The following is a 72,089-nucleotide window of genomic DNA, read 5'->3' as shown; positions in this document are numbered from 1 at the left end:
ACTCATTGTATTCATTTTGATTAACGCGAAAATTTAGCTCACGACACGCTACTGTTTGAAGTTAGTGCAAGCATGTGTTCCATTCATCTGAAATGTTCGTTAGGTAAATCAGAGTTATCCGAAGGAAAAAGAAAAAACGTAGAGATTAATTTTCCACTCCTCTCCAAACTTTTAAGGTGTATTTTTGCGAAAAGAGGGATATATACACTGGCGGCTCGTAGCTAAAATTAGTGATTTTTGCCTGTTTTAAAATTGTGTAAAAAGGAAACAAACATGTATAAAAAGTTAATAGAAGAATCGAAAATCTATATATGACATGAATGTCGCTCTCCACTTGTTAATCGAGGGACCCGGGTTCGACTCCCGGTAGAGGCAGAGATGAGTTTTTTCCTTCCTTAAAAAATTAACATCTCAAATAATAAATATCTTCACAACATCCAGTCTTCCGTATATCTTGTATGGAAAATCTATATGTATAAAATTGATTTTCCGTGTGTCTGTGTGTGTGTGTGTGTGTGTGTGTATGTTCTATATAAAAATCTACAATTTTAGATCGATCGTCACCAAATTTTGCATATATACCGAATGGGTCTCAACTTGAACGATAGGCTACTTTAAAAGTTCGTCAGAGCAGGACATATGCCCGAAATGGGCAAAAACTGTCGGGAAACAACGATTTTGGGGCCTCAACAATCACTTTCGGAACGTTTACTTTGGTTACCGTGGTTCCCTAGCAATACGTTTCAGACGTATATATATGCCTATACAATGGTTTGTCACTTCTTTAATGCTACCAGTATATGTACAATAGTTTACGCCTTTATAATGGTTTGCCACTTTTTGAATAGACGTCAGAATAATCATCAGCATCACTTTGAGGGACAGGCAAAGGATGATTCCCCATAAAAATCAGAGTTAAAATTGCCGATTTTACTGTAGTTATGTGGAAATTTAGTGGCATTTTCCGCCATATAAATAATTTTAAAAACTCTATCGAACTCTCGATTTTTGAAATATCAGTGCCCATTCGCGAGCCGCCACTGGCTATATACATGTATATATATATATTACTAGCTATAATACCCGGCGCTGCCCGGGTTTTCTTCAATGAGGCTTTTTTGGATCACGTGATAGCTCCCTCTCTTTTTCTTGAGGGACATACAAACCGTGTCCAAGTTAACCAATATGGCGACCTGCGCCATTCATGAAATAAACAAATATAGATTTACACAGAAACGTAGAAATGAATATATATTTTTCTTTTTTTAAGGGGCGCTAGGTAGCTAGGTATTTCGATCCCCCCCCCCCCTGAACTTCAAGTTATCCATCTGTCTGTTCCAGCTTCCAAAAATCCTTAGTTAAAGCTGTGGAATTTTTTCGATGCACTTTTCACGGGCTCATAACTAATTTTAAAATATCCTAACCCACATGAATTTATGCAAATAAATATCAAAAGAGACATTAATTTTCATACTTGAGAAGATATAAATGAAATCAATGATATTGCTCGAATATCCAACTCAAAAGTATAGGTTTGGCTAATTACTTCATATTTAATCTCCTGGGCTTCGTATATCTCTAAGCGAACTGAATATTTCAGAAATCGAGAATTCAATACAATTTTTAAAATTATTGATGGGGCGGAAAATCCCACTAATTTCCGCATTTCTACAGTAAAATCGACAATTTTGGCACTGATTTCTATGAGGATCACCCTTTTCCTGACTCTCAAAGCGATGCTGATGATGATTATGACGTCTATTCGAAAAGCCTCATTACTGAGAGTATTGAAAATGTGGCAAACCATTATAAAGGCATAAACACGTCTGAAACTCATCGCTAGGGAACCACGGTAACCAAAGTAAACGTTCGGAAAGTGATTGTTGAGGCACAAAAACCATTGTTGCCGGACAGTTTTTTTGCCCATTTGGGGCATTTGCCCTGCTCTGACGAAATTTTAAAGTAGCCTATCGTTCAAGTCGGGTCCCATTTGGTATATATGCAAAATTTGGCGACGATCGATCTAAAATTGTAGATTTGTATAGAGAACATACACACACACACACACACACACACACACACACACACACACAGACAGACAGAAAATCAATTTTATATATATAGAAGATGAACAATGAAGATAAAGATAACTATAAAAAACCCCTAAAATATTAGGAGTATTTTCACTTCTCAGCGGAATTGGGAGTAGTAAAAATGAATTTTGATGCCTTGATCAGGCATCTACATGGTGAATCCGTATTTGTTAGCGGAGACGGAAAACACCTCCGTTAGCCGAAAAATTCGTAAGTCGAGGGGTTCGTTAGCAGAGATATCACTGTACTACGCTTCACATTTCAACTGTTAATGCACACTAATCACTATGCACATGATTTTTTTTTAATTGAATGAAACATTTAGAATTTATGAAAAATATGCTACTAGTTCTTAAGATGAATACATTTGAGAGGTGCTGCCCACCCCAAGTATTCAAATTGTCTTCAATACGTGCATTTATTTATTTTATTTTTGTTCTCTGTTGAGCCAGAAGAGGGCACTTTCTTCCCTAACACAAAAGTATTGTGATCAAGATCACTGTAATTAAATAGAATTTTATTTTTTTGATGTCTGATTTAATTATGAAAAGCTTTAAATATCGATATTTTATCAGTCTTCAATGTACAAATTATATTATCGTTGTAAAATAGCAATATTGAATCGTTCCCCGCTTAATCGGTTATTGCGTGCTGGAATGGTTGCTATCCGACTAAGCGGGGCCTACTTTAAATCTTCGAATAATGACTTTCTCTTCCCTTGGATAATGGCTGGAATTACCAGTCGGCGATAGAGCCAGGACCGTCCTCGGTTATAGTGTTTAAAAAAGAAAAAAAGAGTACTGGAATTTGCTGAAACAGAATTAATTTGCACCGGCTCGTTTCTAGGCAGTTTATCGTGCATAATTTCCAAGAATCACCATCCAAATAAATCCGATTATCTCATTTATTCAAGCAGGGCCGTAATTAGAGCGGGGAATGGGGCAACTGCCCCGGGTGGCAAAATTTAGGGGGCTGACAGTTTTACGTGGGAACAAAGAACACCATTACAAAATATTCGAATTTCAAAGTCGGGGGGCAGCAAAAACCCTAGTTACGTCACTGTATTGGAGTATCAAATGGTTCCGCTAGATCTCGCAACAAACCACACAATCTGCTGCGAAATCTCCTGTCGACACGAACTATGCAGTTCAGACTTGAGCGTATCAGCATGCACTTATCCGTAGATGGAAGGTCAACGTTCAAAAAGCTCTTAAATATCACCATCATCACCGCCGTTTTACTAAACAACGTCTCGAATCACGGAACGCGAACTCGTTCTGAATATCCGAGTGGATCGTGAGCGATTCCGTGACACACACTCGAATCGATTCCCAACCTTGAAAATATTCCCGAGAGAGAAGAATTCGGGACCGAACAAAGAAAAAAGGACCACCTTCGATACGCAGTTCGTAGGTACGCAAGACAATTCTTGCTGTTGAGGGTCATGAATAATTATGACAATGTTAATTGATGTCAACGAAAGGAGGAAAAGAATCACAGGAAGAGTCTCAATTATTAATAGTACACAGAATATATTCTGCGCTCCTTTTTTACAGCCTGTGTCACATGAAGCATAATCGCGTGTTTCGCGCCGTAAATAATTAACGTTTCCTGTCAGTGTTGTTCGTGTGTGTGCACATGTAACAATTAACCTCCAGCTTTTTGTAGGTACATTTCCATTTTTAAAAGATATATAGTTTTTTTTCTAGTCATTATCATCAATACTAACTGTTCGGTTTTGACTGTGGGTTATCATTATATCAATAATACATCGGAATCTTTGAGCTAATTACTTTTGAACATGCATTTGACATTTTACAATTTTATCTCTACTTTCATAATATCTATTGAAACGATTAGGGCGTGGCGTGTAATGTTACTGTATTTAGAACCCCCCGTTATAACACGAACTTCAAGAGCACGAAAATTCGATTTACTTTATATTCGATCTAAGAGGATACCATCCTATGCGATGTGGCCAGAAAACTCCTGCTTATCAAAAAACGGGTTACATTTGAAAAGGGGGGTTCAACTATAATAATGAAACTGGGATAAAACATTTCGATAACAGCAATGAAATTACTATTTCAGGAGTAATAATAATAATAAAAAATAGGTGAATTAAAAAAAAAATGTCATGAAATCAAAAATAGGTGTCATGTAATGTCCACGTGAATTTCAAGATATTTCTCATGATACGAAATAAAAATAGCCGACATGTGCGATATCAAGAATAGGCGTCATGTCAAGTAGAAAATTGATCATTTTCATTGATCGTTTTTGTCGCACCACGGTCATTTTCTGCACACGAGGGCTAATTAGACCGGTACCTACAATTTATTGCCGGTTCTGAACGGCAGGCTTGTTTTTTATACTCATCGAGAGGTTGGTGCGTTAACCTCTCGATGGAGGACTCCCTGCGGTAGCAATTTTTTCTGCGGTCAGAATTACTGCTCAGGTCTTTTTCTGCGGTACAGGGGTAAATATTTTACCCCTGTGTCAGGAAAGTTTTCATACAAGGACGAAACGGGTATCGAACACGCGACACCTCCAAAAATCCTTTGGTACTTTAGGCGAGTATCTTATCGGCATCGGCTACCGCGCCCCGTGAAATATAAAAAATATATATATATGTCTTATATGTGAATCGGAAACTATTTCTGATGCCATGAAAAATAGGCCTAATATCATGAATTCAAAATAGGCCTGATGCAGCACCTCTTAGAGATAGAAGGCCTCTGCACTGTTGCTCATAAACATCATTCAGACTACCTAGCAAGTTTGCCACTTTTTGAAACACAGCATCCTATTTCGTTTCTTCTTATTTTGGCGTAGAATGTTCCTGATTGACTCATAAATACCGCATAGTGAGCATAAAAATCGCCATTTCTGAGCCCGATCATATCTTTTCCTCACAACGATAATACTGTCACGAGCAGAGAATTTTTTCCCTAAATATTCTGAGGGAAAATGAGCTACTTACTGACGTCACAAGCAGACTGCAGAGGCCTTCTATCTCTAGGAGGTGCTGCCTCATGTCGTGAATTGAAAAAAAAAATCTACATGACATGTAGATTTTTATTTTTGGAGTTCATGATCGAGTTTATGCTGATCTGAAAGATCACGCTGCGCCATAGATGTTCTTAAATACAAATAGCACACACTAGGTACATTAAAAAAAATTAAAATAGTGTATAATATAAATTCAATGGTATTAAATGTAGAAATTATTGTTTGTAACTTAAACCAATGGCTCTGATGAATTTAGAAATGTGAGATGCAAACCTGAATCTAAAAAATCCGTGTAGATCTGCTATCCAAAAACTGTTACTATAGTTTTAACCATGTCGGTGAATACCGTCCTTTGACGATAAGGATGATTCTGGTTGACTCTCTAAAATTGGTTTGATTCCAAAGGCTGAAACATACTACAAAGATCGGCTAGACTGAGGAAAAAAACGGCAGTTTCTTCTTGCTGAGGACTCCGGCTCTGACTACTTCACCAAACACCGAATCTGGCTATATCGCTATATTGCAATTTACTGCCATTAGTGAGATGGGTTGGAAGTGAAGGCGGCTGTGTATCGGTGGTCGCCTTGAGTTCGTATGGGAAAATATCTTATCTATATCCTCCCTTGGGTTCGAACCCGGGACCCTGACAACAACCTTCACTATGGTAGACGAGCATCTTATAACCATGCCACTCAGGCACTCCGGCTCTGACTGGCACAAGTTTTGCGAATTCATTACTGTCTAAGGATTCCTTAATGGTACCCCTCCCAAGTTAGGGGCTCAAGGCGACCCCCGATACTTAGCGCCTTCACTTCCAACCCATCTCACTAATGGCAGTAAATTGCAATATAGGGATATAGCCAGATTCGGTGTTTGGTTAAGTAGTCAGAGCCGGAGTCCTCAGCGAGAAGAAACTGTCGTTTTTTTCCTCAGTCTAGCCGATCTTTGTAGTATGTTTCAGCCTTTGGAATCAAACCAATTTTAGAGAGCCAACCAGAATTATCCTTATCGTCAAAGGACGGTATTCACCGACATGGTTAAAACTATAGTAACAGTTTTTGGATAAGAGATCTACAGGGATTTTTTAGATTCAGGTTTGCATCTCACATTTCTAAATTCATCAGAGCCATTGGTTTAAGTTACAAATTATAATTTCTACATTTAATACCATTGAATTTATATTATATACTATTTCAAATGGTACCCCTCCCAAAAAAAAATATTTTGTACTTTTTTATCACAGTCCGTGTCTAAAGTTCGGCTAATGCACTTTTCTCAAAATAGCAAAAACATACGGCGAGTACAATTATCACCTTGTAATGAATAATATATCTGAAGCATTCCTACATTTATAGAAAACAAAATTCTGCGGAACAACGTTTAGAATATTTATGGCATCGAAAATACAAGAAATGACTGTCTCAAAAGTTTAGATAAAATTGAGATTTTTACAAAAAATTACAGGCTTTTAATATCTAATAAACTTTTAATTTTTCTCTAGCAACCTCAAATACACTATCCTTCATGGATCTAATTAAATTCTATAAGGCTTCAGCATCCAAACTGTACAGTGCTGCTTCTTTGATAGAGCTCTTCAAGTCATCAACAGTCGGAAACACTGTATTTCATTTGCAAACGCATTTATCGTAAGAGTTTTCCCCATACATGATTAAAGTTAGGACTCATAGATGGTCAGTCTAAAACCGATTCATTTTATCTAATTAAAGCGCTTTTTTTGGTAGCAGATCTTTGAATAGATACGTTATGAGTAGAGCCCGGATTATATATGCACTTAAAAAGTGGCAAAATATGCTCTAAAAATGTGCAAATATGCACATTTTTAAAAAGGCTGAATATGCACTTTAAATGCCAAAACATGCACTTAAAACTGCCAGAATATGTATTTAAAAATTCTAAAATATATATTATCTTTACACACATCCATATATTTTATGGGCATCTTTTTTTCTGCCACCTCGTTAGGCAATTTGCCTGTGGCGTCCTTTGTGTTGTATTTGAAAAATCCTAAAAAAAGTTAAAAAATCAAAAATATGTACCAAAATGAGAAAATATGCGTTAAAAAATCACTATGCAAAAATTTATATGCATTAATGCTGGAAAAAGCAAAAACATGCAAATGCATATGCACGTATGCATTTGCATATAATCCGGGCTCTAGTTATGAACATGTGAGTTCCATTTTATTTTTGTTTTTTTTTACAACCCTACATATTATACCAAGCTATTTGTCCCCATAAAACATGATTTCGTGCCAATTTCAGTTCCCCCTTTTCCACTTCTCTTTGATGCTTCTTTTTGTGACAGACGATTTCTTAAATACTCTTTTATGAATCATATACAAGCTTCTCTGATCTGTCTATGAACTGCATCTGTTGGAATTTTCATTGAAAGATCATTCATAATTTAATACAAAGTCATTTCTCTGTGTTGAAGCCAATCTTCCAATGGTTTCATTTTTGCGAAAATGTACTACCTTGCCTTCCACAATCAGGTTTTGGGGCACACGTTGAGTCAATACACGTCAGACACTGCATTTCGACCTGCTCAAAACAATAGCAATGCCTTTCACAGGCTTTCCGTTTGTTTTCAAATGAAGTACTCTAATGATTTTTCATCGTACAAAGTATGCAACGCCCTCGGCAATTTTTTTTTAATTTTTTTTTTTAAACTGCCGAGGGATGCATACGAATCTTGGCCCACTTTAAAATATGGAAAGTGTAGCCAACAGTACTCAGTGCCTGTTGGTCGTCCTTTCACCGCAAGGAAGAATGAGCAGTACCTTGGTAAGCCCCAGGTATTTCTGAGTGTATGCGTGTGGTTAAATACAAATACAACGCCACAACAGGCAAATTGCCCAACGAGGTGGCTGACTTAAGAACATCATGGATCCCCGAGCCATCCTTTTGGAGGCCCTGCCTACTACTGCTACACCACACCCGCTGTCAACACGCTTTTAATCTTCCAGAATGAGCGGTGGAATAGAATCGCTAACGTTACAAACCAATGATGTATGCTTCTCTAACCAAATTCCAAAATCACGTAGAATACGTTTATTACACGAATGTAAGAACACAGCTGTTAAATGCCACCTATAGTGGACTCGCGTATAATTATTTGAAATTCAATCAATGGTGAGAAAATCATGCAAAGTGTCTATTTTCTCAGTTTGACATCATTTAAATCAGTAAAATACAGCCAAAAATTATAGAGTCAAGAGTTTTAATTAGCTTAACCTTATATTTGATAAATAAATTCTTATTTATATACATTGCTCTATGCTACTTTTAATCGGCGATTTATAAACACCCATTTTATGTTCTAGATCAGTGATTCCCAACTAGATCAGTGATTCCAACGGGGGGCGATGGAATGTTCCATGGGGGCGGTAGAAGCTACCGGTATAGCATGGGATTCTATGGGTGAGATTGCGTTGGGGGCAGCTGGGATAAAAAAATTCCTGAAGAAGGGGACGATTGGACAAAATAGGTTGGGAAACTATGTTCTAGATTGATGGGCGAAAACGGAATTTTGAAGAATCGCTAATGTTATAAACCAATGATATCTCTCTAACCAAATTCCAAAATCACGTCAGCAACAAGCATGCGGATTACGCTGTAAACTACTTCACATCACAATTGCAATGCACGACTAATACGACCCAAGCCCAGGTGTTTAGAAGCCCCATTTTGCAAACGCGTTTGCTTAATGGCCGGAGAATGCAAAAAGAAGTCACCAAAAAACTACATAACAACGATAAGTTATAAATATCAAATTCAGATGTAAAAGAAACTGGGAAATTTAATGAATATATCCGTGATCTAATATATATATTTCTTTCATGTCAAAACAATAATACCAAAAGATTTTGAATATATCAGTTACGGAATACGCGAATGTGCAGAATGTTATCAAGAGAATCAAAAGAATATGATATAAAAGCGTGATACGTTTATTTCAGCGTAGAATATACTTCACCGAAATGCAATATAACTTTCACTTTCCAATAACAACTGCTGAGGTTAGCACTGATACAGGAAGACCCAAAAAAATGCAAAACAAAAATATTTATTGCTTTCATATATACGCGATATCACAGACAGAGAAAAAAGGCATTTTATCCTTTTTTTCGCAGGAGAAAAAAGAATTATTATTTCTTGGAACCGTTGTAGAGATTTATGTTTGGAATCGGAAATAGGCGACGCAACACTTTTGGCTTTGTTTAAGATTTGTGCTTTATTGCGATAGCAAGAAAAAATTCTTGGCAACAGTCTTACGTGTGTCTCTCCTCGTGTGTGTTGCGTATCTTCTTCTTCTGTCCTTTGGGGAAAGTAGTAAAACCCATAAAAATTGGGAATCAGAAATATGCGAGAATCGGCGCTGACACAACAATGTCATTCCGTGAGGATAAAGCTTTTGTCACCGATATGAAAATGAGATTTTGATATTTGCATTTCTCTTGAAAATAAATGATGTTGTCGAAGTGACTAGATGTGTCTTGGATTCGTTCTTGTTTGATAATAACTTATCCGTATACAATATTCGAATTGCTTTTGATATTGTATTGCCCTCCTATATAGGTACTATAATTTCCTTGAGTATAGTTATAAGTCTCGAATTATTTCTATTATAGATTCTGAATTTTTATGAAAAAGTTCCCGAATTTTTTCTTTTTCCATAAAATTTTTATGAAAAAGTTCCCGAATTTTTTCTTTTTCCATAAAATTTTTATGAAAAAGTTCTCGAATTGGTTTTTTTTCATAAGTTCTGAATTTTCATGAATTCTTCAATTATCTTTTCCATAAATTCTGAATTTTCATGAATTCTTCAATTATCTTTTCCATAAATTCTGAATTTTCATGAATTCTTCAATTATCTTTTCCATAAATTCTGAATTTTCATGAATTCTTCAATTATCTTTTTCATAAATTCAGAATTTTCATGAATTCTTCAATTATCTTTTCCATAAATTCTGAATTTTCATGAATTCTTCAATTACCTTTTCCATAAATTCTGAATTTTCATGAATTCTTCAATTATCTTTTCCATAAATTTTGAATTTCCCCACCAATCTTGTGATTATTTCTATCACCAATTTAAAATTTTCTTCAGTTCGAAATTGTTTTGTTAGTTTATGTTCAATTGGGCTTATAAATACTTCTTTTGCATAGACATTTTCATCATTCCTGTATATTTTGTATATAATGTGGGTCGATTCTGCTCTCCTCCACAGAATCGGTATATAAAATCGGGCTAAGGACCCGAAATTATTAAAACACCTGACGCCTCTTGTCCCCACAATTAATTTCGCAGACCCCGCGTCTGGAAGGGTGGCTCCGACATACATGGTGTTTCATAGTAAGAGTCCACAAACATAAGAAAATCGATTGCTTATTGTAATCAAGTAGAATATCAAAAATTATCAAGAGGAGAAATGTTTTCCTGTGATGAGTAAACGTTCCCGAAACGGTTATTAGGAAATTTTCAAATCTTGTGTGCTCCCTTGGAAAATTCGATCCTGCGTACGCCTCTGAACGTTGTCCAGAACGGTGGTTTGTGTGCTACGTTTAACTTTTGGACACGAGTGTGTATCAGGTAGCCGTTACATCTAGGACTCATCCTTACAGTCGTTGAAATGGAATGGTGGATATAATATGGAGTCGTTATTATATATACAGTGTCGAATCCCGTTTTAACGAATACAGTTATAGCGAAAATCTCGTTTTAACGAACACTTTTCTAATCCCCCAGATAAGTTTACATAGGGACATTTTTAAATAACCAGGAATTCCTTTACAAAGAAATTTCGTTATAACGAAGTGATTTCTACGGTTTCTTGGAGAACGTTATAACGGGATTCGTTTGTATATTATGAGTTACGACTTTATATATATATATATATATATTGTCAGCTGCGATGCATTGATATGGATCTGTAATGAAATTGGATCAAAAGTATAAATATCGCCGCGAATCCCGAACAGTGTATAAACAACACTTTGTGGTGTTGCCGAAGTAATAATTACGCTATGTAACACGATTTTTGTTCCACGTTAGCAGACCAACCTCGATGGCTTACGACCAAAATAGACTGAATACAGCAATTTTTCCCTTGGTTACGTGAATAGTGCGTGAATTGACTAATAGGTGACGCAGAATGGACGAACATTCTCTTGATGTGAGGAGCTGTAGTTCTGGAAATACAGTCAAACCTAGTTAATGCGTCACTCTTGGGAGAGCAAAAATATGACTTGATAAGCGGAGTGACTCGTTAAACGGAGTAAGCCATAGCTGTGCCAATTCCTGCCTGAGGATAATTGGGACTTCCAAAAAGTGATCCGGTAAGCGGAGTGGCGTGTTAACCGGGTGACGCACTAACGAGGTTTTGACTGTATATCTTGGGTAAACGCCATACAAAAACTTCGTAAAGCGTCATTTTACATCCGAATTCGTGTCGAATGATGTCATCAAATTAAAAATATTTAGAATATTTGTATCGAAATTATTTTAATAAGATGAAAATTTTGTTAAGCTTGAAAAAATTTCAATTTCATAACACCATTGTAACAAATTACTTTTCCAGGATAGAAGTTTGGATTTCTGCAGTTGCTTAGCCCTGAATAATCATTAAAATGATGATGATTATTCCCCTCAATCCTTGTTTTTGTGGTGAGGGGATAGATATTTGTGTGAATTGGCCATTGACTTATCGGGTGATTGGAGTATTAAAAAAGGAACTTATCTCACACTGTTGATAATTTACAAAAAACGTAAATAACTTTTGAAATACAAGGGTTACGTATTTAGGCATTTTAACAGAAAACAAAATTTGAGTCCAGACTGCAGTGCATATCCGTTAACAGATTCTGTAACCAACTTCGAAATTCTGTGTTACTTCAATTCAGGCCATTCTCCCTCAGACATTTACACGGTTTTCTGTGATTGCATGTTGTTTGCTACAAAAAAAGAAAATGGTATACAGTCAAACCTCGTTAATGAGTCACTCTTGGGAGCGCAAAATATGACTTAGCAAGCGGAGTGACTTGTTAAGCGGGGTAAGACATAGCTGTGCCAATTCCTGTCTGAGGATAATTGGGACTTCCAAAAAGTGACCCGGTAAGCGGAGTGACGTGTTAACCGGGTGACGCACTAACGGGGTTTGACTGTATATGTATTTTGAAAATGTCTCGCATTTTTGTTCTTTCCACACAGCAGCGCCGTCTTTTGTGAGAATTCGTACCTAATTTTGAAATTCGTTTTGATTGAAAAGAGTCACTATTTCCCTCCAAATCTAATTAATTTCACTATTTACTACTAGCTATAATATCCGGCACTCTGTCCGGTTTTTCTTCTATTACTGGAAGGATTGAAAAAGGTGACAAACCATGATGAATAAGCTATTATGCATAGGTCTATACTGGTAAATATTTAAAAAGTCATTGTTGAGGCCCAAAAAAGCCCCCCCCCCCCATTTTTAGGTCCGACAGTTTTTTTGCCCATTTTAGGCATTTGCTCTGTTCTGACGAACTTTCACAGTAGCCTATCATTCAAGTCGAGCCCTGTTTAGTCTATTTCTCAAAATGTTTAGATTCGGTCTAAAATTGTAGATTTGTATAGAGAACATACACAGACAGACACACAGAAAATCAATTTAATATACACAGTCGAATCCCGTTTTAACGAATACCGTTATAGCGGAAATCTCGTTTTAACGAGCAATTTTCCAATCCCCGAGATAAGTTTATATAGGAACAATACTATGTAACCTGGAATTTCATTATAAATAAGCGATTTCTCCGGTCTCTTGGAGTTCGTTATAACGGGATTCGACTGTGTATAGATTTTGAGAAGATCATGATTTCGAAGCAATATCATGTTAATTTTAAGCAATATCATGATAATTTCAAGCAATATCATGATAATTTCAAGCAATATCATGATAATTTCAAGCAATATCATGATAATTTTAAGCAATATCATGATAATTTTAAGCAATATATCAAGATAATTTCTTTTTCCATTTCAATCAACGGCCGTACATATTCAAACGTGACAGTTATAAGAAGTATATCTTAATAAATATGAGTCCTCATCTTTAGTTTTGAATTTAACAACTCGGCTTGGAATCAATATCTAGAGTTTCATGGAAATTGCCAGAACTGAATTTCAAATTCACAAAATCAGAATTTGCACTTAATCAGTATCCCAGACAACGTAAATAAGTTTCCATCATATTTAGAGGTCGGTCTCAGCTATGTATACCAAGTTTTCCCACAAACATTTCAATTTCTGTATGTTTTGCGGGGAAACATAGTAGAAGGGGTGGAAAATTAAGCGGAATACCTCTAGGGCACAGTTTTAAACTTGCGCCTCTCGCTTTGTCTCCAAATCTTTCCCTCTCTCTCTCTCTCATTCTGCTAAGCAATTTATCAAACTTCCCTCCACAAAACCATAAATGAAATATACGAGCTGAACAATTTTTCTAACAAAACTCTGGGAAATCAGTAAAGAAATCTCAACGGGAAACTTTGACAAATGGGTTTCCTCTTGCAAAGTACTTAAGCTTCGAAACCTTTTGCATTTCCAACGTTCATGAAAAGTTCAGCATCTGATTTCTAAAACGTTTCCCGAGCCATAATAAATGTTATATGTATTCTTCCTACCCTGTTTTTTTTTACTCTTATATTTTATTCCTTAATTTTCTATTTTTCACTCAAGAAAATAACATATTTCACCTTAATCTCCGACGGGTTTTTCCAGCACATAAACAAACAAATCGTTCTCACAGAAAACCACTCTCCCCAATTTGAATTTCTCAAGCGACAATTTCGAAAATTTTGTTAATTAAACAAATTGCGTGATTTTTCAATCGGACAATTTGCGTTTGGAGAAAAGCCGAAAATCCATTTACTTTATGGGACAGGCTGGTTTTTTTTTTCCCCTTCAAATTCGTGGTTGGTTGGAATGTATTTCAATGCATTTTTCTTCTACCATGTTCAATTCAAGCTGATATTATAGTTATTTATCAGTGTTCAAGTGAGACGTGTATGGAAATAAGGTATTGAATATTCGGTGGGTTGGATCAATGATCTGCCGATGTTTAATGGTCTGTTGGATCGCCGCTGTGCGGGCGTGTGGGCATCGTGCTGGTCTCTCGTCCTGAGGATTTAGGTTCGAATCCCGTTGACGGCACAGTGGTGGGCGACTCAAGTTGGCTTACTGCGGTTTTCCAGCTTTGAGGAACAAATGTGAGTCGGTCTCCCATTTGAAAAAGTCTCTCCGCATCGATCAGGCAGGGCTACACGATACTGGCAAAACACGAAGACTCAATAATCTTTACTTCAGAAAATATAAGCCAGATGGCAGCATGGACACTAAACAAGCCCAACACGACAACATAAATACGTTAGGGCCAAACATACACTCAGAACATACATTCTCTCTGGCATGTGCCGATTCGTTAGAAATTCCGTATAGGACTGTGTATGAGGTGCATGTCGGTTTAAGTAGTAGTGGTGTAATATGTATATATTGGTCGATCATGATGTATTAATTGCTGAGCGTACTCAATGATTCAGCCCGTATTTTAAAAATTCCAAATTCACTTTGCTCAATAAACTCAATATTATTACTACTTTTAAGTTCTGGGAACCTTTTTTATATCGGTAAGCTGCCTAATATACAGTCGACTCTCGATAACAGGACCGGCCCAATAATCCGGCGATTTTTCTAGCCACAGAAGAGGAAAGCATGACACTGAACATCTATTCGCAGAAGTTTTTACGTTACGTGCTCACATTGAGACTCGACGATTCTGACAACCCTAACCGAATGATAACTATATCCGAAGGACATCTAAAAGCAAATATGGTGAACATCTCTCTAGCTTAATCGAAAGGGAAGTATGGAAATGGTACTCTTCGTATGAACAATGATATTATTGGTCGATTTTTCGAATTAAGAATTGCTTTGAAATTAGATGATTTTTTTTCCAAATTGCACTGTATACAGGGTGTCCTGTTAACGTTGATATGGAATTGATCTCTTCACCCATCCGTACGGTACAGTTGCAATTTAAAAAAAAAAAAATTCTCAAAAGGCGTTTAAAAATCACCCTCCTACTATCCTCCCCCAACATTTTTTAAATTTTTGAATTTTAATATCTCAGGAAACATTGCACTTGGGAACTTGAATTTTTTTTTTTTGTTGGCCTCAGGAGAGACAGGACAACAACTTTTCAATTGGAAGTGAGAAGAGAGGAGACCGTATAAAAGTTTAGATTTTTTCTTATTTTGTTACACATTGTATTTTCAGTTTCAAAACTAGTACAGGGTACTTTTTGAACGCGTTTCAAGCAATATTTTTAAATTTAAATTTTCAATTTCAAATGTATTTTACAATTTGTGTAAATACATGTTATATTGAAACTATACTTCTGTGATGGATGGGTGATGAGACGGCATCAGCACTTACAGGATACCCTGTATATGCAAATCAACCATGATTATTTTCGACTTTGGTGGGAAATCCAAGAATTATGTGATGAGTTGGCCGCATTCGCACTTAGAGTCAAAATTAAGGGACATAAACGTCCCTACACCTCCAATTTTGTAATGTAACAGCACTGCCAACTAAATATTAAACAAATAATTTTATTTCTTACATCACTAAGAATTTCAAATTGGAACCGAGTTAAAAGGACTTTCTGAAAAATGCATCAGAGGCAACATATTCATTTATTGAAAAAAAATAGTGAATGCTTCGGAAAAAACGGGACAAATGGTCATAGCATGTAGGAGTCGCCATTAAGTTTTCTGCCAAATGGAGGAATCGCGGTTGGAAAAGTTTTCAAATCACTGCTATATAGAATAATCATACACAACGTGAACTCAAATGTGAGGATTATACTGTAAATCTTAGGCCGAATTCACACTGGACCGACACGATAAGCGATACGACGACGATATCATGACATCGACATCGTCGTCGTATCGGTCCAGTATCAGCCCGGCTTCATATAAAATCATTGGATTCTTATCCGTAAAAAACTGAATTATTTTCTCTTCCGAAGACGTGTTAAGACTGAAATAATTCGATGAAATTCAGAGAAATTTAGGAATTTTTAATGTAAAAAACCAAAAAAAAGTGATCTGATACTTGAAATATTCTATTTCATTTGAGAGCCTCTCTTTCCTTGCACTAAAGATAAACAGGATAATCAATTCAATTTTCGGGAGCAGCTATAGTTGGATATGCAGGAAGAAAAAGTCATTTGTTTTAAAATGTTTTCCTATTTTCTCAGAGTTGAAATGCATTAAATTTTCCTCTTCGAGCGCAGTTCATGCATTCTCAATGCAATGGCGTTTTCCCTTCTTGTTTTATCGTTTGAAAACAAACATTATATACTGTATATATGCTATTTGAGAGCCGCTTCTTCCTTCCCAGACGTAAATTTCCTCCATTATTCGAACAGTATCATACACATTCTTATATGGCTTCCGTTCGCATTGCACGTATTTGCATTCGTGCAAGCAATGGCGACAGGCCAAGAATGTATAAAATTTTTGGAATAGCGTTCTTTTTTTTTTTTCTTTAGCAATTTAAATATGCAACTATGAAACACTTACTTCGGGAGAGACGTTGTAACAAATATCAAGCAATACACTGAAGTTGCTTCTTATTATTTGCAGCATGTGGTGCACGATATTTGTACAATAAATTCATTTTTTTTTGCTTATAAAGTAGAGCTGAATCCTGAATATATAGATATACAGTCTTCTTCGCTTATAATATACCCCTTTGGTGGTTTGAAAAACTATATGTTATAACCGACGTATATGTTATAAGCAATATCTTGAAAATAGCTTATACTTCCAGATCTGTATTTTTAACTGCAATATTCGCTGATATATTTCAATCCAAAACCGGAGAAAAGTTGCTAAATAATAATACGTAACTTAATTATAATATACATTAAATTCTTTCACATATTAACCAACATAAATATGGGAAAGTAGTCGCGTCTGTTAGTTTTGGCTGTTCTTTCCCAACTTTTCTTCTTAAATTTTGAATATCTTAGCGCATATTGCACTTAAAAACACGTCATTATTTTTGTTGACATCGGGAATAGCAGGGTAACAACTTTCTAATTGGATTTTTGGGGACACGGGAGACCATACAAAAAAATCATATTTCTTTTTTATGGCACACTCTATTTTCACTGTCAGAACTGGTACAGGGTGATTCCCGAACACACATGTTGAGCGTTTTTTTTAAAATTGGAACCATCGGTCTACGAGACCGTTTGATGAGATAAAGAGACCGCATTAGGACTTACAGGACGCCATGTGTAGCAGTTGCATAAATGCATAAATTGCGTCATTCAGATTTTTCCAGAGCATAATATGCTGATGCGGTACGTAAAATTTAGTCCAGATTGAAATTTTTTTTTTTTGTTGTTATCTTCTGAGGAAAAAAAGTTCTAAAATTTATTAGTGTACAAGGTATCCAGTGGATAGTATCGACCGTCCGATAATTACACACGTGATTCCTTGTAGAAAAAACTTATACGGAAAATTGTTTTCAATTTTGGTAGAATCGGGCGAGGATTTACGTAGTTATAAATTTTGAATTTCTGTGACGTGTCATTTTTGCAACGGCCAGTTACGCACCAAGCACACACTAAAGTAAGTTTGCTCCCTTCCCCTGCAGAGCGTTGCAGCTTTTCAAAAATGAACTGAGATAATAAATCTCGTTGGTCGCCAAGCTCGACCTTGTTCTTTCACGCGATTGGCGCTTTTTCTCCCCCATGTAGCGCGATGTTATAACCTTCTTATTAGGTGTTTCTTTCGTTCCCTAGAATGGAAAATTTATTACCAAGATTTGTTAAGTGTTAACCAAACAAGATTTGTTTGAAAATTTGTTTAACCAAATCAACTCCTTTTTTTACCAAAAATGCTTTAATTTGCTCTTCTTCATCATTAAGTGAAATTTTCGGGGGAACGTGCGCACGCACACACACACACATACCGCAACCCCTGCACGCATAGCACGCATAACACTGGGCGCACGCTATACATAGCTACGTTTGTATAATTTCTTTCTTGGTGCATCCTGATGAACAATAATCTACCACAGCGTTGCAGCATACAGTCAGCGTGGCTTGACTGTCGATAACCAACTTATTTTGTAACACAGGGGGTGTGCAAACTTAGGCCCGGAGACCAAATTACACCCGACCAGCGAAAGGTGTTCTGGTAGAGAAATATCAAAACACACAACACGATAAATGCTTGGGTTGACAAGCTCATAAAAAAAACAGGAAATAGGGGATCCATATCCCGCACACCAATTATCGCTAAAAAAAAAGTTTTCAAAGCCAAGTAAAAATGCCAATTTAAAGCCAGCCAAAAATTTTAGTTTAACCTCGGAGGTAGTGAATTCTAACACATTTGACACGTTCAAAAAGAAATACAATGAACATATTGGAACGACGAGAAGCTATCCGCGTACTCTTAGATAAGACGACCGCAATTTTTTTATGGCAGTTTATTTTATTTAATACTAAATGAATAGTTTCGTATTTAATTTAGTTTTCGTAAACAAATACACACTAATAGTTTCATTTTAGTGTGTATTTGTTTCCTAGTGATATAAGCTCTAATCTTAGGTTGCTGTATTTTAGTTATATTAGTGATCCATATTTTTTACAAGGTATCGCTTTTCAGCCACCTAATTGGACTATTTGCATTTTGCGACCTTTGTTTTTTTAATAATGTCAATTACAACCAAACATTGTCAAAAGCAAAGGTAATTGCAACCGGAAAAAGTTGTCAGAAGGAGGTATAATTATCATCTATTGCTGGAAAACCGTTAATGGCGAGAAATAGAGAGCTACTGCAAGTTGGCATGGTTAAAAATGTCATCAATGAAAAAAAAAATGTATATATGTGAAAAATATGTGGGATTTTGAATACATTTATACTAACTCTGATAGTCATAATTACGGTAGCCACCACGTATAAGAATTAACATGCTTTAAGAATCAAATCGGCCAAACTTTGTTTTAACATAGAAAATCATCGGTTAAAAAAATTGGATTTCTACTTATTAGAATCAGTTTTTTCTTCTTCAAAAACTGCCACCGTTCATTTCATGTGGTGGGAACTTGTAGAACGTTTTTGTTATTCACAAGGTATTCATTGGAGGACTACCTATTGATATTTTTACCTTTGTGAGAACCATCCGATATTGAGTGCTGCCTCCCATCCCCCTCCCTCCCGACACTGGTTACATCTTTGCAGTAACGCGAACTTACCTTCGGTGAATAACGAAATTTTCGACAAGTGATTCATGGTAAAAAAAAAACTGGTCAGAAACTAGTTTAGTCTTTTGTCAATTTATTCAATCCTTATTGTTTTTATCCGTTATATTTTTGAAGTTCCCAACTTCACCACATATATAGGAGCAACTGAGAAAAAATTTGCGTATATAAGAATCAACCACTTACAAGAATCAAAATAGATGAACCAAAACGTGACTCTTATAAGCGGTGCTACTGTACTATATTACAACTAATAAGACCTGAAAACCATCTCAAGTATTGATTTCAAAAACTCCAGTAAGCCTCGTTGAAAACGTGGAAAAACAGACTATATATTTTTCATGAAAAAGATACGCGATAGCCAAAATTACGGGAACGTTCCGTAAAATACGGGTCATATGGTCATCATATATATGTACAAGTTTCTGGCCCGCGAGCGTCAGAGATACAGCATATTAAGCCCGTGAAACTTGACAGGTTGTGCACCTTTTGCTGTAACATTATAAAGGCATTTGCTTATCAAATCTGCAAGAAGAAGAAAAAAACACAATTCTTTTAAATAAAATGTGTGAATTCACGTAAGAAGAGAATTTATTTTCCACTCATCTTATATATTCACAATTTGAAATTGTACATTTCTTCAGGGTGTGTGGAGAAGGGGGAAACACCATCTCTCTTCAGATTACAAACACACTTCTCAAGATTCTTGTTATCGTAATTTCAATATAAAATAGCAGCAAGAATTTGACAAGTGGGGAATCGAATAAGTATTTCATGTTGAAATTCGAAACAATTCGGAAACTTCTGGAAATTTATATTCGCTCTGATTTGTGTGTGCTGCCGCTTTCCCTTCCTTATTTTGACGATAAAACTTACAGGTTATTTGAATACAAATATGCTCATTAGTCATTGTTTGAAATTTGTGTTTTGGAAAGATAAATATATACAAGGTGGGCAAAAAGTCCATAGAAACTTTAAAAATTCGTAGATACCGGAAAAATAACAGAAATTAAAAACTGTTTGCAGGGTTAGCATCGCTAGGTCACGGGAATTTTTTCAAGACAGAAAAAAAAAAAAAAACTCAAAAACAGCCGATAGGTGGTACTGACGTACTAAAGTAAAAGAAAATATACGCAAATAACGAACAGAATGCCTCCAAACTAATTATTACATCAGTATGTGTTACCTTACCTCCACCATAGGGCATAACACATTGCCGGCGAGTCACAAATCCAGCAGCGACAGGATCTGTGCCTAGAGATTGGCGCAATTGCTTGCGGATGGACGAAGAAACTAATTCAAACCCACTACCACTTTATGGACTGGACCAGTCGTTAAATAACAAGATTCTCTCATGAAAATTTGGAAACAAATTGACTGTTTGTCCTCACGAGAGTCATACGGTGACATTACGATTTCTGCATGACCCCCACCCTCCCATACTGAAGCAATGTCCCTTTATGGAGCCTTCATGGTGATAGATGAGAATCGTTCCAATGTGATACTCAGGCCCCTAGGCTGGTATCTTTGCCGGGTCCACAAGCCAGATTTTTCACGGATCATTCTATAGTGAATTTATGGCAAGAAAAACTAGAAAAAGTATAGCAATTTGCCCTTAGCCCCGGGGCAGAAGCCCCGTCAGCCCCATCCTTGTGAAGGCTGCGGATTTCTAGCAATTGGTAGAAGCTACGAAGATCTCCAATTTTTTACTACAAACTCTTCTAGAAATTACCGGCACATGTTGACAGAACCGCGAGCTCAAAAAACTGAACTTAAGCCACGCGCACACAGACTCCTGTCAGCCTGTACAGTTCGAGAGTTTGCAGTTATCCAAAATGGTTATTAAACAGGCCATTTCCCCATCAGGCCACCTGAACAGTCCGCCAAATCTGCACAATTTTGTATTCACACACGTTCCGGAAATACCGAAGGCCGTTACCGCCCAGTTTTTCCTCAGAGCATTTCCGGAATGTGTATGAGGCTCTTAAAGTAGCCCTAGTCATTTAGATAGTTTAAAAAAGCACGTGAGGGGCCAGGCATGTACGAAAATATTTATGTTATACCAAAAGGAATGGGGTTATTTTAGGTTGCCTTTGACAACATGCATACAAATACGAGATTCTAAGTAACATGCATACATACAAATACGAGATTCTAAGTAACATGCATACATACAAATACGAGATTCTAAGTAACATGCATACATACAAATACGAGATTCTAAGTAACATGCATACATACAAATACGAGATTCTAAGTAACATGCATACATACAAATACGAGATTCTAAGTAACATGCATACATACAAATACGAGATTCTAAGTAACATGCATACAAATACGAGATTCTAAGTAACATGCATACAAATACGAGATTCTAAGTAACATGCATACAAATACGAGATTCTAAGTAACATGCATACAAATACGAGATTCTAAGTAACATGCATACAAATACGAGATTCTAAGTAACATGCATACAAATACGAGATTCTAAGTAACATGCATACAAATACGAGATTCTAAGTAACATGTACAAATGCATATGTAACAAAAGAAGTTCAAACTTTATATTACCATCGGGGGTGTTCTGGTGCAGGCCCTAAAAGACCCCGAGTCATGTTCATTCAGGTACAATTTCACAGTAAATACATGTGAAATTACAAAAAATTCTGGAGGTGGAATCTTGGGACTTTAAGTATACCGAATCAAGGGCAAAAAATGAAGGTTTTATTTCCAAATCACTATGTTGAGAAAGTTGTCTCCTTTGAATAAGAAGAAAAACCACTGTAAAAATGTTTCAAAAATCGGTTGATAACTTCGTACTTAGAGTTTATAGAAGTTTATGAAATTCCACGATCGACACGCGACTAATTGTTATGCTTATTTTATGGTTCAATAAAAACAAAATATATAAATTAAAACATCATTAATATTTCAGACTTTACCGGTTGCGCAATGTGTTCGAAAAACGGGAATTGATAAAATTTTCGCTGTACTGTTCCCTCGTTGCCGGATACATGCTCGTTCCTCGTACATACACCAAGCTCATCGCCACAAAATCATTGTTAGCAGATGAGAGTTAAACTGAGCGCAACAACGTTGAACTGTGATCGATTTGAAATATCAGCTTCAGATGTTCTGCAAGACATCGGAATGATAACCGACACAGATTTTTCCCATGTGGTTGACAAATGTAAAATCAGATTTTGTCAGGATGGATTCGAAGTTTATATGCACGTCTAATGAGAAGAAATTTGTACCCTTTTTTTTTGTTTTTTGTTTTGTTCTTTTCTGCCGAGTTTTACACAGCAGAAAAGAAGATGCTGTCCTTTGTCAAAAATATATAAACCAAGTATTTTCACAACAACAGAGGAAAAATAACATATTTTCCGTGATACATTCCGGCGATATACATAACCGGCGATTCAAGAACTTGAATCGACTTAGTTTGGACATGTTTCCTCCTTCCTCGAGTTCTACAGCCGACATAACTCAAAGCATTATTTCTCATCTGTGTAAACTAGAAATATCGCTTGAAAAGCTACAAATGAGGAGGTGTGACGGCACTGTCACTAACACCAGCTGGAAGAATACAACTGCACGTAAGAAGACTGCGACAGTGGAGAGCGTGTGTCTACTAAACTGCAACGAACTCATTTTCCGTCATGTTTTTGAGCATTTAAATGGGTAAAGTTGATTGTTGGTGGTTCCAACCTACTAGCAGCGAATGCAGAGCCGATATCCAACTCAAGAAAATCTCGCAACTGGAAGCAACAGGTCTACAACAGTACAAATGTCCAATCACTATACTCGCAGTTTGAAATATATAGATAGCAGCATTGAAAAATCAGACACAACACTGGAGATACGCACTCGGAAAGTTAGGCATAAACACTTAAATTTCCAGCACAACTCACTCTGTAGTTGATACCGCATGGCGATAGACCTGAGTTGTGCTCGTATTGAAAAAAAAAAAGTATATGAATTGTGCAAGTCTAAAGCTTTTTGAGACCATTGGCCAACAGCTCACAGGATGCGTATAGCTCCCTGTGGTGAAGTATGAATCAGTCGATTGTGATTCCAGAAGTAGACGGAAAATTGCTGAGAAAAAACCAGTAGTATTTACTAGACATATCCGAAGCAATATTAATTCTGGACATTTCCCAGAGACTATCGATATCCGGGTCCTCTGTCACTTTCTAAGTGGATAACTGCGGCAAATAGAGTGCTTAGGTGGTATATAAGTTCGTCCAATGACTGTGAGAACTTGAAACAAGTAGTTATCTTCCTCTTGCGATCATGCATGCCTGTGTGATTCAACATAAAAAAGAACAAATATCTTACTGACAGCCCAAAATATAATTTTTATAGCAATGCAAACATTGCGGTATTTATCTGACGACCTACTTCAAGTTGTTAATCCAGTAATTGAATGCATTGCGTTCTTTGTAGACCCTGAACTGTTGGCTATGATCGGTGATGATATAGAACATGAGACCTTGGATATAAGAGGTTTCAAAGTACGACAACCCGCATCTAAAGGCAAACTATTAGACACTTCATGTTACTTAAGATAAACTTTGAAACTACCCGATTATACTGACATTATTTACTGGAATACTTACCCGTTGTTTTCTCCTCCAATGCTACGGGAAGTATGTGGTGATGATATTAAGCCCGGCGATTTCAAACTTGGGACCCACGCCCCACAAGGGGGCAATCTGAGTTTTTCTATGAAGGCTCGTGGAAACTTTTTCCGGACTCCCTTAATTTCTTATATCAGTTCAAATTTTTAATTTTTAAACAATTTCTTGACTTCTTTTATTTTCCCTCTTTCAATGGAACAGGTTTGACTAAGGGTTCTTAATGTTTAGTGTTCCACGGAAAATTTGTGCCGGTAAGATAATTTCCAAGGACCTCCCCCCCAACCCCCTGTGCACAGAAAAATGAAGGCCACGAATTCCTTTAAATAATAATAATCTGTATATAGTAATGTACAGCCAATGAGTTAATTCAGAATAAGGACTTACCGGGCTATTAGGACGTGGTGTGGTTTTTTTCTATGATTTTGTCCGCAGTTGTGGTTGACATCTTCAGAGGTGGCGCTGATGCTACCAAATGTCCTTCTTATAAACTTTTCCGGCATCACTTGCTATGGAATGTTATCGTCGGCACTCAGTAGTAACAGACTCACCTCCGAAAGTGGCTGCGTCCGCTGCGTGCGAAACGTTTGAAAGAAATAGCAGACCGTGACCTAACAGTCTGACGTAGTCATTCTCAAAATAAATCATGCCAGCCGTCAGAGTCCATACCGAAGCAATGGGTTAATTGTTTCCTTATCCAAAGTCGATAGTTCGATTCATCACCTTATACAAATTGCATTCATGGATAAAAACCACCCTGATTTCATGCATTCTTACGTCAAACTTGCCGTAAGAGTGCTCTTCTTTTGATGATGTGTGAAGGCAGTGCTCGGACTAGAAGAAGGTTGAAGATCTACGCCTCCATAATGTTTTCTTTTTTCGGCACGTAATTCTATGTAATCCTCAAAAATTCGGATTCTGTTCTCTTTCAAGCATATAAAAATGAATGGAAGTGTTTCTCTCACATTTCTTCTTTCCACATGAATGAAATCATGTTTCAAACATTGTTACTTGAATTTAAAAAGAATTAAATTTCACGAAGTACTTCAAAAACTGAAAATTAAAAACCCATTTCACTCCAGGGTAGAACACGAAGCCTTTTTCTTGTAGTAGCAGCAGTAGTGAATGTTGTTGAAATTACGTTTTGTAGGGATGTGGACTGAATAATTTTTCTTTTTCAGTCATTCTTTCCATAGTTTTCTGTTGTTTGCCATGACTAGCTGTTGAATGAACGGACTCGGGTGGTGGAAATTTTCAATGAAAGAGAAAGAAATATATTGCCGTAATTCAAATATTTCTGCATCTCAATTCTACAGAATTTGAAAAATTTAATAGACTCTATAGAATTAAGGACAAGAAATAGTTGGATAATAATTATGATTGGCAATATTTCCTCACGTGTCAGCATTTGATAATGTAATAAATATATTTTTTTTAATTATTCCAAAATAAAATAAATCGCAATGGACATCTCATTGCCCAACTCCAAATTCAAATATTTATTTATCTTAATCTCATAGAATTTTAAACCGTAGAAAGAATGTAGAGATGAGGTCAAGAAATATTTGAAATTTTTATCCGATTCCGAATATAACTATTTATTGATCTTAATGCCACACAAAATTTTAAATTAGAGGCACTGTAGAATTAATACCAAGAAATATTTGGAAAACAATGCTGACTGCAGACAAATGTTTATTCGTATCTGCGCTTGATAGCGTAAGAAATGAGTTTCTTTGATCTTAATTCGTTTTTTGATCTTAATTTCTTTGATCTTAATTCTAGAGAATTTAGAAAACTAGAGATACTGTAGTATCGGTATCGAGAATTATTTGACCAAGAACGCTGATTCCTGAATAATATTTATAACAATATCCCTATAATTAATCTTAGTAATACAATAAATTCGTTTTAAAATGTTGTCCTCCCCTACATTTTCCTGTACGCACATGTTTTCCCTTACAATCTTGAAAAATTACGATTCTACTCTCTTTCAAGCACATGCAAATGAAATTGTTTCCACTCACATTTACCTCTTCCACATGGAAGAAATCATATTCTAAACATTGTTACTTAAAAATTTGAAAGAAATCAAATTTCAAAAACTAGAAAAAGAAAAAAAGCCATTTGAGTTCAAAAAGGGAGCCGAATCCGAAAACTTTTCTCGTAGTAGAGGCAGCATCGAATGCTGTTGAAATTACGTTTTGTAGAGATGTGGACTGAATAATTTTTCTTTTTCTTCCATTCTCCTCATATTTTTCTGTTCTTTGCTATGACTAGCTCTTGAATGAACGGACTCAGGTGGTGGAACTTTTCAATGGAAGAAAAAAAAATATGGCCGAGCTATTCTCACCTCTTTGGGCAGAGTTTAAGTATACGACACTCTGCCTTAACTTACTTCTAGTTCAAAACGTGATTCGAGTTGGAAAAAACTTAATTTCTACGCCCTTTTCATATGATGTCGTCCCCTCTTTTGCCATGTACTTATTTTATTTTTCTTCTCCTTTCCTTAGTGGTTCTTTACAAATTCCAGCAAACAGCAAAGTTCTTGTTTGATCAAGGAATGTGGGTCACATTTTCCACCCACACACAGTGTTATAACTCGATTCTAACCCTCTCTGGATTGCATTCTGAGATGGTTATTTTTCTCGGTGAAAATAAGTAGATTATGTAGACACAGCCCCATTTTATTCTTCTTCTTTTTTCGTTCGCTTTCGTTTATATTTTTCTTATAAGATGTGGTGTATCTTGTGGTAGTCATTACAAAAGGATCGGGGACTCTTTTTACCTGCGTAATGTATCCAGAATAGGTTGACAGTTCCTATAGGACTTTCCGATGACTTTTTATGTATTTTTTAAATTATTTGTTTAGTTTTTGCAGATTTTTGAATGACTTTGGTACTTTTTTTACCTTTGGATTGCTCAAAATTACTAATTTTCTTGTGCCGTATTTTTTACCAAGGTATTTTTGTCGTATTTACCCGAATTTGCTTTCATGCCGGGAATTATCGAGAGCGAACATTCCGGGAAATTCCAATCACAGATTCTTGAAAAAAATATTAAATGTCTTTATTTTAAAAATCTATTCGATTGGGTGAATGCAAACTGTGATAATGATTAAGCTTTGTTTTCCCCGGTATGCCGGGAACGGACTAGAACCCAGCCGGCCACTTTGAGGGAACACGGCTTATCCTCTTAACTACTTTCATTTTTAACCGTTTTAAATGGGTTTAATGTTTCTTTTTTCAAGTTAAGAACTTCAGGTGTACGTAAGGGCATGATCGATCCATATTAATTAATTTATTTATCATTATTTTTTAAAGGATCATTTTGGCATACAATGAACACAAATCAGTGGAAAAAGAATGGTTAGTTTCGGCTCAGGTTTGAATGAAAAGGATATGCAATTTCTTGTTTTGGTGGGTTTATTTTTTCCCTTCAAATCTCGAACCCTTGAAACTTTATTTACTTGATTTACGGAAAATCTAATTGTTTTATTATGCATGCGACGGTGAAAGTTATAAATCTGATCTGGTAATATATGCATAATCGTCTATCATTTTCGCAAATTTGATATACAGGGTCAACGAGAAATCCTGAATCACTTTCAAAATTTATAATAAATTAACCAATTGACATAATAAAGTCCGGTTTGCACTAAAATACTTCTATCATAGCCTATAGTTCTTTCTGATGATGACGAAAATTCAAATCTCACTCACGGTTGACAATACAACTCGACAACAGATCACAATTCACTATACATAAAACTACAATACATCAACATGAGTTCTTTTTTCAGCTTAGGATGCATCTAAATGGGTAGAAAGAGTACTCACCCTTTTTTTACCTGTTGGAATATGGTAGTTTTGTGTAATGAAAATTGCCATATAATAATAATTACGCACCGTTTGTGTCGAGTTTTATGTGCTCTGCCGTGCTTTTCGTTTCGCAGCACCACCTGTGAGTGGAATTTGAATTTTTTTTTTAATTTATTGAAAAAAGCAAAAAAGCTAAATGCCATGATAAGTATTTAATTGCAAACCGCACCTATTTTATGTCGATTGTTTGCCTTTGTTATCAATTCTTACAATGTTCAGAATAGGACTACTCCTGATCAACAATGCATTTTTTGATATATTTTGAATTTATCACATTTACCGGTGATTATGAATAATTTCAATATCTTATTGGGGATTTTCTTTTATAAATTTGCAAAAACAATACTACAATTTATCGGATGTTTTTTGTAAACTTCGGTATAGATCACAAATTTTATGAATGTTGTTTTGTTTGCACACGGTGATAATGTGTAGAAAGCCAACATTACAAAACAAAAAAATAGTTTTTTTATGTTTTAAATTTTAAACATTTATTTTAATTTGATTTTTAGTGGAACATACGTGTACGGTACGTGTCGCCTACGGGGAAAATTTTTAAACTGATTAAATAAAGGGAAGAGAGGTAGTAATTATTACATACATATATATACAGGGTCCGCTGCAAAGAGGGGGGTATAGCATTTTACTGGCGAAACGCTGATTTCAAATAACGTGTGATACCCAGATATGACATTCATGTTTGAAGGGATTGCAATTATTAAAATTAAAAAAAATACCATTTTATACACTCCCCATATGCCCCAAAATCTGATTGGAAAGTTATTGTTTTGTCTATTTTGATGCCAACAAAAACTTCCACGTTTTTAATTGCGATATTCACAGAGATATTCGGATTCAAAAACGAAGGAAATTTTGGAAAAAACAGCGTTAAATGCGAGTAGAACGGGTTTTCCGCATTTAACGCAGTTCTTTCGAAAATTTCTTCCGTTTTCGAATTCGATAATATCTCTGTGAATATTGCACTTATAAACATGGATTTTTCCCATATGCCAAATGATTTTTGGACATATGACAAAACATCAGGAAAGACAGGGCAACCACTTTCCAATCAGGTATTGGGGCACGCCGGGACTGTATAAGAAATTATTATCATTATTATTTTTAAACTATACAACCCCTTGCATTATGAATGACATTTCTGAGTATTGCACGTTATTTGAAAACTTTTTCTAATTAGAAGTGTAACCTCTAGGATCTCTCAACGGTTCGCCAGAAAAATTTCATGCCACCGTTTTGCTGTACACACTGTATATATATGTGTGTGTGTTTCTGCCTATGCAATTTCGGAAGTTAAAGTATATAAAGCATGTAAATATTTAATAGTTTAAATATATTAAACTTATATAAAACATACCAACGTCATTTAGGAATCGCTGGTAAAATTATTAAAATGTGATGAGATATATAATCAAACTGAGACTATTGGTGATTATGCATAATAATCGGTGATTACGCATAAAGATATCAGTAAAGAGAGCGAAATTCTTCCCCTCCTCGAAAATGATTACTGGGATAAGATTCTGCTCGAATAAAAAAATTTAATTTAAATAATAAAATTTCCGCTTACTTCTTGATTGTACAAAAAACCTTTCCCCCGTAATGATTGAATGGAAATTCGCCGTGATATTGGTGAGAATTTAGATGACCAATATTTCATTCAATTTTTACGGAGTAAATTTCTTCGGTATGATAGAAAAATCTGCAAATTTCACCCGTTTTGACAATATTTTTAAATAACGTGATCCTCACGTATTCCGAAGTGATCGGTAATATTTCCGATATTTCACTTATTTCTCTTTGAGCTTGGAGGGAACTATCCTCCCTTTACATTTATTATCCCTACTTATTTTTCGACCTGCTAATATTTTTTTCATATTTTACTTCCTTTTCTTCAGCAGATAACTTTCTCTCACTTTACTTCCTCTTCTTTCTACTGACGATTTTCCATGTTTTACTATATTCCTCCTCTCCTGTTCATATTTCTCCTTTCTTCTGTTCGCTATCCAATAGAGAGAAGCACAAACATCTTTAATTGACAATTTAGTGATTGGGAAAAATATTAAAATTTCCATAATTATCATTTTATTCCATCTAATGCCCCATTCTTGGATACATTTCAAATATTCTCCAAATTTACTTTCAAAAAAATATATATACGCAACTTGAAATTTAAAATGAACAGTAAAATATCCAGACACTTTTGGTAAAACACCCTTGTATTTATGTATTTATTTGCTTTTATATCTTACATATGGTTTTATCGGGAACAGACCCCCCCCCGTTTTTCTTACTAAGAATAAAATCTCCTATATCCTATAATACACAGACACAAGGAGAAACTTAGCGAAAAATCCGAATGTCTTTGTTTGGACAAGTGTTCGATACTTCGTCGATACTTCAACGAAATCAATAATCTGAAGCTTTTGTTACGAAGCTGCTGCTGGCTGCACAATATCATCGAAAGGTAGACTGCGTGTAGGGTTTTCTTTGTTGTTTTTTTTTTCTGTTGTTTGAAGAGGATGGGGGTTTACTTCTCTTGTAAGTTTTCCAAAGTATGCGCTTAGGTGTGTTTCCCCCCCCCCCCACACTCTAACAATAGATGCGTATTTAGTAAGAGAGTGCTTTTGTTTTCCTTCTACTTTGTCTTATACTGATTTTTTTTTTCATTGTTTACTTCTCTTTTTATAGAGGGGGAAGAAAAAAATCACATTAGAGAAATTGGCTTCAAGCTAATATATAACATTCTTTCTCCGAGAACGAATTCCATAATAATTTTTGTTCCCGAAAATAATTTTTTTTTTAGTCGTAGGGAAAACATGTAATTAGTTATTATGTTCTATCTGTTTGGTAATTTAAAGCTGGTTTATAATTTGGGTTTGATTACACTTTATTCGCTGGAATGCTTTTTAGGTATCAATTAATTGAAAAAAAAATCCAAGTTTGTATTGTTCGTTTGTAATACGGCCGTTCCTTTCAACAATAAACTTATTTTATATAGATGGGTCATATGTCCTACATTACTTTACGCAGCTCCTGCCTAGATGTATGCTTGAAATCTTGATATTATTGTTCATGAACGTTTCTAAAACTGGTTCTTCCACTGGTTCATCAAGAATAAGCATATACGCAGAGATACCAAGGTATTAACAATTATGGATTAGGCCAAAAAGGCTCTCTAGATACTGCTACGGGGTTTTTCTCAACTTTGACTACGAACATTTTCGTGAAATCTCCAATTATAATAGCACAGATAATTTTAGATTCGAAAAGCCTAAAAGTTTTCTAGAGATGTCCAGATCCAATATGTTATGACCCAATATATGACTTTTTTTTCTTCCTTTTTCTGGGCCTGCCAGAATCGATAACCTTCATATGTCATTGTAAATACACCATGACTACACGTATTATGTTATATGATTTACCTGAAGAAAAACTCGTCATAAGTGTTGTTCATCATGTTATTCAGCTCTTTATTTACACATCCTTATTATCATAATCATACAGGCTGAATCACAGTGCATTTTCAGCATCTTACTAATCATATGCATCGAAACTTTATAGCCATTTATCCAAATAGCGTCACATTGCCACATACGATTAGTTAACATCAATTATCATCAATATCTGTTATCCACTAGTTCCTGTAGAGTTGACTGGTAACTTCTTGGGGGTAATGCGGTGGCATTTCTTTGCTAAAATTTTAGCAAACTCAGAGATGGTACGAAGTTCACACGAAACACTACATGCGCACTCAGACTGTTGGGTTTACGCATTCACACACTTACGCATAACTCAATCGGTTGTAAATTGCCCATGGCGATAGACCGGAGTTGAAAGAACAAGCGATAAGTAACACGGAGTAACAAGTTGTGCTCGGTTGAAAGAAAGAAAGAGATGACTCTTAAATTTCTCATCATACGCTATCCTTTTATACCAACCATGCACGCAATGGTCCCGTGAGTGGTCCGGGGCAGACTTGCAGAGAGAGTGAGCACTCCCAAGAGAACCGCTCTTGGCTTGCCTTGGGCACCTATTCTGCTGCCCCTTGGAGCAGCGGTTGGGTGTCTGGTTAGAGTTAGGAGTGAAATTGCAACAAGAGAAGGAGGTGCTGTGGGGGTGTAGATCGTCTGATCATCAGATTCAGCTGCATGCCCTCAGGAGTGGGACAGGTACTGTAAATGCGTACCCATTGGGAAAGAGCGCAAACCATCCCAGGATGGTCTCTCTGGGCGGTCAGCGGTCATGTGTCTGTCTGTCTGTAAATGCGTACCAACATGACTTCAATATACTACTGCATTAAATTGGTAGAGTAATGTTGGGGGTATGAGCTGGTAAAGTCTTATCTACGGCACCCCGATATACGAAAAAATATTCAAGTGCTGGTTGAATTGCCTTTATTGCTTTTATTTGATATCCATCGTATAAATATAATTATGTACAATGGAAAACCCATAATACAATACCGATTATTATTTTCGCTAAGCTGTTATCAATGGTTGCGTGATTAGGATCTCATAGCATTAATTTAATGAAATTTTATATGAGATTCGTATTGAGTAGTGGTTTTTTTTTCTTTCTTTCTACTTTGTCTTATACTGATTTTCTTCATTGTTTACCATACATTTTTATAGAGGGGAAAAAAGTCGTATTAATGTAATTGGCTCCAAGCTATAATACATAGCATTCTTTCTCTCTGAAACAGTATTATAATTACCATTCGGAAACTACAGTAATTTGTTTAATCATAGTGAAAGTTATATAATTAATTATGAATTTTTCGTTCGTTCGTAATTTGAAGTTGATTCATAATTCTGAGTTGATTAGTTTATTCAGCGAATAGAGGTATTTATAAGAAGTATTTTCCTATGCTATTAGTATGAGTACGCTCGTAAATCAATTGAATATTTGATGGCGTATAAATGTACTTCCGTACGATGGAAAACTCATAATAAAAATAATTATTATTATATTAATAAGCTGTCGTGAATGCTTGAATGATTAGTTTCTCATAGCATTAATTAATGACAATTTTGATGGAATATTGCTACAACAAAATGAAGCGTAATTAAAATACATTATAGACGTGCTTGTAATGTTCTTTATTAATCATATTCGGTGTTTTGAAATTACTTTTCGCATTCAATATAAGAGAATTTTTATACTTTGTTCATATTTTATGTGCTTCGTGAATTAAACGTTGGATTAAATGAATACTTGTGCTTATTTTGATTAATAAATTAAACTAAAAAAAAACTAACTAATTAACTAAAAAACTAATTACTAATAGGTATATTGTCTTCTAAATTTCTTTTATAAAAATGCCCACAGATAAGCTGTGGTAGGTAGACTGTAAGGTTGTGAGTGCCGGTTTCTCTTTTTATTTGTTTCAAGACGATGGCGGCTTACTTCACTAAGTTTTCCAAAGTATGAGCTTGGGTGTGTTTCTCCTCTCTCCTCCAATCAATACATTCGTTGAGTATAAGGGTGATTCTGTTTTCTTTCTACTTTATATCTCAACAAGTAATATACAGGGTGAGTAATTGATTCCTCTTGGCGACATTTTACTGGCGAACTGTTAATCTTGGAGAGAGGCATAGTTTGAATTAGAAAATTTATCCAAAGAATGTGTAGAATTCATTATACTTCATTTTAAAGGGTTATGTATAGTTAGTAAAATAAAAAAAAGTTAACTTTTTATACGGACACCATGTTTCCAAAAACCCAATCAGAATGTAGTTGCCTTGTCTTTCCAGAGGCCAACGGAAGAAAATTCACTTTTTTAAAGCTCAATATTCAATGATATATTCGAAAAACTGAGAAAATTCCGGGAAAAAAACGGCATTAAATGCGGGAATACCGTTTTAACCGTTTCCATATCCTCTTCAAACCTTAGCCAAAGTTAACCATTAAAAAACTTTTTTTTTGATTAGAGAATCTCATATGGTAACAAAGCAAGATATGCAGGGTAGCCGAAATGTCCTGGATAACTTTTAGAATCAATAGAAAGACTTTTTTGATTGATTTTGATTTATTTTATGTCAAATTGTCTTTTAAAATATTAAATAATCAATTCATCAAGGTCGATATCTTTAACAGGACCATTTGAGTTGGGTACTCTTACGCATACCTCAAATTTTAACTTTAATAATCTTTATGCAGGGTGCATAGCGAACAGGGCAAATGATATTTTACTGTCAAACCGTTGATCCTGGAGACATTCCTCCAATTTGAAAAAAAATATCCAAATAACGTGTATTACTCAGATATGTGATTCATGTTGCAAGGGGTTGTATAGTTATTAAAATGAAAACGTTAACTTTGTATATGGTGACCCAGTGCGCAAAAACTCAATCAGAAAGTTGTTGCCGGTCTCTCCTGCTGCCATCAAAAAAAAAAATTCACGTTACTATGCGTAATATCCGCAGAGATATTAGATTTCAAAAATTGGAGGAGAGGAAAGTTGAGGATTATTTTTATTTCATTTTAGTAACTACACAAGCCCTTGCAACATGAATGACTTATCTGAGTTAAGCACGTTATTTGGTAACTTTTCTAGTGAAAGTATGAAAGTAAGTTCTTTGAAAGTATGTCTATATATAGGATCAACGGTTCCCCAATAAAATTCGGCAAGAGGGATAATGGAATCACCCCAGTATAAAACATTATTTTTTCCAAACATGAAACTTTTTTTTCGAAAACTAATTTTTTTGATAACAGTGAAAACATGCAATTAATTATTAACTTTTTGGCTCGTTCGTAATTTTGAAGTGTATTTATAATTCTTAGTTGACTACTCTATTCCCCGAACCTGTTTTTTAGGTATTAATCAGTCAGAAAAATATTTTCTTATGTTACTAGTAACAGCGCGGTTGCATATATGCTAAAACCTCCTCTAATGGCCACCTCCGAACAACGGCCACGTTTTGTTGGAACCGAACGCGCCTGATAGGCTCAACATTAAAAGAAACCTCCGAATAACGGCCACTTTGGACATGGAGACCGGAAAAAAAATACGCATGTCGTTACGAGGAAAAATAATTTTCAAGCTGATTTTTAAATGGGATTTTTCCGCTTCCCGAACTTTATGGGAGGAAAAGGATAATATATGCTTTCAGTACTGTAGTGGTGGGTTGGTAAGACACGGAGTTAGAGATGGGAAGAGTTCAGGGGACATGGGCTCAAACCTACCCACCTCCAGACAGTTACACTTTTCCGCTATGGTGGTCGAGTGGTTATAGTGACGGACTCGCGATGCGAGGATCCGGGTTCGAACCCCACAGTGGTGGTCGGCTGAAGTTGGTTTTCTGTGGTTCCCAACTTCAAGGCGCAAATGCGAACCGATCTCCCCGTTAAAAAGTCTCGCCACAAAGAGCAACAGTCCTACAACGATAAATCATTCAATCATAACACTTCACTCATAGTTAGAAAAACTGGTGGCAGATGGCAGCACTACACATAACAAGCATTACAGAGAAACAAAAAACTTTGTTTTCTTCCAACACGTCAGGTTTCACTACACGTACACGCACATTCCCGCATGTACCGATTCGTTGGGGGTTCCGCGAGGGGGGGGGGGGTTGTGGTCGGGGTGTATGTGTGGTGTAGCAGTAGTAGGTAGGGGCTCCAAAAAATGGCTCGGGGATCCATGATGTTCTTAAGTCAGCCACCTCGTTGGGCAATTTGCCTGTTGTGGCGTGGTATTTGTATTTTCTTGGGTCCAAATGCTAGATGGGTGTATTGAAGGCAGTGGAGGGGAAAAAATCTGGAAGCGATAATATAGGAGACAACGAAAGAGACTTGTTGTCAGCACTCTAATGACTAGAGGGACATGCAAGTTCACGTCAATGCCTCGTCCAAGGGATGGTTCCATCCAAAAGAAATGATTCCCGCAAAAAGGAATATAAATGTCCAGGGTATTAATTTTTGAGAGGGATGTGTCAATATAATATTGTTCCGGATATTTTTCCACAAGACGTCGAGATTGCAAAACAAGAAGCGGTTCCACGGTCAAACACAGATTTATTTACAGAACAGCAATTTACACGTATTTACAGGCTAATCAGAGACAACTTTCTTACAAAGTTTAAACGCATCTGACAATCTCCTTGTGCCTCTATGAGCCTGTCTATCCTGCCATCTTGTGAGCGCCGTACTATTTATAACCCCGACAGAAACTTCGAGAGAAATAGAACATTCCACAAAATCCTATCTTACAGTTTCCTAGTCGGCGGCGCTACCGTACGGAGGGGTTGAGCCAATGTCTGGAGAGGTGGGACTTTCTAGAATGTTCTCAGCAATAGCATCTCTTTCCGAGAAACCGAAACCGGAATCAGCCGATTTCGATATTTTGAGAGCCATCAAAAGAAATCGCGCCATCTATTGTCGATAGTTCGTAACAATACATTTTTTTTAAGTTTTCTCAACTTTATGTTAAATCTACCCGTTTTTTTGTTCTCACCGCCCCGTAACTTAAGCCAACCCCATAGGATCCTATGCAAAGCCCTTGTGCCTTCTACCGCCCCTTGGATCATTCCATCGCCTTCAGTGGGCGATATTACCCACTTTGGAGAAAAAACTGGTCTAATTGGAGGTCCAGTGTGAACAAAGAACTATTTGAGATTTCTGGCGCACCGTCTTGGTCTACATCAGATTTTTCCGCTTATTGTGTCGTACCTGAACGCTGCAAGCCTGAATTTTAAAATGTCTTAATAGTGCTGTAGATCGATTAATCAGTTATTATAATATTATCAAAATATAATCAGTTTAATACAATCAATTATAACGATCGTAATCAGTTACAGAATGGATTGTCATTTCACATGCTAAGTACGTGGATCGCAAATTTCAGTTGCTTTTCCCCAGAAATAAAACTACCTCTGCCTATAACGGCCACCTCCCAATGGCGGCCACATTTTCACGGTCCCGTTAGTGGCTGTTGTTGGGAGATTTTACTGTTAATTAATAGTTGATACAGTATAAATATAATTTTGTACGATGGGAGGGGGGAAATTTATAATAAAAATAAATATACTATTATTGCCACTAAGCTGTTGTGAGTTCTTGAGTGATTAGAAACTCATGGTATTAATTAATGGAATTTTAAACGAATTGAAAATAATGCTTCAGAAAAATGAAGATTAATTAAAACAATTCAGACGTGCATTTGTTTTACGCATATTCGGTGTTTTTTGAAATTTCTTTTCGTAATACTATAATAGGTGTATTTTTTAAATTTAGCCCATATTTGATGTGTTCGGTTAATTACGTTGCATAAAATGCATTATTTATACTGAATTTTATTAATAAATTAAACTGGGTATATTATTTGTTTCCTAAAAATGTAGAGAGGTAGCATAGCTCTGTGCGTGAGAGAGAGAGAGAGAGAGATGGAGGGGTTTAATATTCTCTTGTAAAATTTCCAAAGTATGCGCGCTCCCTATTAACAGTGAAAAGCCCTCAAAGAATAGATTGTACAATAATATTTATTCGGAAACTAATTTGCGTAACCATATTAAAAACACATAACTAATTATTAATTTCTGGTTCGTAGTTTAAAAATTAATTTATAATTCTTGGTGGATTTTTTTTATTAATCAAAAATATTTTGAGGTATTAACTAAAAAGTAAAAAAAAATAATAATTTTCAGTTATCAGGAGTTGTTGTATTGGAAAAAATCAATATTTGATACCGTATAAATGTATTTATACGATGCAAAAAACGTGTAGTAATAATTAATATTATTTAAGCTAAGCTGTGTTGTCAGTGATGGGATGATTAGAAATTCATAGAAAATCATTGATGAATTTTAGGTCAGCCGAAAGTATTGCTTTAGAAGAGCGAAGCTTAATTGAAATAATTCACACGTGCTCGTAAGTGTTGTTTGGTGCAATCATGTCCGTTGTTACGAAGGCCGGTTGTAACAGTTAAAATTAGACATGAATTAAATAAGTACATATAACTCCAGATTCATTTTCCTTCCATTTATTCCTTATCCGTCTCACTGTTCAACGGATTAAAAATTACATGTTCATTTAATTACGCGAGGTGGCAAGTAATGAAGAGGGAAGAGTCGTCAGTAATTAACTTACCACCGCCAAGCAGAGGGTTCCGCGCTCGCTGGTGTTTCTTGTCACTCTCTCTGTGTTACGGCTTCTTCCTGAAGGTCTCATTCTATCTCGCCAAACACCTTATTGTGCGCCAAAACAGCGTAGTGTTTCCATATTATCACTTGCAGTTACGGTTAAATTGAGCAGGGAAATTATCACAAATTATTTCTCTGTATCATTGTTTTGAAATTACTTTCCGCATTAGTAAAAGTGAGTTTTTATATTTCGTGTATGATAAGTTTCATGAAGCGAGCGAAAATAAAATAATGTTGATTAATTAGGTACATTACTTGTTTTCAAAAAATGATAACTTGTTGATTTAATAACTTTGTTGCAAGAGGGTGCAAGTTATTTCTTAGGTTATAATTTAATATATCGAAAATCTTTCTCATATTGTTAAATAGCATGCTTTACAGAGTACACCGTAAAAAAAAGTTTGAAAATAACACCTAAATAGGATATTTTTCTTGAAATGGAGATTTCTCAATAATTTTCTTCGTATAATGTGATGTTCTGCCTTTACTGCCCATTTAATTCATATTGATAGGATCCGTTTGTGCCATGAGGAGCCTATCGGAATGTGTTAAATATATGTCTGGATTTTAATTTTTTTTAACGACTAAAAAAAAAAATTAAATACAAATACAACGCCACAACAGGCAAATTGCCCAACGAGGTGGCTGACTTAAGAACATCATGGATCCCCGAGCCATTTTTTGGCGGCCCTACCTGTATCGATATGAAGAAAAAAATAATTCCCAATACAGTGTATTACTCTTTGTACACAGTTTCAATGACTTCGTAACTTTTACTCAAATTTTAAACTGGGTATAAAATACTTGTTCGCACTTGATCGGCAATGTCCGTTATCCAATTTTACGAAAGCAATCTCATTCTGAAAACATAGTTTAGAAACGGTGTATCCGGGTAAATGCCGTTACATACTACTCAGACGCGACGTGGGACTACGTCACGTCAGAGTAGTGTGTAGTGGCATTTATCAACAAGTCAAGTTGACATGCTTCAAGTGTAGAGTTTCAATAATCAAGAATTTCAGTTACTAAAAAGTCAAGAATTTTTTCACGTGATCTCGTAACGATGAAATAAATTTCTTTCGAAAAAATAGAAAGATGCTCAAACACATTATCATTTGAGAATTTTTGGTTAGGGGCCGTATGAAAATTCTAATTTTAATATTTTCTGAAAAGGTTCAACCACCACAGAAAAATTTAAAATTATATTTTTGTTGATAATGTAACTTGATGATTTGAATGGAACGAAGAATATAAAATTCCCTTTGCTTACGGAAAATTTTGGTGAATTCCCGTGTATCATAAAGGGTAATAAATAATTTTCATATAAATTACACAAAATTTACTTAAACAATTTTCTGTCAAATAAGTTTGTGAGAAGAAAAAAAAAGGAATAATAAAATCGTTTATTAAAAAAGAAGTGATAAGAAAATTAATAAGAAAATCTTAAAATGTCATTAATGTTTTTTTTTTTTGCCGTTTGGATAAATTTTTAATAAAATAGTCTTTTTTTTGAAAACGTAGTTCACAAAGTAAAGATGTCTAAAGACAAGGCTGGACATTCCAAGTCACCATGAGTAAAAAATTGGTATTGTCTCCTAAAACTGTGTAATCCTTGTGTAATCATTGAATTGCCGGCGGAAAGCAGCACAAGATGTATGGGATATGAAGCAGTATATCTGCCCATATCAAAGAGGTCCACTATGCTCTGAAAACGCCAAAAGAAGCATTTTGGACCGTTTTCTTCAAGCAAAATGTTTTGGTACATAAATTTTTTTCTGGAAACTAGATTTTTTTTTTTCGATTTATCTAATCCTGAATAAAGATTAACATGATATTTACTATTTTTTTGGCGGGTATTCTATGAAAACCGTGATTCATTTGAAAATTACATACGATAGCTATACAGGGTGGATACTACCGACCTAAAGTGTTTTCAGTTTTTGATTTGGCCAATAGTTATGGAGTTATAACGTTCCCCAACACTAGAACGGCCGGATCATTCATTTTGACGGTTTTTGATATTTAAAACGCTATAATCTTAACAGTATTTGACGTACGCACTCATTTTTCGGTGACTTTTCATTATTTGTATAGTTATCCCCGTATACAGAAATTTGAACACATTGAAACTTTTGTTCCGGAGATATCGACGTTTATACCTAGATCAGTCATTTTTACTGCTATATGTAATATGTATACGTTTTCTCCTTGTGGTGGGTATTGATGTATACTTCTGCTTTCAGGTTTATTCCCAATCCTTTGCTGATGGCACACACACACACTATACAACATATATTCAAGAGTAACATACTGATAAGAAAAATAAATGAAATAATGCTATTTCTTGCATCATGTTACTGGGCAAACTAAAAAGTCTGTTCGCGGAAACTCACAGCAGAAGTTCACGTATCCACAATTAAAACAACATTTATTATTTATTTATATAGTCTTTGTGTTATCAAAGTTAAGGAAACTTTTTTTTTCTGATCGTTCACCTGGAAAGCTTAGTTTTTGTTTTAGTTTGACATTTCATAACTCTTCATGCCACCATTTGCTTTGAAAGTTTCCTAGGAAACAGGTTCATTCATAGTGTGTAGAAATGGCTCTCAGAAGGATGTCTTAGAACAAAATAATGATATTTTATCAGTAGTAAATGATATTTCTTACAAGAAATCTGAGGCCGAGGAGACTTACGATGCAAATTCTGGCAACGAAGATCATGATTTTCTGCTGTATCTACTTGAAAGAGAAAGTAGTAATTCCGGAAGGGACTGATCTGAATCAGATCATACTGACCAAAAATAAATACAAAGATGCATTTTTTTTTAATTGTATATTCTTCATAAGTTGATTTGCAGTATGGAATTATAATAGTGCCCTAGTTTTTCCTCGAAAGTGCAAATTTACGGTGGCATAATAGTATATGTTATCCATAGCGAGAGCTAACAACTAAATAAAGTGAATAAAAAAGACCGTGATATACATGTAAAGATGTGTACATCATCAAAATGGGGCAATGTACGATGTGAGGTAAATGAAATGTTTATCTATCTTTTTTTCGTGGTAAATATTGACCACAGTTGCCTTGTACATTTTCATATTTAAAGTAGGAAAGTCATTTTATGAACACCCTGTATGTTTAAGAAAAGGTAAATTTCTTCAAAATCAACAAATTAACCACAAGGTTATCCTTTGTTTGTGATTTTTCATTGTAAAAATTTAGTGTGATATTGCCCTAAAAAGAAGTAGCAGTCAAAATGACTACCAGCGGCCCTTTTAGGTGTAACGTATAGTCCGCGGTCCTTCTAGTGTTAAAAATTGGTTACGTCTCTTTTTGAATGCTGTCAAATTCCCCGAACGGGCACCAAACGCATAACTTGAGGGTTATTATTATTTTTTGCTGATAGCAATGTTAAAACTCTGAGAGTAATCAAGAAAGCTAAAGCTGCGCAAATCAGTTTCGTTGCCCTTTCCCTCAAACAATTAGGCTTTTCAGTGAAGGAAAAAAACTACCCCATTTCATCAAAAAAGTGTTGATTTTGGGAAAATGATATTTCCAATAGATCTCATTTGGCTAACTCTTTACAAATTCGGTGGTGAATTTTTTCAATATTGCGTGGCGAAGGTGATACGTTGTAACAAGGTTAACGCCACTCCACGCGAAGAGGAATAAGCGCCGATCGTGAAAGAAAATAACTGAACTTGATTTCTAACAGGGTTGTATATTTCAGAAAATTTTCAATTTTCCAGCAAACCCGCTGCATGGGGAAAATTTCATTCTCGTTGGCACTTGGCTCGTAACCGACCATCACAAAAATGACGCATCACAAAATTTCAAAACGTTATAACTTTTTTAATACTCGCCCAATTCGAAAATGTAAAACACTTTTCTATATTAGATTAACAAGAAATCACGTGTTATTGGGCGTGGGATGGGAGAGTCGATAGTACTCACCACGTATACAGCGATTCCCTTACTTTTGTTGAGCATCACTATCATGAATCATTAATTCGGCATCGCAAAAAAAAGATGCACAACGGCCATATTTTGCCATGTTTTCGCCCATGCTTCGTAGATCTCTTTTACCAATACGAATGCTAATAATCTAGGAAACTCTCGTTTTTATTACAGAAAAAAAAAAAAAAACACGTACAAAAAGGAACCAATTTATGTACCTCCCATTATAACAAAGTATCTCCATCCCAATTATCGAAAATAGTGAATTCCGAGAAATATTTCCATGCTGATGCTTCAATGTCCCTCCGGTGAGGAAGATGCAAGACTATAATAGCGTTCGGGTTATTCATGTATAGCTAATATTGCATACATCGCTTCGAGGTATTATCGTGCATTCTTCTGAAATCCCGCTGATTGCTACGGAATCCAAGAAATCGGGAAACGATTCTGACGAATTTATGAAGACGCGTGTGTTTTGGAAATTCATTGATTCCTCGGGATATGCGTATGCAAAACAAGCTCAATGGATCGAATTCGAATCCTGGAAGAAAGGATTGGACTTCATATAACACATTTTTCTTTTCATCTGAGAAGAATAACGTTATGGTATTTCTTGTAGTTCTGATTGAGAGAAAAGAATAAAAAACCAATATCAAATATATTTATTTCAATTTTCTTCCCGTATTTCTGTGAATTCTCAAAGTTAAGGGGATCATCAGTTCAAGAAATAATATCCTTAGGGAAGAACAACACTTTTGAATGATGCGATTTCGATTTTGTTTCTCTTCTTTTGGAAGAAAGGACAATTGCTTGGATATCATATTTAGAAATTATTTGAAGGAAGCCTGACGTGTGCCTAAACAATGAGATATGGAAGTGTTGGTGAAATAGATAATATCACAGGAGATATATTTTGTCCTTTCAAAATAAGTTGAAAGTATTATCCTGGGAATTAGGGCTGGTCCGCGGACCAACATTACGAGTTATTTTCGACCTATGTATAGCCTGTACATATTTTTAGATTAAATTAAATATTATGTCATCCCTATATTGGTTTTTGTTTCTGTCTTGGCTGTCAGCAGGCCTGATAATTATGTTTGCCAGTCTGCAAATTTTTTCTCTCATTTATTTATTGTTTGCTGTCCCGCAATCATTTCTTCCTTCTTACTTTTTATCCGGTCCACAGAATATTTCTTTTATTTTTTCATTCTTAGCAGTTTATAAATTATTTCTTCTAGTTATTATCTTTTCACCGGTACGCAAATTATTACCCCCATTCATTCATTTTTTCCAGTCCGTAATTGTTTTTCCTAATTATTTGTTTCTTGGTGGTCCGCAAAATATATCTCAAAATAATTAATTTCTTGCCAGCCTGAAATTATTTCTCTCCGTCTGAAATTATTTTCACTATTGTTAATTTCTTGCCAATCTGAAATTATTTCTCTGAGTTATTAATTTCTTGAAAATCTGAAAATATTTCTTCAATTTGCATATTTCTTACATTTTACCGGTCTACAAATTATTCCTCTTATTTCTTCATTTTTTCCGGTCTACATATTACCTCTTTTATTTATTTATTTTTTGAGCAAATATTGCCATCAAATTATTTCTCCTATTCATTTAATTTCCCAAATTCCGTAAATTATTTTCCTATTTATTTATTTATTTCTTGCCATGCTGTAAATTATTTCTCTAATTTATTTATTTTTTTTCCGGTCCGCAAATTACATAGGTCTGCACGAAATACATGTTGAAAGCTGTTTCAGTTTTGATATAAGTGATTCTCATATTATTTTCAGTGCTGATTCCAAAAATGAAATCCATTTTTTTTTCCAATCAGGTATAAGTTTTGTTTTCTTTTCCACAAAAATACTTCATGTTCTGGGGAAAAAATAACTCAAATCCAAAAATTTTGGAATTTTTATTCCATCACCTCACACACACGTAAATACATACATCACATTTATATCCTAGCTTTTTCATTATAATCATAGGCCTTAAAACCACCATAAAATCAATGAACTACCTTTGGCAATCATTTAATACATTTATTCATAACGCAAAGTTTCAATGTGATTCGTATGCTGTTCATGGTATTGCTATTGAATTATATTTTTCACTTTTTCTCAAAAAGTAGAGCCAGTATGACAAAAGCAATGCCAGATTCAGAATCATCATCTACGATATCGCCCTAAAACCATTAAATTATCTCTGGCAATGAGTTGCTATATTTGCTTATAACGCACAATTTCAATGTGATTCGTATGCTGCTAACGTACAGTATTACCATTGAAATTGGATTTTCACTTTATCTTAAAAAACTAGTGCCCATCTGACTGAGACCTATATTCAGAACCAGCTCCGAAAATTCGCCGTAATATTCACTGGGAAATGTTTGGGAATGATTTACTATATTTGCTTATAACGCACTGTTCAAATGTGGTTTTTACGCTGCCCATGCATTACTATCGAAATTTAATTTTCACTTTATTTCGAGAACTAGACCTATGGAATTTTTTATATATATTTTTTCAGTCGTTAGCAGCTGCGCCCACGAAACGCAGTGGTAAGATTCGCGTCTTCCACCCTGCAGGTCCACAGGTTCCAGTCCAGGGGCAAACATTAAAAGCAAGTTCTTCACCTACCGAACCTGGGGCGACCACCGATAGATGGCATCTTCTCTTCCTTCCCACACCACTAGTTTCGAATTGTCGTATGGCGATGACTGTAGTTGGTGTGCGGTAAAGATCAGCCAAAAGAAAACACTGATTATTTTTAGGAAAATTCTTTCATCGCAGCCGTGTCTTATTTTTTCCCCCTTTTTCACCGGTCCGCAGTTGTAAAAATGTTGAAGAACACTGAGAGTATGGCTATTCTCATTATTATCCGCTGATATTTTGCATGATTCAAGTGTTGTTTCGGCATACTGCACAGAAATTGGCAGAGTCATGATGAAAGTGGTTTGATGGGTTATAACTATCCATTGGAACCCCGTTTCACCAATTATGGTTTTCGGTTTTCAATACACGGGCAGATACCATTTACAGGTGTTTGACTAAGCTATTACTTCTATACCATTCTCAGCATTTTACTGTTCATAGATTTTGCAAGATTTGTAACTCAGTGTTCAATATTACGATAAAAAACTGACCAGATTATGAAATCTTGGAATTTTTTGATCCATAAAAAGCATTTACCTCATCTGAAGAAGGGACATTCATCAAGCTCCAGGAAGATTGTATAAGAATTTATACTTGATAGCTGATCGGAGTTTCTTCAGTTTCTCCCCCTATCGAGTAAAATAACATAAATGATCGTTGGGTTGTTTCTTAATGGAATAAATTAAATTAGTTCCATTAGAATAAATTTTTGTTCTGTTGAATAATTTTGTGCATGATCCCTATTATTCATTAGAAAATGACCACGTTTTCTAAGCCGTTCAGTTTTTGCTTTTCTTAATGGAAAATCGGAGAGAGACGATCTTTACTCAATATATCGTAATCAAATATCAGAAAATATTACCACTTTCCCATCAGTTGTAGCCTGTGAAAACCTGCTGAGAATGACACAGACATCAGAAAATCGTTGATGGAACTCAGCATCTAAAGTCTCCTCTCTAAAAGCTCCTATAAAAAGGATTTTCCATTTACTGATGACAAGGACATCTTTCTCAAATACTGATGGCACTATTATTAGTGCACGTACAAGTAATATCTGTAATTTTATGGCATTACATTTCCCCTTAATCTTTCCTAAAATTCCAGATTGATTCTCTTATAGCATAGACTAATACTAAACTCTTCTGGATACGATGATAATCTTCACTACGGTGAATTCTTCTGTAACGATATTTTTTAGAGGATATTTCGAAACAGCTACAACGATGATTTTTTTTTTTACTTGAATATTCACTATCAATATACAGTGCAAACTGCTTAATTTGTTCGTATCGAGATTCGGGGTTTATGATGGCAAAAACCGACTGATAACTATATCCGAAAAAAACAATCCCACATCGCGTAAGATAGTTGTAGTTCCACAAAATGCATCACATATGGGTCTTGCAGATCGATAACGATAACACACGATGACAATATTTCCCGTTTAGTAGAACGGGACACAACACCGTTTTTCTTCGCCACAGGACATGTTTCAGAAAGCTAAACCATTTTTATTCCTTTGAATTGTTCTAAAACGGGATAATTTTGTTCTTCGAGCTGGAATACTTTTTTGTTTTATTCAGAATTTACGCGGGCTTGAAATATGGAACTGTGAATTTGCGAGTGTGCTTGCGAGTGTAAGTCTTTTGATGTATGACATGTATGCTCCGTAGATCGCAAGAGAAATAGCCCACTGAATTTAGGCCCAAAACAGGGTCGACATGACACAAATTCATAACTAGCTGAAATTTTCAGGATTAGCACCTATGTGTAGAATGGATCCTGAAAAGTCCCCTAATTTTCTATGTTAGCTTTCATCGAAAATGGCGGATCAAAGATAGCCGCCAAGCACTTTTTATCCTGAGTGATTTTTTCCCCCATATCCCAGTCAGAAATCATCATTTCTCAATTCTGGAAAAGCCCCTGTGTACTTTGAAGGAATGTTTGTTTTGATTTATACTGAGGTTTTTTTTTACCCAATATAAATGAGCTGAAAATTGATTTATTTGACGTCAAGCTAAGAAATTTTCCTGGTTGAAAATTTATTATTATGTGTGATTTGTTTTCGCCTCATAGCGAGCCGATCTCCCCGTTAAATGGTCTCGTCACAGAGAGCAACAGTCCTACAACGATAAATCATCCAATCATAACACTTCACTCATAGTCAGAAAAACTGGTGGCAGATGGCAGCACTACACATAACAAGCATTACAGAGAAACAAAAAACTTCACGTCAGGTTTCACTACACGCACACGCACATTCCCGCATGTACCGATTCGTTGGGGGTTCCACGGGGGGGGGGGGGTGTAGCAGTAGTAGGTAGGGCCTCCAAAAAATGGCTCGGGGATCCATGATGTTCTTAAGTCAGCCACCACGTTGGGCAGTTTGCCTGCTGTGGCATTGTATTTGTATAACTTTAATGCTATCGACAAATCGTAAAAAAGTGATTGAAATGTTCTTTGTAGTCCTAAGTGGGAGGACCGTTTTAAAAAAAAAAATTGAAGATCCGTTGAAAAATGATTGAGATATTTCTTTTTTACTCATAGGGTCGTTGTAATCTCAAAGTTGAATTTTTCGTGTACAGTTAGGTACTTGATAGATAACTACAGTATGAATGTTTTTAAGATACGCTTTCGCATGTTAATTCTGATTCGGGCCTATGAAAAAACGGAGGACAAGACGAGAGGAGTTGGTGTTGTAGATCGGCTAGTGGTTGGCGACAGAGTGCGGTGATGAAGGCGGATGGCTGGGGATGTTTTCGTTGGTCTCTTGCGGGCGATCCGCCTGGGCTCCTTGGCGGCCGACGGGGGTTTCCGGGGACTTTGGGGGTGTCGCGAGTCGGAGGAGATGGGGCCTAGGCGGGGTTGGGTCCTGTGGCTTACGGGCCGGAGATGCTTGCCGGGCCCAGACATCAAGAGGGTTTTTCCAGCATGGCCCAGCCGCTAAGTAATCTGCTTCAGAGCTTGTGTTTGTAGTCCTTTGCGTGGGTCGGAGGTCGGCCCGTGGTCTTGGTGGCTAGCGGGGTTTTTTCTTTTTTCCAGCATGGCCCAGCCGCAAGGTAGCCTGCTTATATCCCACCAGGGACAGAGCGGGGGCCGTATTTGCTTTTTGCATAACTCAATCCCCGTAGTAGGTACATATTTAACAAAAAATACTCCTAGCTTCCCAACAATGCCATCTATATCTAGATGGGGGTTTCATCATACCCTATAAACATTAAAGTATCTGAAGCCTTGGAAGATTTTTGTGAAAAGAAAGTTTTGTGCTTGGTGGCCATCTTTGATCTGCCATTTTATATTGAAGCTCGCATGAAAAATTAGGAGACGTTTCAGGATCCATTCTACACAAATCTAATCCTGAAGATTTCAGCTAGTTATGAACTTGTGTCATATAAAATCCTAAAGTTACTGGGCTAAAAGTATTTCTGCCAAGGAGCTGTGGCAATTCTGAACACGGCTAGTTGAAATGTTGAAAGAAATTGATCATGAACTGACTTTCTCTTCAGTTAATTTTCAGTTTTTTTTTTAAACCTTACACATGCTGTTACTATAGAAAAGCAATTGCAAAAATTGCAATTATCTATCATTATTCATCACTTAAGATAGTTTTAGTTCCACAAGGCGGATCACATGTGTGTCTTGTAGATCGGTAGCGATTAATTATAGGAGAAAATGAGTCTGAGACTCAACCTTAGCTTTAAAATATACAAAAAAAACAACAACTTTTGACCAAGAAACGAAAACATAAACCGATGTCCTGATAACTATAATCGATTTTTTCCTTATTTTATGATGTTGGTCTGTTCCGTACTTGGTGAAAGTGATAACAATATAAGAATAATGACATTATCTGTGTTTTTACAATAAGTAGCGTCTTCTGTATTTATAAATTCTTCACCAGTGTCTGTTTTTCGAGGGCGTTTAATAACATCAGTATTTTACACTACTACATATATGGTCTACGGAATCTCGTTAATGAAGTTGCCATGAAGATACTGTTTTGTTAAACAAATATTGCCGTTGAAAAACCTACTTCTTACAGGATATGTAACAATTAAGTGAACTTCATTCATCAATTAGAGCTTTTTTTTTTGCTGGTGAAAATTCTCACAAATGCGTTTCAAATTTGGTGCCACCTGAAGATAATTCTAACTCTCGATATAACGATATCCCTTCTACAAAAATATTTTGTTTTTGTCTACAGAGTACAGTTATATCGAGGTTTCAATGTAGTTTGTACCTCACGGGAGAGAAAAAGTGATCATAGATAAAACTGGCACAACAATATTGGGTTGTGTCCCAGCCACTCTGGAACACATCTACACATCGTTTTCCTAATTCCAGCGCATGCGCGTTGCCGATGCACCATTTTCAGCTCATTTAAAAACAAGGGAGAGTTCGTATGTTAAAGGTCGATTATATGTATCACGACCACAGCAAAAGTTTGATGTCGGTTTCCTTCAAGATAATGATATTTCCCTCCTGTTTTCCTCCTCCCTTTATTATTCTCTCTCACTCTCCCAAAAGTTGCGGATATCGGTTGCGGCTTTAATTAAGTTTTCCGTAAGATACGAGACGATCCTGACCCGATATCTCAAGTCCAACCCACACACACACACACACACACATTACAGGCCGTCCCTGGCAGAAATGCTTTTCCCAAATTTGTTCTGCAAGTGGCACATCCGGTTTGTCCAGTGTTATTGTTGGAACAGCTCAAACTACTGTAGATGACAGATATTCGATATATTGGAAAATACTTAGTCTAAAAGTCTATGGAATCGATACACTGTCGAAAATAGCAGAATATGAGCTTTTAGGCTTCAACTTTTCCTTTTATATATACGTACTTTTTTGTTTCCTTCTTACGCGTTTTGCTTTTCCGAAATCAGAAATCTAAAGCCGATTCCAAAAAAATTCCACTTTTGTTTTTTCCCGCGGAAGAATCTGGATTCTTTCCATCCTGATTTTTTCAGAAATATTTACAGATGTCTAAACTCTATATCTCTCGTTTAACCCTTTCAGTTCTGAGTGTACTTTAATGTACCGATAACGTTTAACCCCCGTAATACCCCTTACGTACTTCCCACACATCAACTCGTTGGATATCGCTATGTTCACGAGAGGTTACCGAGGTTGATCTCTCTAATTTTCTACGATACATCTCTCATATTCAAAATATATATTTGCAAAACTAATAATTTTGGTGTAGGAGTTCTTGCATTTTGCTCTCCCTCGTTTTTTGGGTTTTTCTTGATATTTCCAACCTCTGTTACAACTGCTACTTGCGGTAAATGTGATAAATCTGGTTGATATTTATAATCGCTGAGCATTTCTGTAAGTTGGATAAAATTTCCTAAATTAATCACTTTTACCGGCGATTATGCATAGTTACAAAAGCATCGTTGGTAAAGTTAATAGGTACTAAGAAATCAACACTTTTACCCATGATTGTGCAAAATACCCAAACGTCGCATTGTTGGTAAACATGATAAATCATACTATATGATATACTATGCATGATAATGGATAGATTTATTGTATCGTTATATCGGGATACGATCATAAAATTTGTAATAATTATATCGGGCTCTGACTATATTCATCACACATACTCTTATTTGGATTTTCTTTTTACATTTATCAAGTTCAGCAATTACATTACAGCACGCGGGCAAACTTTTTTCACTTGTGGCGCCACTGACATAAGTTGGCGGCACGCAGTTAGAGAACCCCACTCTAAGGAATTATGCATAATCACAGATAAAGATGATAAACTTTAAGTATTTATCAAAAGTACCAACAACTATGATTGATATGCATAAATGCCTCACCAACTTGTTCGATATAGGTTGTCGCACCAGGATCGGTAGGTAAAGCCACTGCGCCACTCGGGCGCACCCCTTACATACGTTATGGGAGTTGGGATTTCGAAGCATGAGAACTGCATGACTACTTCGTGATTAACACATCACAGCAATTTTGTGAATTATATAAACATTTGTTATATAAACATAGTCTAGGTTTTTATCTTCTATAATTGCCAAATGTTCATAAGTCGCATTAAGTAATTCTGATGACATCGTGAGAGTTTTTATGTATATGCACATATCAACTTTTTCTGAACTGAAATATATTGTAAAAGATTCTGTAAACTCATGTTGCAAAAGATTGCTAATTTTTGCAAATTGTGACACAGTTAATAACTTTTGTGAAATTGCATTTTTCGATTGAGTGAAATTGGGTTCGAGTTTTATTATTTGGAAATACGTGTGAACTGACATTTTAAAGCCACCTCGTTGGGCATTTTGCCTGTTGTGGCGTTGTATTTGTATTTGTATTGTATTGTATTAAAATATATGATAACTTTTCTGAAGATTGTACAATGTAAGTCACTATACTGATATTGTACTGTAGTAGTGAAAATATATGTTATGTAAATGCATTTATTAACTGAATTGTGATTATTGTATAGTATTGAAAGGCAGTCACACACATAATGTAATATAAATACTCTGAAAATTCTTCGTTTAACCTTTCACCATAGTTTGTTTTTTGTGTAATACAATTGTGTTATCTCAATATAAATACGAATAAATAAATGATAATAAGAATAAATACATAAGAATATCTCATATTAACATAATTTCTTCCCCCTAAATTGCATTTCAAACCACTACGCTATTGCATTTCTCACCAGGAGGTGGAATCCCCATATGGAATAATGGGGAATTTCACAGGCAATTGGTACCATTTTTTGCAACAATTTTCGCAAGCGAGGATCGAGCGCGCGCGCACAAACACACACGCACACACACTTTTTTTCAGTACAATACATTTCAAATCACTACATGCTTTCGGTAGCCTACTTGAATACATTTTGAATCACTACTTGTGGAACCTATGGATCTCATAAAGAGATATTTATGAGGATATCTCATAATATATAAATATATAAATTGACAATTAGCTACATTTTTATAGAGAATTGGTATTCATAATAAAAATAGCGATAATTGGCGATATCCCGTAATTATGATGAAAATTCCTTCTCTTTTCCTCGATGAATATGATCAACCTGATCATAATTAAATACAACTCCATGCTGCGCAGGATATGATTGCAATTGATAAAACTTTTTATGAACAAAAAACAGTGTTTCCACAAACTTCGAACTCAGTTGTAACGTTTGACAAGATTTTTAGCGAGAATTAATTTTTTTCTTCGTGAAATACATCTTCAATCACGACACATTTGCAGTGGCACTTGCATCTCTCACCTCGAAGTATGGATAAAAAAAAAATATTGGTGATTTTACCGACAATTGGCAACACTTTTAGCGAGAATTGTCGATATCGCGTATTCACGATAAAAAATTCTCAGTTTTTTCGATCAAATACGGTTAACCTACACGTAATGGAATAGGCTACATGAACAGAATAACCTATCATGCAACTGATATAGAAACTTTAATATATATATGTCTTCAAAACGTCAATTGCAACAACTCGTGTATAATGATGGAATCTCCGATGTTGTTGTAACGGAGTTTTAATGCATCAACTGAACGCAACAAAATCAGAAATAGTGAAATCCGAGAGTTCCAACGCAAAAGTTTGGCAATTATTAGTTTGGCAAATATTTATTCTCAATGTAAAAGATGTATCTTAGAAAATGATTAGGGTCTACATTGGTAATAATGACAAAATTTCGCGGAATCTTCGATAGCGTTATGTTACGGTAAATATAAATACAGAAAACCTTATCACACTTTTACCGGCATTTATGCATAGTTATTGGTACGTTTGATGAATACTTGAAGTTTATCACCTTTATTTGTGATTATGCATAATTCCTTAATGTGGGATTCTCTAACTGCGTGCCGCCAACTTTTGTCAGTGGCGCCACAAGTGAAAAAAGTTTTACCGCATGCTGTAATGTAATTGCTGAACTTGATAAATGTGAAAAGAAAATCCAAATAAGAGTATGTGTGATGAATATAGTCGGACCCCGATATAATTATTACAAATTTTATGATCGTATTGCGATACAATGATACAATAAATGTATGAATTATCATGCATAGTGCATCATATAGTACGATTTATCCATGTTAACCAAAGACGCGACGCTTGGGTATTTTGCATAATCGCGGGTAAAAGTGTTAATTTTTTAAAATTTGCCAACGATGCTTTTGTAACTATGCATAATCGCTGGTAAAAGTGATTAATTTAGGAAATTTTATCCAACTTACAGAAATGCTCAGCGATTATGTATATCAACCGGATTTTTGTATCACATTTACGGCAATTAGCAGTTGTAACCCAGGTTGGCAGTATCAAGAAAAATCCGAAAAATGAAGTAGAGCAAAATGCAAGAACTCCTACGCCAAAATGATGTTTTGCAAATATCTATTTTGAGTATAAGAGATGTAGCGTAGAAAATGAGTGTGAGGTCAACCTCGGTAATAACGACGAAATTTCGCGGTATCTTCAATGTTGTTATAGCCGAAATTTACTACAAGAATTGAACCCGAAAAATTCAGGAACAATGTGAAATTTTAGAGAACTCCTTCACAAAATTTTTAGTTTGGCTAATAATTGTTTCGATTTTATGTATAGTTGAAAATGAGTGATGTATGCTTTGTTGATCAAAGAAAATTCCTTACATATAAATCAACAAGTATTTTGAACTTGTATGTGTTGCTTATACAAACAAAATTTATATCGAGACTTTAAACTGCTATTTCGTCAGAATAAATATCTGAAACGTGATATTTTATTATCTTTCCCTTGATTAAAATCTTGGTATTATTCCTAAAAAAAAATTCACACGCATTCCCTCATGGTTGCCTTGATGTTTCCTCAAAGTACACAATGTAAGTTATTCCATTGTAAAGAGAATGTGTTAGAAACCTTATTAACATAGATATTGGGTTTTGAACAAACGGTTCTGTAATAGTTATTTTCTTTTCCTGGCTACCGATATATCAGCAGGAAATGTTTAAGAGAAAAAGGAATATTCTCATAACTTTGTTTCATTTTAAGAAGCGTATCCTTTTTCGTGAAAGAGTTGTTTGCAAAATGACGTTGTTTCAAACTTGCTGCCATTCGTGAATCCGTTTTATTCTCTGTTGGAAGGAAATATGGGATTTTTTTCCTTGAAAATTTCGTGTAATATAGAATAGTGTTTTTCTCAACCTTTCTGGGAACAAGGACCAGAAAAATGACCGAAAATGTTTGATGGACCACTTGTGTCCCGTATTAAGGGGCATTCCTGTAATTTCCGTTGCTCCGATTTTTTTTTTAACATTTATCCCGTTTTTTCAACGATACTTATTCGAATTTGAAAAAAGAAAATTAACTAAACTTTAGAATACACACAGCATTTTCATATATTTTATATTATATTTATGACAAAAATTATGAACAATGATCTCACATATTTGTCAGGTTTAACGTTTGGTCCTCGATTTTGCTTTAGAATTTCAATTCCGATTGGTGATTGTCCTTATTTCTGACAAGGTGATTGCTAATCCAGCTTTGTCAAGTTTAGTAGGTTTGTGAATAGGAGCACAATATTCAATGTTTTCAATTGTGGTATGTGATTAAAACTTTGTTTTATAATCTTTCATTACTCCCGAACGCCTTAATTAGAATTTCAAGCTCTAGTAACTTCAAAAATACACCCTACTTTGTCGCAACATTTTGATGAGTCAAAGTAGATCCCCTTTTTCTAATCCTTGGTAATTTGTGAGTACACTTAAAAACGTAATTATGCATCGAATAAATTTTTAAATGTGCGCCCCTTTCAAGTTTTTGTATCCAGACTGGAAATATGACGAGTGAAGTCAAAATTATATAAACTAAAAGATTGACCAAATGCAATTACATCTGTTGAAATGGCCAAAAGGCAAGCTGCAGATTACTTTGGAAAAACCAGGTCACCCCAAAGTTTTTAGTGCGGAAGAAGAACTAGAGAGCATGTAATAGTCTCTACAAAAATGTGTGCTTGTTGGTTGCTAATAGTTAAGCCTTCAAAACCTGTTAAAATATTTTTTTTCTGGTTGATTTATAAGAAATGAGATTGTTAAGTAAAAAAATTTAAATAAAAGCAAACAAAATCCATGTAGATATTCGTATTTTTATGATCAATTGAAGTTAAAATATGAATTTATATCAAAAATTGAAGTTGTATTACGAGCCTAGGTTCAAAAAAGTATTCTTTTTATTCAATGGACCAAAATTAGTCACATACAAGGGTAACATTGACCCAAAATGTTTTGATTAGATTAAGTTAGAAAAATCCGTTTTTTTTTAAAAATTTAAATATACGTAATATAAGATAACCTATCGACCGACATAAAAACAGGTTACCAGACCTTAAAAGCAGCGATAATATTGGGTTTATATATTGGAAAGTGAATTTGAAAATTTCTAGAAGAAATGGGACAAACTAGCACGCGTTTACGGTACATCAATCATCAAATTTAAAATGGAAATTCCCTCTGTTTCGCAATAGTTCGATTCATTCTGTATAAAAATTGGCCATTTGTTTTTATTTTTTGCTATCGATCAGACATAAATTTCCTGCTCCCAACAACAACAGAGCGCGGATCAATGCGCTCTCTCGTTACGCTCTCATTAATATTTCCGTCCGTACTCCCGTGTTTTGATGGAATCATTATCACGAAACACGGAGAGTGAAGTCAAGCAAAACTTTTCAACAAGCGAAACACGTGCTGTTGGTAATTGCCGCTCTCTTGAATAACAATTTCTTTTACTTTTCGATTCTCTTTACCCGTAACATTTTCAGCACTTGTGAATCTATTGATTTTTACACGGAGTATAATGTGAGCAATATCTTGGCGTTTCCTAGGGCATTTCTCGGGAAATCTATCGGCTTTATTTTCTGTCTTTCTCTCCTTTTATCAACCTTATCGTGAATGAGTTCCGTCTGAAATGTTTGATAAGATCAAGAGAAATAATCATAATCTCCTCTCTCTTTTTTTTTGTAATACTTTGAAACCTCATTTATTCAATTAGATTACAATCAGAGACATTTTTTTTTTTATCGAACATCGAAACGTATTACATACTTTCAACGAGGAATGTGATCGGAATCGTGTTCCCGATGATTCAATGTAATTCAAATAAAATAACGTTATTTTGGGGAAAAAGTGAAATTTAATTTCGCCGTAATTTAATTGGGTGTTATCATTTCCGAACATGAAATGTGACGTACAAAATGGCTATGTCGTCGAATTTTAAGAGACTAGCTGCTGTATATTCTTGTTTCCAAGAAAATTCATGAAGTATGAAGAATTTGGTTATATTTTTGAAATAAAATTTTCTGACAGCTTTCGTTTGAGGATTTATCCAGTTTTGTGAAAACGTATATAATGAATAATCTCCGTTTCCATGGATTTTCTTCTTCCTTTTTTTACGTGTACATTTCCATAGTAAATAATCTAAATTGTCAGGTTTTCAGAATTTTTAAAAATTATATATATATGAGTTCAATTCTATATGCACGTTGTCGTATAATCATGGTTTGGCGAGATGTCTGGTTCGTCGCTATCTTTCACTAGGAAAAAATTTTGATGTATTGAACGCAATTTATATTGCATTAAAACTTGCGAAAAACCTGGGAAACATAAAATCAGCCACCACGAAGACGTCCATTTAAGAATTCACCTTTCTCAAAAGGTGAATTCTTAAATGGACGTCATTCTTAGTCGGGATAAATAAATGATACGGAGCGTGTCGTGACGAAATTGACTAACATTATCCAGGCATCACCATATTTTTTGTTTGCCAATGTTCTCTCAATTTATGCAAAATGTTCGAGGCATATTCTATGCGTATTTGTTTGTATTTTGCATTGCTTTTGTGTACCCAGTTATCAGCATGTTGGACATGCAGGGTGATTACAGAATTTATCTTTTTGCATTACAAACGTGAACCGTCCATCCCAGGGTAATATACCTCCAATTAGTAAAATTATGTAAATAACGTGTAGAATTCTGATACGTATTTCAAGGGGTTGTATTGCTATCGAAATATAAAAACGAACTTTTTTATGCAGACACCCTGTCCTAAAAACCAAATTAGAAAGTTGTCCTATCTACGTTTTTAAGTGCGTTATTTGTGCAGATATTTGCATTCAAAAACTGGGAAAGAACCTCATAAGTATGAGTATACTCGATTTTTTAATTCAAGTATCTCTGCGGATATTGTAGTTTGCGGCATATTCTTTCATTATTTTTTTTTTGGCATCATTATAGACAAAGCTCTGAATCAGATCCATATACTTATCCGTGAAATGGTTCAACACGTCAGGATCTTGAATATCGCGGATTTCTGGTTTGAGACGCGTCAATTCTGGTTTGATTTTCACTAAGTTGGTTAGTATAGACAGGACAACAATGTTCTAATTGGGATTTTTAGGTCAGGGTGTCGCTATAAATAGTTAATTTTTGTATTAATAATTATACCGCTTGCAACGTGAAGACGTATACATTATTTAGATACTTTTTCTTATTGGACGTATGTCTTTAGGATCAACGGTTCACCCGTAAAATGTGGCAATGGGAATTAAGTAGTCACCCTGTATGTTTTTTTCCCGTATGTATATTCTACTCATTTATTTATTTATTTATTTATTTATTTATTTATTTACACACCTCAACAGGCTGAGCCCAATTACAGAGATGGGAAAAGTAATGGAAATCAATAGAAAAGCAAATAATAATAATTTACACGTTAAAGAAAAAATCAACAATTGTATAATACAAAAATATATATGCGCAACGGAAGCAAACATTGTGAATTCAATATGAGAAAGACAAACGACCAAAATAGATGAGAAAACATAAAATATATACAAATTCATATAGTACCTAGTAGAACATGGAATTCCTGTGAAATATATCAGGGAATTCACCCGTATTATAATGCTTGCATGCTCGCAAAATTGGTGAAGCATTTAAAATGTTCGTGCGTGCACGAGGAAAATAAAAGACATTTCGGGAACTATGAACCCGTCGCTCGCGAGATGGCACGGAGATATTAATTAGGCTCGTCAAATAATAGTCGTCGATTCTGCCGTGAAGAACTTTATGAAGGAATGATAGATCTCGCTTAGTACGTCTGCAATAGAGAGATGTCATCTTGAAAAAAGAGAGAAGATCCGAAGTAGGCGCATCTGGGACGTACACACCAAAAGACTTTCGGAATAATGACCTCAAAAACCTTTTCTGTACCCGTTCAATACGTACGTTCATCACTGCAGGAATATGGCCCCATATCACTGAGCCATACTCAAGTGAGGGCAAGACATACGCGAAATACAGCCGTACCATCGCTGGAACTGAGGTGAATGGCCCAGACGACCTTACGAGAAAGCCAAGTGACTTGTTGGATTTCGACAAGACACTTTCCGCGTGAGCGCTAAAGTTCAAATCAGTCTTGAAGATTACACCTAAATCCATTACCATGCTCTTTCTTTCTATAGCCGCTGTATCTACGGTGTAATCGTAATGTAATGGATGTAATTTTCGCGTGAATGAAACGACACTGCACTTTGAAACATTCAGACCAAGGTTGTTGTCACGACACCAATCATTAAGATGCAAAATATCATTTTGAAGAGCCAAGCAGTCTTCTATGGACTGAATTGATCGATGAAATTTTAGGTCATCAGCAAACATGAGGCAGCGGCTATTTTGAAGAGATAACGGTAAGTCATTTACAAAGATGAGAAAAAGTAACGGACCAAGATTGGACCCCTGAGGAACACCAGACGTGCTTGTATATGGTTTAGAAATATGTCCTGATGGTAGCCTAACGATGTTTGTTCTGTCACTCAGATAGGAAGCGAACCAAGCTATAGATTCATTTGACAAACAAAGTTGTGAGCGTAATTTCGTTAAGAGTACATGATGATCAACGCGATCGAAAGCCTTTTCAAAATCTGTGTATATGGTGTCTATCTGTTCCCCATTGTCAAGAGCAACCGACAGATCATGGGTGAAGTTCGCAAGGTTGGTTACAGTTGAGCGTTTGCGAACAAAACCGTGCTGAAACGTACTCAACGAAGGCGCAAAGTGATTATACAGTTTTTCATAAATCAATGATTCAAGAATTTTGACGAATGAACTTAGAATCGAAACTGGTCTGTAGTTAGTTACATTGGATGGGTCGCCCTTTTTATGAATGGGAACTATACTTGCCAATTTCCACGACGAAGGGAAGCAACCTGAACTCAATGATTTATTAAATATAATTGTTAACGGACGTGCCAGTAATTCACCACAACCTTTGACTACGTACGCCGGAATACCATCTGGTCCGATGGCCCTGGATGACTTGAGCTTCCTTATAGCGCATAAGACGTCAGCTTCCCTAAACTGCATATGGGCGAGATGGAAGAGGTCAGTTTCAGTCAAAAACTGCCCTTGTGAAATCGACTGTAAAGAAATATTTCTATTCGTAAACACAGATTCAAAGTAATCCGCGAAGGCATTAGCGGTTTCTTGGCCAGTAGAAGAAGTAGAGCCATTAAAGTGCATTGTGCTTGGAATAATGTCACGTTTTCGTTTGGACTTTATGAATTGCCAAAACAATGAAGGATCCCGTTGAAGACCATCTTCAATATGTTTTAAGTAGTCCCTATATGCAGTTTGAATCTTTTCCTTGCATAAGCGTCTGACCAAACAGAAGTGAAGTTTAGACTCCACACTCCCGGCACGGAGATATTTTTTCCTAGCTTGATGTTTTATGGCGATGCTGTTAATGATTTCACTGTTGAACCATGGAGGGAATTTACGTCGATGCGTTTTCTTTTGTGGAACACAAGAGCCGAGTACCCGATGCAGACTTTCATGGAATAGACTCACCGCAGAGTCAGCGTCATTAATGTGAAGGAGACTGTCCCAATTCAAATTTCCTAGCAAGTGGTACAGTTTAACAAAGTCGGCTCTATTGAACTGATAGGAAGTTATTCCACAATTTCTTATGTATTTCGCCTGGCATTCGACTTGGAGAAAAATTTCAAGAGACGGATGGTGCCTATCTTCTATAATTAGAGGACATTCACAGTGTTCAATACGGTACGATATCCGGTTGTGGCAGACAAGAACAAGATCGAGAAGCCGCAGATTGGTGTTTGGCACTGTGTTAACTTGCTTTAGCCCATGATAGTTTAGGTTATCCAACAAAATATTTACAATTTCACAAGCTGAGATAGGTTGAGGTGGATCCACTGACCAATCAATATTGGGTATATTAAAATCACCCATGATCATAAGCTCATGCATTTTCGAAACAGGGAATGCTTCTTCAACAGCTTGAAAGAACTCTATGTAATCAGCACTTACAGATTTAGGTGGAAAGTAAACATTGCAAATAATGACTATGTGATGATCGGAAGGCCTAACCTGAACGCATATAGATTCTGCGGAACAACACCATGTTTCCAATTCAGTGCTTTGCAGGTTTTTATTAACTGCAATTAGAACGCCACCTCCTTTACATGTGGTTGGATGAACATAACGATCTCGGCGATAAATTACATATCTGCAATCAAATAGCTCGGAATCACACACACTATCAGTCAACCACGTTTCCGTTAAGCAAATAACGTCATAATCTCCGGCCAAGAGAGCAGTGTAAAACTCGTGTGACTTCGATCTAAGCCCATTCACATTTTGGTAGTACATTCTAATACCATTGCCATTGGACTTATTGCGTCACGCATTCGTTTGAGCCGTCTGATCAATCCTAACATTTTGTGTTTCTGGGTTTGCTCGAACATTTGTCAGCATACGGCGGGGCGTGTAAAACCGTCGTACCACAACACCCACTGGCCAGAAAGAACTGTCTGTTAGTAACTTTGTGCCGACATCACCAGGCACAGCTATCCTGAAAGATGCATATGGAGCCTCCTCCGAGCTCAGACGCTCACAATCGTTAACCAAAATATCTTCAGAACTCATGAAGTTCTTCACATCATCAGCTGAAGTGCTTTTCTCGCATCTTCCCAGATAGATTAGGGTATCCCTAGGGACCACCGCACCTGCAGACAAAATACAACTTTCCTCCCGAGAGCCTTTCAGTAAATTTCTTCTACGACGTTTTCTGGTCACATCGGTGAATGGGGCATCATCACCATCATCGACACCAGCTCCAGTCAGGGTGTTGGTTGTGACGTTTGCCGACGACGAATCCTGCTTAGCCTGAGGCGATACAATTGATACAATGGAACGTTGCGCAGACTTGTTCACTCCCTTCCAGGGAAGAGTTGGCACAGTTGGCGTTTCTTTCTCACTAGTGGCGACGATGGAAATTGCTGAAGCTACACTGTTCTTTGTTGGAGATATTTGCTCATTCTCCATGACTGAACATTTTTCCTTGAAAAATACGTCCAGAAGTTGTATAGAGCCCAGCATTTCACACACCATGGCCTTGGCACCTTCACGCATGGCCGTGTCCATGTTGTGACGTGAACAGAGTGCTTGGTAAACATAATCCAATTTATTTTTGAACAGAGAAACAACACGTGCGTCCATATTCATCGACGCCATTTCATATTTATTATTAAATATATTATTATATTATTAATTATTATATTAATATATTATTAAATATATATTTATTAAATTTTTCTCCTTAAGAGCATCATGAGCCCCCCCGGGTCAAATGGTTTTTCTGAGGCCTTACCAGGCAAATTTCCGAAAATCTCAGCCAGATCCCATTTTTGTGAGGTCCCCCTTTTCTCTTGAGCTCGGGTGGGCCCATGCCTGAAGACGGCACTCCCTCCCTAACAGGTCCCATAGAGCCTGAGCTGTGTTCGGTTTGAAGGAACGAAAGAAAGGTATCAACACCACAAAAAACTAATCAGGTTGAAATTATGTTAATCTTTTATCGAAGTTAGTATCACGTTTAACGTCTGCAAATACGGTATCAAGTAAGTCCGAGTACTCAGTCCTCGTCTTTTTCATCTTGGTTTCCTCCGATTATTTAGAGGTATACTTTGGTCTAAAGCAGAATATTTGCCTAAAACCAATCAAGGTCTACTGAGGCTTATGGGATGGGCCGCATATTAATTAGTGTAAAGGTATGAGTGAACGTGCGGAAGAGAAGAGAGAATGATGACTTACCGGGAGTCCAATACGCACATACAAATACAAATACAACGCCACAACAGGCAGAATGCCCAACGAGGTGTTTGAGAAAAATATGCCCATAACAATAGTCCAATAACAACAAAGTCTTGCACTATATTTTTGAACTTTACATGCTCGTCACTAGATCCACATTGAACCCTTCGCTAAGGGGCCTCGTGGTCACGTGTACACACATTTTTTCTCTTGTTTTTTTAATGTTATCACTGCAAATGTTCTGTACCATATTTTTGAACTGCAGATGCCTGTCACTAGGTTCCATTGCACCGCTCGCTAAGGGACTTCCTATTACACACACACACACACACACACTTGCCCTCCGGGGCAATGGGCTTATATCGTGCAAGTGACGCAGCCCGGTCGGTCTAAATTTAATCTATTTACTATATGCATACTCGGTAATCCTCATCCCTAGTTCGGAAAGCCAGTATCTGCTTATGGTTAACCCTGTCAAAATTTTATGGGAAACACTTCGACACCTCCTCTGGCAGGTGTGAAGCGGAGTATTTACGGTCAATCAATGCCAAAGTCTATATCTTCTAAATACCTTGACTGCTAACTACCTCACTTAAACACCGCTTGCAACGGCTCATGGGCCAACATTCCATGACCGCTTCTGTACTCTGGTACCTCCAGGTACTACACCCACTGGCAAGATGGCAAAAAAGCAATCAACAGCATATCATCCCTCTCAAAGAGAGAGAGATAATCGCGCTGATGTTGGACAGTTTATGCCATGTTCATCAGTGGTCGGTCGGAGCCTCTGTGGTGGGGTTTGAGTGGTCCTAGTGACAGACTCACATCGCAAGGACCCAGGTTTAAACCCCATCGGCACCACACCGATGGTCGGCTGATGTTGGTTTTTCGTGGCTCCCTTATCTCCTCACTCGCGTGAATGCGAGTGAATCCTCCCGTTGAAAATTCCCCCCACATATAGCAACAGGCCTACAAAGTACAACTATCCAATCATCACACTTTACTCATTCATCGAAAAATAGACGTCAGATGGCAGCACTATAACAAGCACCACACAGAAACAAACTTCACAACAGATTAACAACACACACATATACGCACGTTACAATATGTAACAATTCGTTAGTGGTTAGGTTACATAGGGGGATATGGACGAGTTACATAATATGGCTTACTAGTAGTAGCGGCTTGGTGGGCGCTCATCATGTTCGTATATTGGTCTCCCCTGAAGGCTATGAGATATTCAATATCGGTATGTACGGTATATTGATTTAGCAGCGGAACACGTTGGATGAAAGAAAGAGTCAAGGCCTCACTAGTTTGGACCCTATCAGAGTACATTTTTGGGTCTCTTTATATGTTTTCCACCGTGGCCCACGTCTCCTGAGACGGACCAGCTTATATCCCTTGGTGGTACAGAACAGGGGCCACGATTGGTCTCTTGGTGGTCTCTTTATATGTTCTTTTGAAGTCAGAGGCAAATGCAGGGGAAGGACGCAGCCAATTTTTTGGGGCCCCTGAAAAATTGTGAGACACGGGAAGCTACCCAACATTTCCATGCAAGAAACAAGCTCTGGAAGGAGGCTCGTTCGTATATACAAGAATTCTTCACCAACAAGTTCAGACCTAAATGCAATGGATATCTTATTGCAATTATATGAGGGAAATCCAAAGTTATTAACCTGTATCCAATGTTAGTTAAATGTACGTAATGGCTGAAATTAATGTACGTAAATGGCTGAAAATACGTGCTGAATCATTGTGTGAGCTCACAAGCTAATAGTCACAGTACGCGTACGTGTGCAATACGTGTTGAATGCGATCCTGAAAAATCATAGAATATTATTAATTTGTTTTTCTGGCAATGTATAATGTATCCAAAATGGATGAAGATATTAATCAATTAATAAATATTAATGATCGTCGATAATGAATCATCAAACACTTGATAGATCGTTTTTTTTGGTGAAACATGGAGGTGATTGATAATAGCCGTCGTGATATAATAATTAATTTTGCATCTTGGAGGTTCCGAAATGTTCGCCAAAATATTCCAAACTTAAAAAGGAGATATAATCAAGGAATTACTGTTGATTAATTAGTTCAGAGGCCAAAAATGCTAATTTTAATTAGCCCTAACAGGGCAAAACTGATCATTTCAAAGTTAATCCGAATTTTGATATCCATTCACTTTTTCAGGATGGTTTAAATAATTCTAAAAATCAATTATTTTTGAGTAATAAGTTGGTTGGATATTGAACTGAATTCCAGCCATTTCTGGGTATTCAGGGGAGATTTTAAAAATTCTGGAATTTTGGAAATCGATACGGCTGTGAGGGAAGGTTACTCTTAAGAATTTAGAAACCATTTGTCTGACTCAATTAACTATTATAACTAACCTACGATTATTTCAGAGGATCCTCGAGGCTCATTTACTTAATTCGAGTATAACGAGAGTCATCTGGTTGTTTTAGATAATGCGAGTGGTTAACTCAATTATACAAGAACCGAGGAAAGAGGGACGGGGTAGAGGGTTCATGGAACTCAACCAATTATTACGTAGCCACGCGAGGCTTAACAATATTTTTCAGCAGTTGTTCCAAACAAAAGGATCATTTTTCAGAGGTTTTCCTTCGAAAGAAACCAGAGAGTGCTCGAGAGGAGATTACGAAACACTTCTCCAGAGATTACGACGACCCCCGCGCGCAGAGAACAAGAAGCGTTTCCTCATTCCGAGTTGATGAAACCATAAAGCGTGGAAGCGCACGTGTTCAGTATAACTATCAGTGTTTCGCACTCTCAGGTGCGCGTCTTTCTGTGGGGGGGGGGGGGGGTTACGTTTAAAGTCGTTTAGGAGTGCGGGTAAATTATCGGCGATGACGGAAAAAAACTTGTAAAACTATAAAATACAAAAGAAAACGAAAAAATCAGTTGCGGTGCAATAGAAAATAAGATACGCAAGCGTCCTCTGCGCATATATTACGGTACGTCAAGTTTCTTTGTGGATGAACAGTGGTGAGAGCAAACAAGGGCGTACGCAGGATCGACCTTCGATGGGAGGATAATAATTTCTTTGAAAAGGAATTTTGAGTAAGTTACCTTCAAAGAGTACGATTGCATGAACAGAGCTTTCTTAAAGCAGCCTATATAAAACGTACTTTCATAAAATAGCCTATAAAGCAGAAGTCTTCAAACCTTTTTCTAGTTGCGAGCACTGCCATTGCCCATCATCGAAAGAAGAACACCCTTAAGGAGAGTTTGAAATACGAATGGCATGAAATCAGGATGATTTCAGTTTTTGAATGCAGTTAGTACAAGGTGTTCAATTGGAACGTTGATCAAGTGCTCACGAGCACGAAATCGGACAAAAGTTGAATTTTCATTCCTGGATGCAACTTCGCATCAGCCAGATGCTGAACCCTTCGAATCTGCTTTAACTTAGATGTGTGTGGGAGTCGTGCTGACCGTAGACATGTGTAGGTTTTTTGCTCTCGGAAGACCTATAAGTTAGAAGAAACCCCCCTATAAGTTAGAAGTTCCTCGGGGATATTAACGAGGGGAAATGTTTGGTTTTATTAAGTCCTCGAGTGTCCTCACTCGAGTACATAGACAGTCCCACCCATCTCTGGCTAAAGCGTCTAAAGATACGGTCGGGCTCATCAAACGATATTGCTGACGTCACAGCGCTCGGTGATGGCGGATATGATAGCTTCGCATTCGCTGCTGTTATACATAAGCTAATCTAAACCATCATTTCTTGAAGTTTTCGATTTATTATTTTCTGTTTTTAGTATTGGTACGTGGACGCCAACTAGATATGCTCGTTTTTGGGAAGTAAGTGAAGTTTTAACGATTTTTTTACGATTTCTCACTCACCGTCAGTCATTACCGCGCTCAAAAGGGTTTCCACTCTTAGCGACGAGTCTTATAGTGTTCCTAGGCTTCCCCTAATTCACGCTAAAGCCAGGTTTTCCTAGAAGCAGGTTTCTACATTGTATGCAGCGTGGAAACTGATTGGTCAAAAAAACCCGAATTTCAAGTTTTTAACCAATCAGCGTTCTCACGTTGCACACGGCGCAGATATTCCACTCCTAGGAAAACCCGGCTTAAAAATCACAATTGCTGACACTGCCGCCAGATGGCGACTTATTCATTGTGACCCCCACCCTCTAAGCCATATAATGATAAATACTTGTCCCGTGGACCAAATGTGGTCTGTCCCCTCAAACCTAATTTTGTAAAAATGAACTAAGCGACACATTTACAGATCGCTTAGGTGACCCATGGCACAATTTCAGAGTATTTAGGCGGCCCGTGGTACATTTTCAGATCACTCAAGTACGGTCGTGGCACATTTTCCCATATCACACAAGTCGGCCTGTGGCACAATCACATATCACTACAGTGACCCGCGGCACAGTTTCAGAACACTTAAGCGATCCGTGGCACATTTAGAAATCCCTCTCGTGACATTTGGCACTGTTTTAGAGCAATTAAGCGACCCCCCCCCCCTTGCGGCTCTACATCACTCAAGTTACCCACCCCCCGCACATTCCCAGATTACTTAAGGGGTCATTCAAGTATTACGTAAGCAGATTTTCAGCCATTTTTGACCCCCTCCCTCCTAGTCCACGAAAGTCAGCAAAACACCGATCCCCTCCCCCCCCCCCCCCGTCAGCAAAGTTTCATTCACGTCTTAAAATATTTCATATCTTCAAAAAGGGGTGGTTGATGACGTAAGCAACCATAAACTCCCCTCCCCCCGTCATCAAAAGTCAGAAATTCCGAAACCCCCTCCCCCCCTCGATACTGACGTAATACTTGAATGGCCCCTAAATGATCCGCGAATAATTACGGATCACTTGAATGATACGTGGCACAGTTCGAGAGCAGCTCAAATACATTTCTAGATCGCTTGAAGGATCCACGAAACACTAGGAGACTTATCGATAGGGAGATATTGTTAGTTCAGGTGCCCACAGACAACAGTTCAGTATGCCATTAAGAATATTTCATATTTTTATAAAGGGGGTGATTGATGACGTAAGCATCATCCAAACCCCCCTTGTCATCAAAAGTCAGCGAATCGGAAACCCCCCTCCCCCATCGATGCTAACGTAATACTTGAGTAATCCCACTTTATCTAGCGTTCGTCATGCCTCCTAAGTGTATCTTATACTACTTAACCCTCAGTTACTTATCTAGGGCAACACAAGCTTACTACAAAGATCCAGGGGCAAAAAAAAACAAAAAACAAGCTTTCCGCGCATATCTAGGAATGTACTTAGGGAATGAAACACTTCAAACCACTGCTATATATGCTGCTGCCTTTCAATCACATAGAGGAGAAATAGGGAGAATAATACCAATGTCCATACGACGCAATTCTTTATCCTCGACTGGAAAAAAAAGAAGAAGTAGGAAAAATGAAACACCTCGAACGAAAGAGTACTTTGAATGCCCAAGGGTTTATCAAATAAATGACCTTTCTGTCAGAAGCTGGAATTCCCTCGAACCTCCATTGGCTGTCTGGAATGAAATATAGCGCCACCGAAACCCAGGAAGTTCCATGTCCAAGCGAGATTAAAACTCTTTTGTTTACGACCCCGTACAGGAAAACTGAAACATCACACTGCGCTGTATGACGGCGGTGAAGGTACGGGGAGGGTGGGCGCCTAGTCTTATGTGTGTAGCCTATTGCCATACACAAGTAAAAGTGGCACCGGGCAAATTGATGCGTGCGCCACCGCGAAACATGGATTTATGAAAGCGGGGGGCGAATGAAAAATAGATTGTGACCAAACAGTGTTTAATACCGGGTCGTATATTTATTTCATGGACCGTTTAATAGTAGCTTTTGGGGGGTAAAAGAATGGAATAGAAAAGGGTTTTTTTTTTGGAAATTTTTATGAATTTGATTTTTTCGAATTTCTCTCGTCAGCAATGATCTCGAGGGAGGTCCTTCTTGGAATTAAGGTTATGCCAGTAGACATTCCGTGAGGTGACGGTAGTGCCTCATTTAACATGACATGAGAACAGGTCGAGAAATAGTCGTGGGGCTATGAATATACTCTTTAACAACTTGTGTTTGGCAGAGTTGCTCTCAAAAACACTGCATGGTTTTCTTATATTTTTCAAGTAGCCGTAGTATATCGTTTCGCCATTAATGCTTCTAAAGCAACTCCTAAACATTTGGTTTTTACATGAGGGCTGTTCATGAAATTTGTATAATCACAAGCAGAATGTCTCAATGTGGTACATGTCTCCTATTTCTTCACAAGCCAAGTAAAAACGATTTTCGAGCATTGTATTTTGGAGGGAAATACCATGCATGTGTGGATGAGAAATGTTACTGTGCATTGTTCAACAATGATAGAAAAATAAGTTGGTAAACAACAAATGTGCCATTTTTGAACTATTCAAATCATGTAAATCATATAAATGCTGTGTGTTCCCACTGCAGTGCAATTCCCACTTTTTTTTTTTGCATTCACATTATATATTTTTTCTGCCATGTAATAGTATTTAGAGTACCTCATTCGCTTAATACCTATATAACCCCTCAGTAATGTTCCCCTGTGGAAATTTAAATGCTTACCAATTAAAACATCCCAAACGAAACGATTTCGCTTTCGTCATCAATCGAAAGAGGAAGTTTCTTAGAACTCGTCTCTCATGAGTCATGAAGTTGTCGTAAAGCACCTATAAAAATGGTCGGACTCATCGTTCTACATCTTTGAACAAAAAATTGGTTTTGCTGCTAATCGTTGGAGTACAAGCTAATTGCTGAAAGAAAAAAAAGCAAGATATATAGGGAACAGCGATTGACCACAGCGATAATATTGAAATCACACTTGCGCTCAAAGATGGCGCATGAGTCAGCTTGGGGAACTCAAGTAGACCTAGTCGATGACACCTAGATCATTTTCGTCTCAACGTTCCCCAACCCTGGTGATTGTCACCATGAGAAAGTAACGCAACTTCTTCACCAACACCTCGATCACTCACTGATGACCAACGCTAGCACAAGGAAAGTGCTGAGAAGAAAATTAAATCGTAACGGTGACGTGCCTATATGCACCTCAAGAAACTCTCCCTCCCTTTTGATACTGTATAATGTTTAGTAAATATTTATAATACACAGATATGGTGATTTTAAAAATTGGGGAAGGGTAACAATTTTGTTCGATAATATATTAATTGTTTTTTCTGATTCCTATTTCCCGAGTGCTGCGCCTATTGGGTCTTCCAGAGACATCATTTGGGAGCAATAATCTCTTCTCAATAACTATAGCTCGAGCTTATAACTAAGTAATTGAGGAAATTTGGTTTAAAATTCATATGAGGATATTTATAACTTGATTAACCTTTTGAGCGGCAATTGGAAATTTCTAAACACCCCCCTCCCCTCCTCTTCATTGAAAATATCATCATGTATTTTTTAATAATGTAGGCCTTCTTCCGATTTTCAGTAGGTGCAAACAAAGATGATGCATGAGAAAAGTGTCCCGTATGTTCAGAAATCATTTTTGCAAAATTTCTGGGCTTGCGAATGACAGAATAAATTACTTTTATGGAGGAGAGACATCTCGTTATTGCAGCTTACAGGGTTACATGAAAAAAAAAAACAATGGTGCATCAGCGAAGCAACTCCGGAAACTCTCTCTACGAAGTCACTTGAGCAGAGGCTTCAACGGCCTGCGGAAGCACATGCATCTGTCCACAACTAGATCTTCCTTAACACTGAGAATATATGCCATGTTCGCCAATCCCTTATGCCGCTACCACCCGCGTCCAAGCAGGCAGGGTACAAAATAACCACCACTTGACTGTTAGGTGCATTCTCATGGATTATACGCCTTAAAATGGATAGATCTGTCCAAATTTCTTATCACATTACCAATGGAAAATACCAAAGTACGTAATGTTGTGAGCACGAGCCCTGTCAGTGATTGCTATAAAATTAAGAACGCCCGAAGACTTCAGGAATTCACAAATTCCTGATTATAGTGCAATGATTATTGTGCAATATCAGTAACATAAAACAAAATTGTCTGAAGTTTATAAAATTATTTACTGTAAATTTAAAGTGATTTTTCAGTCAAAAATGTCAACCGATACCTTCTGAATGCAAAACCAGAAATAGGTATCAATCATCCTTGGCGGTTCAATAAATATCAGCGATCAAGTGTTTCAGTGGGTATCTTGTTCACTCCGCAGAGAGCAGGCAGGCCTACAACATAGTGCTTACATAACAGTAAACTTCAAGCATTACCTGGCAGATGGCAGCATTAGCAAACAAGCACAATTCTGACAACACATTCGTTAAAGTGTCACGTGATTATACGGCAGGGCTACGCATTCACTCAGAACGCGAATGTACCAATTTGTTTCCAAAATTCTCACACATGTAATATAACCTATCTTATGTCGTTAATGTTAACCTTCTATTGTTAATATAATGTCTACGCAAATTCTAGAGGGATGTGTACGAGGTGCACTTACGTTTAAGAAGTACTAGTGAGTATAATGGTTCTCACGAGCAACAGGATGAAATTGCATGCAGCAACTATTACAGCAAACACATTTCGTTTTCCATATGTCATGGTGTGAATAGAACGCTATGAATAGCAATAGACGAATCACAATGTCATAAACCTTAACATTGTCATTCAAGTAATGTAAGTATTATTATATATAAAGTATATATGGCCCCAATGGCCCTCGGAGTCATCTGACGTTACCCGAGACCGAAACCTTAATTTTTTATTTTATTTTATTGAACTGAATGACACGTTTACAAATCACTTAAGTGACCCACCGCACAGTTCCAGAGTGCATATAAACGGTCCGTGGCGCATTTACAAGATCACTTGAGTGAACAGTGTTGCAGCTCTAGAGCACTTAAGTAGTCCCGACACATTTCTAGACAACTCAAGTTTTACGCGGCACATGTTCAAGTGGTACGTGGCACAGTTCCACATCACTAAAGTGGCCCAGCGTACAATTACACATCACTCAAGTGAGTCAAGGTCTATTCACTGATCACTTTAGCGACGTGTGGCACAGTTCCAGATTACCTGAGCAACCCACGGTGCAGTCACAAATCACTCAAGTTAACGATGACACGGTTCTGGATCACTCAAGTGCCTCACTGCACATTTTCACATGGCTAGAGTAGCCCGCGGCACATTGTCAGATCGCTAGAGAGCGACCCTCATCATATTTACAGATTACTTAAGTCACCCGCGGAACATTTCCAAATCAATAAAGTGGTGCGCACTCTCCTAAAGGTACAGCATGAGCACACCCTTCATATAAACAATGATGATAAATAATGTCAAGATCAATATATTTTTTCCCGAGTATATATACACGAGCGTATTTACTGCTGGAAGCACTTCCATCCGAACACACCAGCGACAAGATGAGACTCGCGATAAGTGAACGCCTTAGCAATCAATTGAGCTTGGCGTGGTATTAATTATTAAACGATGCCGAGAGATCGTGTTACAGTGCAAACGATACACAAGTTACTTATTTCGAGGCAACTCCTCCGAGGGGCTTGTGCTCAATTGTTCGGACACATGAGAATAGAATTGTTATCTTTGTTGTGTGATAGCTTTCTTATTTCTTCTTTTCTTTTTGGGATGCGCACCATTGTGAGGAGGATCTTTATTGGATATATCTGGATGCAACGTAAAAAAAAATCTGATAGACGGCATACAAATAACACGGTGGATATAAACTGAAGAGCCAAAAAGACTGGTCAGCCATGCGTATGCAAATAAAGAGATATGGAACCAATCAGAGTACGGCGCTGCGGTCGGCAACGCCTATATAACACAACAAGTGTCTGGCTTAGTTGTTAGATCGGTAACTGCTGCTACAATGGCAGGTTATCGCGATTTAAGTGAGTTTGAACATGGTGTTAGGGTCGGCGCACGAGAGATGGGACATAGCATCTCCGAGGTAGCGATGGAATTTGGATTTTCACGTACGACCATTTCACGAGTGTACCGTGAATATCGGGAATCCGGTAAAAAATGAAATCTACGACATCGCTGCGGCCGGAAAAAGATCATGCAAGAACGGGACTGACGAGAATCATTAAACGTGACAGACGTGCAACCCTTCCGCAAATTGCTGCAGATTTCAATGCTGGGCCATCAAC

General features: G+C 36.6%; 1 protein-coding gene across 1 annotated transcript; it reads right to left on the bottom strand.

Moving 5' to 3' along the window:
- Window positions 1-19,885: 19,885 nt before the first annotated feature.
- On the bottom strand, window positions 19,886-60,475 carry LOC149083983 (uncharacterized). Its single transcript, XM_089235243.1, has 2 exons — window positions 59,068-60,475; window positions 19,886-19,971 (listed from the first exon to the last, which is right to left on the bottom strand). The coding sequence occupies exons 1-2, from the start codon at window positions 60,473-60,475 to the stop codon at window positions 19,886-19,888; spliced, it is 1,494 nt and encodes a 497-aa protein (XP_089091369.1).
- Between the last annotated feature and the right edge of the window lie 11,614 nt (window positions 60,476-72,089).

The sequence above is a fragment of the Pholcus phalangioides genome, unplaced genomic scaffold (assembly GCF_987345545.1).
Source record: "Pholcus phalangioides strain wild (caught in Gottingen) unplaced genomic scaffold, Ppha-v1.0 ptg000008l_1, whole genome shotgun sequence".
NCBI lineage: Eukaryota > Metazoa > Arthropoda > Arachnida > Araneae > Pholcidae > Pholcus > Pholcus phalangioides.
This window is presented reverse-complemented; position numbering and strand designations above follow the sequence as displayed.

Excerpts from the sequence above, each read along its gene's own strand:
- LOC149083983 (XM_089235243.1), bottom strand. The coding sequence starts at position 60,475 with ATGTACTACCAAAATGTGAATGGGCTTAGATCGAAGTCACACGAGTTT. Across the intron at positions 19,972-59,067 it reads GTACGTAGTCAAAGGTTGTG|ATTTGATAAGCAAATGCCTT; the intron begins GTGAATTACTGG and ends TTCTTCTTGCAG.